A 72,089-nucleotide genomic window follows, 5' to 3' on the forward strand; every position below is an offset into this window, starting at 1 on the left:
GCAACAAAGGGAAAAATGACGGCTACAAAACAACACAACCAAGGGCAAATTTCATGTCAAATTCAGAAAAGGAGGAAAGAACCTTGGAAGAAGGAAACTTTCAAGATGATCAAGAACAGTTCACACTCACCAAGGATCAATACCAGAAGTTGGTTTCTCTGCTTCCTCACAACGCCAATGGGAAGCCACCAGCTTCATCCAGCAGCGCAAACACCTTCGCCAGAGTCAACAATTCCGGTAATGCTTCTAACCCTCCTCAAAATAAACTAGAGAACTCTTGTTGGATTGTCGATACTGGCGCCACCGACCACATTATTTGTAATGTTGGTTTTTACACCTTGCACAGAAAGATAGATGACTATTGGGTCAGTCTACCAAACGGAATGAAAGTAAAAGCAGAATACACATGCACTATTGTATTGAGCCCCAACATAACATTGAATCATGTCTTATGCATACCAAATTTCGATTACAACCTAGTTTCAACTAGCAAGCTTTTACAATCAAACAACCTGTTCATCATTATAACTGGTTCCACATGTGTCATACAGGACAAGATGAGTTCGAAGAGGATTGGTTGGGCTAAGGAATAGGAAGGCCTATACCATCTTAAGGATCCACTGCCTAGCATAGTTAGGAATGCAAATGCTAGTTCTATTTCTTTGTTTTCAATTAAAGCCAGCATGTGGCACTCATGCTTTGGCCACCCCTCTTATGAGAGGCTCAAAGCTCTAGATTTACCCTGTAATGACTACAAGTTTTTCAAAGAATCTCCGTGTGACATTTGTCAACGAGCTAAACACAAAAAAATGCCATTTCATACAAGTGACAGCATAGCAAAATACCCTTTTGATTTAGTGCATGTAGACATATGGGGACCTGTCAAGGAATCATACTCACAAAAACATTATTTCCTGACAATACTGGACGACTATAGCCGATACACATGGATAGCTTTACTAAATAACAAGGGAGAGGCAAGACAATCCTTACAAAATTTTTGTTCTCATGTCGATAGACAGTTTAACAGGAAAATCAAGGTCATACAATCAGATAACGGACCGGAATTCTTGATGAGAGACTACTACGACACAAATGGGATTATCCATCAGACCTCATGTCCAGAAACGCCACAACAGAACGGCAGGGTCGAGAGAAAACACATGGACATCATGAACACAACACGAGCCCTAATGATGCAAAGTTTCCTGCCCAAAACCTATTGGACTGAAGCAATCAGTCATGCAGCTTATTTGATAAATAGACTACCATCCACACCAATTCAATCAAAGACACCATATGAACGACTATATGGAGAAAAAGACAGCATTGACAATCTCAGAACTTTTGGATGCCTAGCCTACGCCGCTACTTTAGACAGACACAAAACAAAGTTCACAGACAGGGCAATCCGATGCATTTTTCTGGGCTACAGGAAAGGCATAAAGGGTTACAAATTGTTAAACATTGACACTAACACTGTTTTTTTCTCCAGGCATGTAAAATTTTTCGAGCAATATTTTCCTTTCTCACAAACAGACAAGGAAGTGGACGCATCATTCTGCAATGACAAAGAGCTTGAGCTCTTACATACCACGGTCATGGATGATGATGAATGCACAGACACAACACAGACATGCCCAAACGAAGTGCCAACAACAGACGTCGTAGATACAGAAAATCATGCAGACACAAACACCACACAGATAGAGCATGACACTGAGCCACAATATGAGCACACAAACAGGATATCAACAAGGATGAGGAAAACTCCAAACTACCTCAAAGATTACCATGTAGCCCTGCTCAAAGGGGGAGCTCTCCCTGTCCTTGCACACTCTCCGCACTCCCTTGATAAACATCTTACTTACAACAAGTTGTCTCATCAGAAACGAGTCTTCTCGCTCAACATTGCGTGTCATGAAGAACCTACATCATACAACAAAGCCAAATTAGATATGAACTGGGTGCAAGTGATGAATGAGGAGCTGGCTGCACTAGAATCAAACCAGACTTGGAAATTGACAGAATTACCTCCAGGAAAGAAGCCAATTGGATGTCGCTGGGTGTATAGCATCAAACATAAGGCGGACGGAAGCATAGCCAGGTTCAAGGCCAGGCTCGTAGCCAAGGGCTACAACCAACAAGAAGGCGTCGATTTCAATGCAACTTTTGCTCTTGTAGCAAAATTTACAACTATCAGAATGGTTCTAACAGTAGCAGCGGCAAAGGGATGGAACATACATCAATTAGATATTGATAATGCATACCTTCGTGGCGAACTTCACGAAGAAGTATACATGATATTACCACCAGGGATAAGTGCCGCTTCGCCGAGTCAAGTGTGTAAATTGACCAAACCTCTCTATGGCCTCCGCCAAGCCGGTAGGCAATGGAATACAAAGCTGACCACTACAATCCTGCTCATGGGTTTCGTTCAGTCTAGTGCAGATCCATCCTTATTCATCAAGAGAGCAGATGCATCATTCACGGCACTGCTCATATATGTCGACGATGTCATAATTGCCGGCAATGATTGCAAAGAGATAGCAGCCGCCAAAAAGCACCTCCACAGCGCCTTCAGCATTAAGGATCTTGGCCACCTCCATTATTTTCTGGGGTTCGAGTTTGCTCGCAGCTCCAAGGGCATTCACATGTCACAAAGAAAGTATACGTTAGAGTTACTTCAAGACCTAGATTTCATAGCATGCAAACCGGCATCATCACCAGCTTTACCCAATCATAAACCTAGCATGCATGCTACCCCCCCTGGCTAACATCACTGCATACAGACAGATGATCGGAAAATTACTCTACCTGACCCATACAAGGCCTGACATTTCCTACATAGTCAATCAGCTCTCTCAACATCTTAACAACCCCAATACAGATGATCAACAAAGGGCAAATCGAGTATTACGTTACCTCAAGGGCACCATCGGACTTGGTCTCTGGTTCCCGACACAAAATGAACTCAAGCTGCAGGCCTTTTGTGATTCGGACTGGGGAAATTGCATGGAGACCCGGAAATCCATCACTGGCTACACCATCCTCCTTGGATCCGCCGTTGTCTCATGGCGTTCCAAGAAGCAGAACACGGTCTCACGCTCTTCTTCGGAGGCAGAATATCGAGCCATGGCGTCCACATCATGCGAACTCCACTGGCTTCGGCTCCTCTCTGCCGATCTAGACACACCCCCGCAAACAGTGGCTCTGCTTTTCTGCGACAACGTGTCCGCCGTCCACATCGCTCAAAATCCCGTCTTTCACGAACGCACGAAACACATCGACATCGACTAACATGTGATCCGTGAACGAGTTCGCTCTGGGCTAGTAAGGTTGATGCCCATCTCCTCCTCCATGCAGTTGGCCGATCTGTTCACTAAAGCTCAGCACTCGCCCCAGCTCCGTTTTCTCCTTGGCAAACTCGGCTTAGTCAATATTTACCAAGCCTAGTTTGAGGACGGGTATGAAGATAATAAATCCAGAAGTTTTTCATTTCTTCAGAGCATAGTTACAGACAAATGAGGAAGAAGGAGGAAGTTCAAAGTACAAATGGAAGATGAAAGACTTCCTTTTTACCGAAACAAACCGACCTTTGAGTTACCAAGGGTAACTTTGTCTTTTCCGCAACAGACAACGCCTTTAGGTTACAAACCCTAATAGCACATTCTAGAACACATGCATAGAATAGCATGCACCTCACCACACATGATCAACCCCACTCTTAATCACAACCATTGAATGTAAGCCCTAAGATAAAGGGCACAGATTGCACCACTTGTCACTGTCCTTTTGTCCTTAATATTCCCTAAAGAATATTGTCTTTCTTGGTGAGCACACCTAAGGAAAATATAAAAATGTATTGTTAGCTTACTCCTTTTTTAATGAGAATTAAAATCATTCAAAGGCCTATGCCAAATTACCTCTTTAATCTTCTTAAAAACCAAGACCGACATTGTTTTTGCACAAACTTTTAAAACCTATAACAAACACCTAATAAAGCTTAGAGATGTTAGGTAATAACCAGGTTAGTTCCAAGCATATTGAGGGTGCTAGATGTTTCTCGTACCTTCTTAATACGTACTTAATTACCGAATCCATTTTAGTATTTTAGTATTTTTGCGAGGAATCCTCATTTTAGTTGGTCATAGTTTAGGTGACCACTTTATCTCCCACATTTGGTCATGTCGAGACCTTTGACTTTAACAATATCTTATCGACCATCTGGATCCACCCTTTAACTTTTTGTATCGAAGAATCTCAAATTTAGCTGCGGTGACTCTAGAACTAGAGAAACTGTTTTCAAAAAACATTGTTTGGTTGTTGTGTCTTATATCTTATCCGAAACAAATATTTGATGTTTTTAGTTGATATTCGAGTAAGACCTTGATGTTTTTAGTTGATATTCGAGTAAGACCATGTACTTTCCTATTGATAGATGTATGTCTTTTGATACAGACTGAAGCTCCCAAACTGAAAGCACCGACTTTGTTGACCCTTCACCCAAACAGTTATTGGATCCAGTCCAGGCCAGGGGGATATCTATCTCAACTTTAGACATCTTTTTGTCTTTTAGGGTACATATACATATTCATGCATTTATTGGGCCACCATTATATATAGTGATACAACCATCTTTTATCACTCTCTTCCCTTAGTAAGGGGAATATGCCTGCCATCCTCAGATGCTACATCTCAAGTTGAGTGTAGGAAATAAATTTTCTTTCTGTTTATTCTTTTATTTTTCCTATATTTTGAAAAAACCACGCGTTTCATTTATTCGATGTGTGGGATGCACATAAAAAGCCCCGTAAAACCGAATCGAAACCAGACCGAAAAAAGATTAATCAAAACCGATGCACGCCAACGTATGGTTTTTAATTTTAGAAATTTCGGTTTCAGTATTCTACTAACCATCTGTTTCGGTTAACCGACCAAAAATAATTAAAAAAGTTAAATATATAATTATTAGATATAAGAATCTTAGTTTCTTATACAAATCTGTGTCTTATGACTTTGTGAATTTCATTCATTAATTATAAAGACATTCTCTATTAATTAATGCTATTATCTGAGTAATTTAATACTATGATCCCTAATTAGATAAAAATATCCTTCAAGATATCCTTTTATTAATGCTAAATGAACATACATTTACCTTACACTTATATATAAGGTTGTCTTCCTCTTTCATACTCAAACATATTATCAATCTTAAAAAATGGGAAACCATTTCTTAGCTTGTGGCATTGTTATCATTCTTGTGTCCATGTTAGGTACTTTTCTTCAACATTTTAAACTTATTCCTTAGCTTTTATATGGGTTCAATTTAGTAATATATTTTTTTATATTATCGTGAAGGGGCAGGAATTGTGATATGCACAGAAGAAATTGGTGGAGCTGATGCTAATGTAAATGTAAATGTTATGCCACAAAAAAAGACATGCAAGGACATTATATACAAATCTAGGATTGGTTGTGATGATGAAGATTGTCATAACAAATGTGTTGCTAAGCATCCTAAAGGGCTGTATCTTTGTTATACCATGCCACCTCATGTAGTTTGTCTCTGCTTTTACAAATGTTAGATTTTTCATTATATATTTATCAATAAAGACTTTTCTTCCTATTATTTTATTTTATATTATATGGAGACAAAGCAAACAATTACAAAACTAACTTGTTATCAAATTAATAATTTGATATAATTTTCTCTAATTTTTGTATATTAAGATATGGTAATTCTAAGTTTTTGGGAGTCTATAGATTATGTTTTGAGCTATGTAAAATGATATATATACCCGTCTTAAAACATCACAAATTAAGTGGCTTTCAAAATTATAAAATTCCCAGACATTCTCTACCTGTTGTTTAGTGTCATCCTGAGCATCCTAGCTATATATGCACCAACATGGGACAATTTCCATTTCTTGGTCTTTGTATCTCACCTTATCCAACCAAATATGACCAAAGCTTCGCAGAAATCAAAATGGATATCAGTGGCGGAGCCAGGACCTATAGGTCGGGGGCTAGATCGTAGCCAAAAAAAAAAAATTAAATGCTACGGGTTGGACTAGATGCTAAGGATCGGGTTAGACCGGCCTATGTTATCTTTATACATCTCAAGAAATCCTAAATTAGACCCTAAATTAATTATAGGGATAAGGTACTAAAATATGCCTATGGTTTTTGGGGAAGTATCAATTTAGGCTCTACGTACAAAATAGCAACAATATAGACTTAACGTTTAAAAAATGGTACTAATTTAGGCCTCCATAACAAAACGGGACACGTCATTGATATTACTCCGTTAAACTCTGATTTGATGTCTATATTGATACTAATTTGTACATGGAGCCTAAATTGATACTTCACCAAATTAGAATTCCCTAAATTATATTTCCTAAATTAGAAATCCCTAATTTAGAAGTCATAAATTAAACACTCTAAATTAGAATCTCTACGTAAACAACATATTAATAATCCCTAAATAAAGAATGAAAATAAAAAACTTACTTGACAGTTGGATATTAAATTGAGTAAAAATATAAAAATAATTGGGCAATTGAAATTTAAAGAAAGATATGGTGTGATTTGAGAAATTTTCCCAAAATAATTGGGCTCTTTTTGCACAGCTCTTGGTGTGTTCCCTTTTCTATTTTTTTTTTGAAGATGGAGAGGGTATTTTTGCCCTTTCCATCTTCTATTTTTTTTAAACCTAGAATGCCAAAACGACGTTGTTTTGCATTCTAGGTAAAAAAAGAAGAAGATGGAAAGGGCAAAAATGCCCTCTCCATCTTCAGAAAATAGGAGGCGAAAAAGAAGAACATGTTCTTCTTCTTCAGCCGCCATGGCTGGAGGGGCTCCAGCCATGGCGGCTCCCTGGCAGAGTCAGGGTTAAAACCCCCTCCCAGGGGGTTTCTGGCGGGGTCGGAGGGTCGGCTGACCCTCCCCGCCCCCTCTGGCTCCGCCCCTGATGGATATCCTTGTCTATTAGAAATAGATGAAATTTCAATCAAAAATAATACTCTATTCTAAACCCATCAAACAACATTTTTTTAATAGTAAATGAATTAATGAGCCAATAACGGGTAAAAGTGTAACATTACATGCGAAACGAAATTCGGAACATAATTAAAAACTAATAGACAAGTATTGAAACGAGAAGACCGAGTCATCAAATGGGCCAGCCTGTTAGCTTGTCGCCGAATAAATTTGACTAGTAAGAGTCATTGATGTTTAGAAGCTCCTGATACCGACTAATTAAGTCACTGAACTCAGGTTTATCAGTGGAATTGGAATTAATATCACGTCAACCACCAGTTTTGTGTCAAACTATCCGTGATACCTTGATTATGCAACCATCTCATAGCTTTACAATCCTAATGATTTATAGATTGATCTTATATTTATTACATTATGTTGCTTTAAATTACATCAGATTAGATCATGTTAGAGATTGAGCTTACAATCCTAATGATTTATAAATAACTATTTATAAATAAATGAAAGCTCTTAAAGAAATAAAAAAGTCTAAGGATTTTTAAATTGAGCTTATATTTATTACGTTATGTTAGGGATTGTAACATTTCAGTGATTGTTTATAAATAAATGAAAGTTTAAAGAAAAAAAGAACATAAGGATTTACAAATTGAGTTTACAATCCTAAGGATATATAAATTGACGTTACAATCCTAATGATTTATAAATTGAGCTTATATTTATTATGCATGTTACTTTACGTCTTACGTATGTTAATATAAGTTACGTTATGTTATGTTATGTTACATTTATCTAGGTTATATTATGTTATGTTCTGTTACATTACGTCAAGTTACGTTATGCTTCAGTTTAGTGATGTTTAAGTTTAGTGATGTTTCAGTTTAGTAATATTTCAGTTCGGTGATGTTTCAGTTCAGTAATGTTTTAGTTTAGTAATGTTTGAGTTCAGTGATGTTTCAGTTTACTGATGTTTCAGTTTACTGATGTTTCAGTTCAGTGATGTTTCAATTTACTGATGTTTCAGTTCAATGATGTTTCAGTTTAGTGATATTTTAGTTCAGTAATGTTTAAGTTCAGTGATGTTTGAGTTCAGTAATGTTTAAGTTCAGTGATGTTTCAGTTCAATAATATTTCAATTCAGTAATGTTTCAGTTGAGTAATGTTTCAGTTCAGTAATGTTTCAGTTCAGTGATATTTTAATTCAGTAATGTTTCAGTTCAGTGATATTTGAGTTCATTAATGTTTAAGTTCAGTGATGTTTCAGTTCAGTAATATTTTTGTTCAGTAATGTTTCAGTTCAGTAATATTTCAGTTCAGTGATGTTTCAGTTCAGTGATGTTTCAGTTCAGTAATGTTTCAGTTCAGTAATATTTCAGTTTAGTGATATTTCAGTTCAGTAATATTTCAGTTCATTGATGTTTCAATTCAGTAATATTTCAGTTCAGTAAAGTTTTAGTTTAGTAATGTTTTAGTTCAGTGATGTTTGAGTTCAGTAATATTTCAGTTCAATGATGTTTCAGTTCAGTAATATTTCAGTTCAGTGATGTTTCAGTTCAGTAATATTTCAGTTCAGTAATGTTTCAGTTCAGTAATGTTTAAGTTTAGTAATGTTTCAGTTCAGTGATGTTTCAATTTAGTAATGTTTCAGTTGAGTGATGTTTCAGTTCAGTAATGTTTTAGTTGAGTGATGTTTCAGTTTAGTAATGTTTGAGTTCAGTGACGTTTCAGTTCAGTGATGTTTGAGTTGAGTGATGTTTCAGTTCAGTGATGTTTCAATTGAGTAATATTCCAGTTCAGTGATGTTTCAGTTGAGTAATATTTCAGTTTAGTGATGATTCGGTTGAGTAATATTTCAGTTTAATAATGTTTATGTTCAATAATGTTTGAGTTCAATGATGTTTAAGTTCAGTAATGTTTCAGTTCAGTGATGTTTGAGTTCAGTAATGTTTGAGTTCATTAATATTTCAGTTTAGTGATGTTTCAGTTCAACGATGTTTCGATTCAGTGATGTTTCGATTCAGTGATGTTTCGGTTGAGTGATATTCAGTTTAGTAATATTTCATTTCAGTGATGTTTCAGTTTAGTAATGTTTCAGTTTAGTAATGTTTCGGTTCGGTAATGTTTTAGTTGAGTGGTGTTTCAATTTAGTAATGTTTCAGTTTAGTAAACTTAATGTGACATTGCGAATTATGCTTACAATCCTAAGGATTTATAAATTGAGCTTACAATCCTAGTGATTTATAAATTGATCTTATATTTATTACATTATGTTACTTTACGTTACATTAGGTTAGGTTACATTATAGATTGAGCTTATAATTGAGTAATGTTTCAGTTCAGTGATGTTTCAATTCAGTAATGTTTCAGTTCAGTGATATTTCAGATCAAAGGTACATATTATTCTAACCATACTTTGTGATTACTAATTATTCTTTTAAGAATATTACTGACTTTGACATCGGAGTGTTCCCGACCGATCCCAACAGCGCCTCATAGGGAAGTGCTCTGAATTTTTTCACAAATTATCAATGTAGAAGGAGAAATCACACTCTATTAGATACAGTATGATCTATGACGAGCACAACCTCTCTTCCAAATATGTTTTAGGGCTACACCTCAGAAACTGCCTTATTTACCTTGAACCGAGTATCCACCAAATCTGCCAGTTTTACTCCATTTGAATTGTTCATTGGAAAGAAACCTAGCTTCTCTTTCATAAGAATTTAGGGGTGTTCAACATATGTTAAATACATAGCATAAGATAAGTTAGATCCTAGAATCTGATAAATACTTCTTTATTGGATATCTGAAAGAAAAGTAGGATATTACTTCTATCATCTGGATGATAAGAAAGTAATAGTATCCAAACACGCACTATTTCTAGAGAAATAGTTTCTTCTAGAAACACAAGTAGGAAGCATGATTGAACTTGACGAAGTTCAAGGAGAGGGATCATCTGAAATTGCGGAAGCGATGGTGGAACCTAAATCTATCTCACAAAATGAGACACCCGTGACACTGCTGCCTCATAGGTCTATTTGAGTTCTTCAAATCCCAAAGAGATTCAGATTTCTAGTGGGAGATAGTGGAACCCGAATCTGTCTTACAGGATGAGACACATGTGACATTATTAACTCGTAGGTCTGGTCAAGTTCGTTAAATCCCAAAGAGATTTGGATTTCTAGTGGGAGATGAAGAGGTTCCTGAATTAGGCTATGAATCTACAGCTTTTGAGGAGGCTCTTATTTGTCTCTACATGAAAACTAGTGGGAGCTTGGTCATTTAATTAGTATTATATATCGATAATATTCTACTAATTGAAACGATGTAGCTATGCTGCAATCAGTGAAAATTTTGGTTATCGGATAATGTTGAGCGATTTCCGCAAGTGCACGGTATACGCTTGTAGTAATAAAAGATATCGATCCCACAGGGAACGTTTTTTAACAAAAACTTATTTTGAATTGGTTAAATATACTTTTAAGGTTTATAATATGGAAAATCGTTAAATCGGATTTGGTTTTGAAATTGCTCGAATGAGAATTAATAATAGAGAATAACAAATGTTAGAAAATACTTCTGATTTAGGAATGAATTTACAAAACAGGATTGTTTAGTTCTTTCGAAAAGTAAACAAGTGTATTCGTTTGCATTGAGCAAAGAAAACAATTTTAAACTTTGTATAAATTATAACGATGAAATAAATGACGGAACCTCTAATTTTTAGGCTTTGAACTGTAGTCAATCCTCCTACGGTCGGGTTAGATCACCACCTTAACCAAATTAAAACTCTTTCGAGATAATAATTTGTCTAAGTGTTCAACAAAGTTTCCTTGTAAAGATTTAGAATTAAACTACGTTTTAATGAAAACACCGGCAATCCACTTCGGATCCTTTACCAAAGTGCTGCATGAAAATCTATTGAATAGAACGGACTTTATTAGATGAAATATAAATTGATACAAGTTTCCAGAGAACAAGGAGCATGAAAACATTCGACGGCGTGCAAGTGAACGGGTTGTCAATCCTTTCTTTGGGTTTCGTTAGAGTTTGTCAGACTCAGGGGCGGATTCTCTACTCAATCTTCTCGTTGAATCTTCGAAATAGAGACTGGTCTATCTACTACCAAAATGTAAACTAATATGAACAAATCTAAACGCTACTGTGTTTGTAATTATTGAATAAACAATGTGTGTACATCATATTGTTTTTTACAGAAATGAAATCTAAATTCTGAATCACTTGACCCGGAATTTCTGCATAAATTCTATATTAATCTCTTTCTTCTATATATCCAACTATCCATCAACTCTTTATTTATAGATGTTGAAGAGTCGTGGTTGAAGTGTCGTGTCCGTTGTGAAAGATCGTATCCGTTGTGAAAGGACGTCTTTATCCACCCGAACGAACACGTTTCTTTGATTTAAACATGTGTTCATTGTACTTGGAGGAATTTCTGCACTTACCGAGAATGGCAATTCTCGGCCGAGAATGGGGGAGCATTTATTTGGTCTTCAAACGAAGGGAAGGAGCTGCTGGAAAACGCGTGTCGCAACCGAGAATTTGAGATTCTCGGTTGAGGAAAGGGCTTAACAAATCTCCACACTTAATCTTTTGCTAGTCCCGAGCAAAATTTCACTGAATTTATTCTTTAACTAATCTCTTTATGAAAATAAAACATATATCTTTGTGTTACCTTTTAAATTAGTTAAGCCGAAAAGACTAACTTCGCATGACAAATTTATACGCAAAATATCAAACTAACTTAGTATAAAGGCGATATACCATTCGTCTTGTATTTTCAATTTTTGAATTTAAGTATTCGGGACGATATAAGCACGCATGTTATTGAGTCTTTCGTCTCAAGGCATTTCAAAGAACAAAATTTCCTTTCCCAAACCTAAACTAATATATGAAATATATTAAATTTAAATAAGTACTTAGGATTAATTTATTTACTTGGTTACGCCCGAGATAAGGGTGGTCCTGATCGTAACCTTATACGTATTTTATTGCTTTGTGTTTGCTTAAGAGGTACCGACCATGCCATGGGTGGACGCAATCGTTACTTGAAACTTAAACACTATTATTATTTCTTTTTTTTAACGTTTCTTCCATACCTCGATTGTGATAAGGGTGGTCGCAACCGTGGCCAAAAGTAAACGGTACTTAATTTTCTTCCCTTTCATACCTCGATTGTGATAAGGTTGGTCTCAATCGTGGCCAAAAGTTAAGAATTCAACTAATTGATTAATTAATATGAAATATAAAATTTTGAATTGTAAATTGGGAAAAAGAAAGATAGCACATTCATCCTATATTGACTTAAAATTCAACATGTATTATGGCTAAAGTTTCCTTAAAAAACTTCAATTGGTGTTAATATAAGACGAAATCAAACCGAGCTAAAAGTGTTAGTTCAATTTAATGCCTATAAACCTAATTGAAAATTTAAAATAAGATTTATTGTATCATGAATTTCATGATTTAAAATAGAGATTGAAATAAAGAAATTTTTACTTCAATACATTTACTCGAGACAATTTTTATACTTAAAATCGTGTCGAAGATTTGTGAAAAATTTCAAAAATATTGCCCGTATAGAAATATTATTTCTATCGATAATGATAACCTAAAAATAATCATAAAAAAAATTTTAAATATATAAAAATGTAAAGTTATGAAAAATAATGTGAAATAAAATGTGTTGCAATATATGTTGCATTTGCATAAAATTATTCGTTGCATTTAGTATTTGTGCTAAAAATTAAAATGACATATGTATATCTCCTCCCACACTTAAATTGGACCATGTCCTCATTGGTGCAAATATTGAGATAACATGAAAAATAAGCACGAAATAAAGCATACGAAATAAAGATAGAATTGAAGCAAATAAAAGTCATTCAACATAAAATTAAAAATTTGTACGAAACATAAGAAAAAGAAATATTGTACCAAACTTAACAAGATAACAAGAAAAATAAAAGAGACAACCTAGGCATTAGGCGGGGAATCCGGAGGTGTTGGTGAAGTCTCCACATTACGGCGATGGAAAAAGGAAAGCATCCGATGCCGAGTAGACCTATGCCCGCGTCTCAAAGTATTGAGGTTGTCATTCATCACCATATTGTTCTCCACCAAATCATCAATTCTTAAATTCATTTTGCGATTATTGGAATTGATTAGGTCTAAAATCCGCCTTAAATCCACCGGATCATCCTCTTGAGGTGCTTGGGTTTGTGGTTGAACCGGCGGTGCATCCTCCGCGCCTTCCGCCTCGCCTCCTCCTTCGGTACCTACAAATTGAAAACTTGATGCTCCTCCACCCATAGTGCCACGAAGATGGGCAATGCGGGAAGCATATGTAATAAAAATAGGAGGAACCGAAGTAAGCAATAAGTGAGCCCGCTCAAGTGCCGAGAGGGACTTGAATGGTATGAGCCCTCGAAGCACGAAATAAATTGTCAAATAGCATGCCGATGCTATCAACCCTCAAACCCTTAAACAGACAATCCAAAACAAACAAATCTCGAACTTGAATCTTAGAGCTCTCAACACGACCAATCAAGGAAAAACTCAAATATTTGTGAAAGAAGAACACATAATTGTCCTTAATCAACTTGCTTGAAGTGTTTTTGGAGTTAAAATAGTCTTGATCCGAAAGAGTTTGCCAAATAGAGTCATTATCAAAATCCTTAGGCTTGTCATAAAAATCAGTAGTAGGGAAACCAAAAATATTTCCCATAGCTTCATAATCAATGGTGTAAGTCACACCATTATTCCTAAAAGAAATTGATGTCTTCTTCTTGTTCATGGTCAAAGTGACCAAAAACTCCACCACGTATTCATGAATACGGGGAAAATGCATAGAAACGAACTCTTGCCAACCCAAAGCCTCAATAAAAGCATCAATTCTAATAGAGAAGTTTAATGCTCTTACCGAATCGAAGTCAAGGAAGTGCATATCCACGAACTCTTGCTTGGAATTGGAAAAGTGAAGAAATCGAGCGGCTTCCTCCTCCGTTTTGATATCAAAATAGGCTCCGCAACAAATATGAAGGCGATTAGCTTCCGTAACCAGAGGCTTTTGACCAACTGTCTTTCGTCTAGGCATGGTAATGGTGTTGGCTAGGGTTGTGTAAAGAAGAAGAAGAAGAAGTGAAGAAAAGATGGAAAAGCAAAGGATGAAGATGAATTGAAAATTGTAAAATGGGGTAATGAATTGAGAAGTGATAAGAGAGGGTAAAGAATAATTGGGGAAGAGTAAAAGTAATGTATGGGGAATAGGTTAGGATAGGTGATTGGGTGAATTTTGAGGTGATGTGAGGTTTGTGTTAGGAGTAGGTTTATATAGGGTGAAATAGGGAGATGTAGAGGTGTTATAGGAATAGGAATAGGCTTGAAATAGGTCAAAAATCCGAAATATTGCTGCCTACAGGTCGCGTGTCACGACCGAGAATGCAGATCCGCGGTCGCGGCACGCGAATTTCAGAGAACAAATCGCTCTGAATTCGGCCTGTTTTCGCTGGACTTACCGAGAATTTTAAATTCTCGGTAGAGAATTGGTCAAAAGTGGCTGTTTAGGTGCCTTTTGACTTGGTTTGTGCAATTTTGTTGATTAATTGTGTCCTGAACATAATATAAACTATACTTGCACTTAAAACTAGAATAAATAGCATTAATTGCAAGGAAAACCAAAGGTTTATCCTTATTAATTGGAATTAGTAAAGAGAAAATAAATGGCACATTAAGAGTTAATGAAACATTAATGCACATGTATGCATACAAGTTAAAATGATCATATTAAGTGCATATTAAGTTCATATTAATACATATTAAATGCATGTATTTAATCAATTGAATTATTTGAATGAAAATTTAATGTATTGAACACAATGAATTAAGTTTATGAAATGGGATTATGTGTTGATTAAGAAACCATACTAGTTTATTCTAAGCATTTTTTAATTCGTCATTTAACCAATATATTTAACTATTAGAAAAACAATAAATGAACTAAGATGAATAGAAAATTTGATTTATTAATTGAACATATATGTACAAAATATAAAAATAAAGAATTGAATTACAACAAAATAAGAAAATATGTACAAAATAAAATTGAAAAACCTAAACTATTCTATATAATCATCCCTATCAAGCGGGATTTCTGTGGCCCTATAGCGGTCAATTTTCAACTGCACAAAGCTTGACGTTCCGGTGCAGAAAGAAAATGCGGGCCTGCACGAAAGACACGTTTCACGAGTCCTTCAAACTCTAAAAACTCATAGTCTATCGTCGGGAAGATTTCATCATCACTCCAAAGAACATCAATGGTACCCTTGGTACCGAGAATTATTCCACAGATTATATTTCCGAACCCAATCTTTTTATCCTTGGATCGAGAAGCGGCGACAAGACCCTCCATCAGAATTTTTGAAGAATCAACTTTATTTCCTTGGAATATATCTCCAAGAACATATAAATCGGTGTCACAGACCAGACTACTAAATGTGCGACCGAACAAACTATGACATAAAAATTTGTGTAAATACAACATGGAGTTGGAGTGAACGGAATGATTGTAGGCGAGTCTAGGATTGAAACGCCAAAAACTAGTAAGCATTCTCCATATGTCTGTGGATGTCATCTCTTTGCCAGGATGACGTTTGATTGTATCCCTCGGGGGAAAACCAAACTAGGCCTGCAACTCTGGATAGCCAAAAGTAAAGATTTTACCATCTCGACGAAAACTAAGACGGACCCGTCGTTTGTTAACAAAACGAACGGTACAGAAAAATTCCAGAATCCAATCGCCAATAATTGGAAATCGCATGTTGGCGAATTTTTTCCACCCTAAGCATTCCAAATAGCGACTCATGTCATTGCTTATACCAAGTTGATCATTCAAGAAGTCATCCATATATAACATTCCGACGAAGAATGTATAACGAAGCCTCCAGTAGCGCTTTCCTTCATCATGATTGAAGATAGGAAATGGCGCCTCGTATCGTTTGGATAAGTCTGGACGTTTGTTGCTTGAAGCAGCAGTTTTCTTTGAGGTTTTGTGTTTAGTAGGCATGGTAAAGAACTAAAGAAACAAGGTGTCTGTAACGTAGTGAAAAATGGTTTTTGAAGAAAATCAGAAATTTGATCTAATAAAGATGAAAAGGATGTAACAGAACTATGATCCTCTAGGACTTATTTATTAGATTTTAGGATGAAATGAGGTGTTGTTTTGATGCGAAAAGGCATAAAATTACACCTTTCTGAATTGAAGAAACTTAATTTTTCGTTTATGAAAGGGTTTGTCTACGGGTTGAAGATGATTCAGGTCTGATGGTGCAAAAATAGCGCGTGTCGCGGCCGAGAATTCCAAATTCTCGGTCGCGACACGCTGATTTCCTTGCGGAAATCAGGCGTCGAAACCTATTTTCCGATTCTCGGCCGAGAATTAAATATTCTCGGTAAGTTCAGAAAAAACCTTACCTATTTGGAAAATTTTGAAAAGGAGAATTCTCGACCGAGAATTCCAAATTCTCAGCAGAGAATCGCCTAAATCTTCAAATTCGAACTAATTACCTAAAATCAAATTTAAAATCATGAAATAAACATATTTTATGCATCTAAATCATAATATAAAGTCATCTAATCATAAAAATGGCATGTGTAAAACAAAAAAATTTAATAATTAATTAAGAATGTAAAATGAAAATGAACAAAAATTTAAAAGAAAATAAAACAAAATAAGCTGTGTTAGAAAAGCTAAACGAATTATACTTCAGATAATCTTGTTACGAACTTAATTCCTATATTCGAAACATTTTCGTAATAAATTTTGCATCGATTACCATTTACTTTGAAACGAACTCCGTTAGGTCCTTCAAGTTCTAAAGAACCATAATCGAATGTTTTGACGACTAAATATGGTCCTATCCATCTGGACTTAAGTTTTCCTGGAAATAAACGAAGTCGTGAATTAAATAATAGCACCTTATCCCTAATGTTAAAGTGTTTGACTTTAATCTTGGCATCGTGCCATTTTTTCACTTTTTCTTTATATATCTTCGCATTTTCGTAAGATAGATGACGTAACTCATCTAACTCATTTAAATTGAGCAATCGTTTTTTACCTGCTTGGTGCAAATCAAAGTTAAGTTCCCTAATAGCCCAATAGGCTTTATGCTCTAATTCGACTGGTAAATGACATGCGTTCCCATACACTAATCGGTATGGAGTCATTCCTATTGGAGTTTTAAATGCAGTACGGTATGCCCATAACGCATTATTGAGTTTATAAGACCAATCTTTTCTTGAAGATGAAACTGTTTTCTCTAGAATCCATTTGAGTTCTCTATTTGATATCTGTGTCTGACCATTTGATTGTGGATGGTATGGCGTTGACACGCGGTGGCGTACTCCATATTTTTTCATAAGTATATCAAAACTTTGGTTTACAAAATGTGTACCGCCATCACTAACGATGACTCTAGGACAACCAAATCTACAAAATATATCGTCAAGAAAACCAACAACTACTTTAGAATCGTTTGTCGGGGTCGCAATTGCTTCAACCCACTTTGAAACATAATCTACAACGACTAATATGTAAGTTTTACCATTAGAAGGAGGAAAAGGTCCCATGAAATCTATTCCCCACATGTCGAAGACTTCAACTTCTAACATGGTTGTGAGGGACATCTCATCTTTCCTTCCTAAATTTCCTGTTCTTTGGCACTTATCACAACGAGTAATAAATGAACGGACGTCTTTAAACATCGTAGGCCAAAAGAAACCACATTCAAATATTCTAGCTACCGTCTTACTAACTCCATTATGTCCTCCATAAGAGCTAGAATGGCATTCCGACATTATGGATTCATATTCATTTTCACTAACGCATCTCCTAATTATCCCGTCACCACAAGTTCTGAACAAGAAAGGATCTTCCCAAAAATACTGTTTAATGTCAAAGAAGAACTTCTTCTTTTGTTGGAAAGTTAATCCTTCCGGAACAATATTGGCTGCAAGATAGTTTGCAAAATCTGCGTACCATGATGAGATGACACTTTTTATTTGATAGAGATATTCATCGGGGAAATCATCTCGTATACCGTCAGTTTCACCTATAGGACCATTTTCATCTTCGAGCCTTGATAGATGATCGGCGACAAGGTTTTCTACTCCCTTTTTGTCTTTAATTTCTATATCAAATTCTTGTAACAATAAAACCCATCTAATTAGACGTGGTTTTGCATCTTTTTTAGCAAATAAATACCTTAAAGATGCATGATCAGTATAAATAATAACTTTCGAACCTAACAAGTATGACCTAAACTTATCGCATGCAAAGACTACAGCTAACATTTCCTTCTCAGTTGTGGTGTAGTTTAATTGTGCACCAGACAGTGTGTGACTTGCATAATAAATGACATGAAGTTTCTTATCCTTCCTTTGACCTAAAACACATCCGACGGCTAAGTCACTTGCATCACACATAATTTCAAAGGGTATATCCCAATCGGGTTTAGCAATAATAGGTGCACTGACTAGAGCTGTTTTCAATGTTTCGAAAGCTTTAACGCAATCTTCATTAAAATCAAAGGTTGAATCTTTCATGAGTAAATTAGTAAGTGGTTTGGAAATTACAGAGAAATTTTTAATAAATCTTCTGTCAAAACCGGCATGTCCTAAAAACGACCTTACTCCCTTAACAGTAATTGGAGGGGGTAATTTTTCTATTACTGAAGTTTTTGCTCTATCCACTTCTAATCCCTTTTCAGATATTTTGTGACCTAAAACAATTCCATCGTCAACCATGAAATGACATTTTTCCCAGTTTAATACTAAATTTGTTTCTTCACACCTAGACAAAACTTTATCCAAGTTTTGTAGGCATGAATCGAAAGAATCTCCATAAACGGAAAAATCATCCATAAAAACTTCCATGATATCTTCAATGAAATCATTAAAAATCACAGTCATACAACATTGAAATGTTGCAGGTGCGTTACATAGACCAAAGGGCATCCTTCTATATGCAAATGTTCCATACGGACATGTGAAGGTTGTTTTATCTTGGTCATCCGGGTAAATATATATTTGAAAGAATCCGGAGTAACCGTCTAGAAAACAATAGAAAGCATGACCAGCTATCCTTTCGATCATTTGATCAATGAAAGGAAGAGGAAAATGATCCTTCCTAGTTGCTTTATTAAGGTTCCTATAATCTATACAAACTCTCCAACCGGTGGTGGTTCGTGTAGGTATTAATTCTCCTTCGTCATTTCTTACAACTGTTATGCCTCCCTTTTTAGGTACACAATGGATTGGACTAACCCATTCACTATCCGAAATAGGATAGATGATTCCATTGTCTAGAAGTTTAGTAATCTCATTTTTTACTACTTCTTTCATATTCGGATTGAGGCATCTTTGTCTATCCGCTTTAGGCGTCTTATCTTCTTCTAATTGAATTCTGTGCATTACAATACTAGGATTAATACCTTTTAAGTCTGAAATTTGCCAACCCATACTTCCTATCCTATTTCTAACAACTTCTTTCCATTTCTCTTCTTGAACCTGTGTTAATTTGTTAGAGATAATTATAGGTAGAGAATCGCCTTCGCCTAAGAAAGCGTACCTCAAATGACTGGGTAATTCTTTAAGTTCTAATTTAGGTGGAACTATAATCGAAGGCGGAACTGGTCCATCTTCTCGAATCAAAGGCTCTGGGTCCTTATCTTCTAATTCCTCACTCATTATAGGTTCTATTATTTCTTCTTTTTGAACAATGTCATTTACACATTCTTCAACTAGATCAAGTTTCATACAAGCGAAATCCTCCATAGGATATTTCATTGCTTGATTCATATCAAACTCGATCTTATCGTCTCCTATTCTTAAAACTACTTTCCCTTCCGACACATCAACTAGAGCACGTCCCGTGTTCATGAACGGTCTACCAAAGATTAGCGGACAATTAACGTCATATGCAAAATCTAATATCACGAAATCGGTAGGAAAAATAAATTTGTCAACTTTAACTAAAACATCCTCAATTATACCATATGGTCTTTTAGTGGTTTGATCCGCTAATTGTAAAACCATATTGGTACGTTTGATATCTTCTTCTAAGCCTAACTTATTAAAAATAGATAATGGCATCAAGTTTATACTTGCTCCTAAATCACAGAGACAACTGGGGAATTCAATATCTCCCAATTTACACGGGATGGTAAAACATCCTGGATCTTTGAGTTTAGTAGGCAAATTACTTGACACAATTGAACTGCAATATTCGGTTAGTGAAATGGATGAAATTCCTTCCCAACTGATTTTCTTTGAAATTAAATCTTTTAGGAATTTACCATAATTGGGAATTTGCGTAATCGCATCCATAAACGTCAAATTAATATGCAAATTTTTAAGTTTGTCTAAAAATGTTAAAAGTTGTTTGTCATAGTCCTTATTGCGGACTTTGTGTGGAAAAGGTGGTTTGGGTACAAAAGTTTTTGTACTAGAGTCAATTTGTGCATCTTTTTGGTTTAATGTATCTTCTTTGGACTTTGGTAAATCAGTTCCTGGTAAAGTTGAATTTTCGGGCATTTCCGGGCATTTCTGGACCTAAGTAATTTTTCCCTGAACGAAGAGTGATAGCCTTAACATGCTCTTTCGGATTTTCTTCCGTATGGCTGGGAAGACTTCCCTCTTTGCGGGATGGAATTGATTTAGCGAGTTGTCCAATTTGAACCTCCAAATTATGGATGCTAGATGATTGGTTTTTAATAAGCTGATCGAATTTATTCTCGATCCGTTTAAAACCATCGTCGTGATTACTTATTTCTCCGCTCATAGCATCAATAAATTTGTCGATTTTAGAAGATAAAGTGCTAATCGTATCTCTTGATTGATTTTGATAATTAGTGGTACGATTTTGATTAGCATTAGGATTATTATTGTTATCTTTCTAGTTAAAGTTAGGATGATTTCTCCATCCAGGATTATATGTATTGGAATAAGGGTTATTAGTTTGGTTTTGCCCCTGGACAAAATTTACCTGTTCAATTTCGCTCATACCTTCATAATCCACATCCGTTTGGATTTGCTGACCATTAGGATCATACGGTGCCATAAACCTATCAATTTTCTGCGATAAGGCGGAAAATTGGGCTTGCAACATCGCAACTGGATCAAGATTCACGATACCTTTAACTGATGACGTAGTTGAGGATGATGGTTTCGCCATTGGTACGTGTCCACGCTCCGCGGGCCACATACTGCTGTTGATTGCCATTTCCTCCAAAAGTTCTCTTGCTTGGACCGATGTTTTCTTCATGAATAACCCTCCAGACATAGCATCCAATGAACCCCTAGTTGTAGGATTTAGTCCATTATAAAATGTTTGCATTAAAAGTTCAGCGGGAATTGGTGGTGTGGGCATAAACGTTGAAGTTCTTTAAAACGTTCCCAAGCCTCATAAAGAGTTTCATTATCATTTTGAGAGAAAGATGTTAACTCTTTGATGACTCTTGCAGTTTTTGCTAAAGGAAATTTTTTTGATAAAAATGCTTGGGCTAATTGCTCCCAAGTTTCAAATGTTGCGGCTGGCATAGAAGTTAACCACTCTTTGGCTCGATCCTTCAAAGTAAAAGGAAAAAGGTGAAGTTTGATTGCTTCCGCAGTCACATCTGTTATTTTAAAAGTGTCACAAATTTCTAAGAAATTTGTCAAATGGGTGTTAGGATTTTCGTTAGGTAACCCGTAAAATGTTACGTTATTTTGTAACATATTAAGCAATGCTGGCTTAATCTCAAATTGATTTGCATTTATTTGGGGTCTAATATACTGTTTGTTACACCGGCCACTCTTGGCCTAGCGTAATCCATAAGTGTAGCCATAACTTCTGGCTCAATAATTCTAGTTTTTATTGGAGTCTTGTTTTTGTTTTTGTTTTTGTTTTTCTTGTTCTTTTTAAGAGTCTTTTCAATTTCTGGGTCTAGCGGTTTTGGTGGAATGCCTGAACTTCGAGAACTGCGCATGAACTTGAAATTTCTCATGAACCGAAACTACTTTCAAAACAGAATTTGAAAAATAAATATGTTAGTAACTTAAAATAAATAAAATATAAAAGTTTGAATAAGTATAAATAAACCTAGATTCGAAATAAAATACGAAAAATCTAAATTTTTGTCAAAAATTTTGGCGTTCCCCGACAACGGTGCCAAAAACTTGTTGAGCGATTTCCGCAAGTGCACGGTATACGCTTGTAGTAATAAAAGATATCGATCCCACATGGAACGTTTTTCAACAAAAACTTATTTTGAATTGGTTAAATATACTTTTAAGGTTTATAATATGAAAAATCATTAAATCGGATTTGGTTTTGAAATTGCTCGAATGAGAATTAGTAATAGAGAATAACAAATGTTAGAAAATACTTCTGATTTAGGAATGAATTTACAAAACAGGATTGTTTAGTTCTTTCGAAAAGTAAACAAGTGTATTCGTTTGCATTGAGCAAAGAAACAACTTTAAACTTTGTGTAAATTATAACGATGAAATAAATGACGGAACCTCTAATTTTTAGGCTTTGAACTGTAGTCAATCCTCATACGGTCGTGTTAGATCGCTACCTTAACCAAATTAAAACTCTTTCGAGATAATAATTTGTCTAAGTGTTCAACAAAGTTTCCTTGTAAAGATTTTGAATTAAACTACGTTTTAATGAAAACACCGGCAATCCACTTCGGATCCTTTACCAAAGTGCTGCATGAAAATCTATCGAATAGAACGGACTTTATTAGATGAAATAGAAATTGATACAAGTTTACAGAGAAAAAGGAGCATGAAAACATTCGACGGCGTGCAAGTGAACGGGTTGTCAATCCTTTCCTTGGGTTTCGTTAGAGTTTTTCAGACTCAGGGGCGGATTCTCTACTCAATCTTCTCGTTGAATCTTCGGAATAGAGACTGGTCTATCTACTACCAAAATGTAAATTAATATGAACAAATCTAAATGCTACTGTGTTTGTAATTATTGAATAAACAATGTGTGTACATCATATTATTTTTTACAGAAATGAAATCTAAATTCTGAATCACTTGACTCGGAATTTCTGCATAAATTCTATACTAATCTCTTTCTTCTATATATCTCCAACTCTCCATCAACTCTTTATTTATAGATGTTGAAGAGTCGTGGTTGAAGTGTCGTGTCCGCTGTGAAAGATCGTATCCGTTGTGAAAGGACGTCTTTATCCACCCAAACGAATGCGTTTCTTTGATTTAAACATGTGTTCATTGTACTTGGAGGAATTTCTGCACTTACCGAGAATGCCAATTCTCGGCCGAGAATGGGGGAGCATTTATTTGGTCTTCAAACGAAGGGAAGGAGCTGCTGGAAAACACGTGTAACGACCGAGAATTTGAGATTCTCGGTCGCGGCTTTTGTAAATTCTCTACCGAGAATCTTGTTTCCTCAACCGAGAATGTGACATTTTCTTCTGTTTCTGACTTCGTCGTTATCCTCGTTTAGGTGTAATTGATCTTCGTTGTTTTTACCTCCTTTTGTAAGGTTTTTATTCTGTTTTTAAGCTCTTTTCGTTCCTATTTGGATTTTACCAAATATTTACGTACCTTATAAGAAAGAAACATATCCGAGAGTAAAAGCATTCTAAACAGGTATAAATAGCACAAATTCGTAGCAATATTGATGTAATTATTGATGATATATTAGGTATATTTTGGGCTTAACAGATAAAATTCTCCTTAATAGACTTGGGAGAAGCAGCTTATATCTTAAGGATCAAAATCTATAAAGATAGATTGAGAAGACTGCTTGACCTCTCCCAGTCTAAATACATTGACAAAGTGCTCAAAGCATTTTGAACTAAACGTGAAATCACTTTTGCTTTAAGCATAACAAAGTCGATTACAGGTCAATCCGAGTGATGGTCACTAGATTGTTGTTAAGAATATTCTTAAGTACTTAAAATGACTAAAGGTATGTTCTGAGCATATGGAGATGAAAATTTCAAAGTTGGAGACTTTCAGATACAAGTCTTCAAACAGATAAAGATGATTTCAAAGAATACATGTTTATTCTGAAAGAGGTACGGTTAGCTGGAATAGTTGCAAAGAAGGAACCGTAGCCGAGCCAAGACCAAATCAGAGTATATAGCAACTTTGGAAGGAGCTAAAAAGGAAGTTTGGAATGGAAGTTCATTAATGAACTGGGCGTGGTACCTAACATTGTTAATGGGATTGACCATAGAGCAGTTACAAGCTAAAGACCCGCAGTCTCATCATACGTCAAAACACCACCTCAGTCATTACTATCTCTCCCGAGAGATAACAACTAGAGTAGATGTGAGAATTAAAAGAGTACCCATCAAGGACAATATTGTAGATCCATTTAAAGAAGGCCTTACGCTAAAAAGGTTCATGATCATCATACGAGCAATTATGGGAATGCTTTTAGAAATAATTGGCTTTAGTCCAAGTAGGAGATATTGGGGTTTAGTGTCCTATAGACATTTGTTTTAGGATATAAACCAGCATTTGTTTTATAAGATATAGTATGTTTAACTATATAAAGGCATTAATCTTTTATCAAAACTAATTAAGTTAAATAAAAGAAATCCCAAGTTTATTTAAGTGATCATAAAGTATTCGTACAAGCATGAAGTGAGACTAAACTTTATAATAAATCAATAAACTTAAAACAACCCCAAGTCAAGTAATATGTTCATGTGATTAACATATTGCTATTGAGACTTGCACGTAATAGTGTCTTCTATTATGAACATAGACCTGATCTCACAAGCTTTAGATATGGAGATATCTAGATAGTTACATGGATCCAGTGAAGGGGTTCATTAGGATTGGGGACCCGACTTGAGATAACAAGATGGATGAATTTATCTAATGTCACTTGGTTCATCTCAAATGGTATTAGTAGGTATAAGTAATCCTCAGACTCAAATAAACATTAATTAGTGATTCTGGATTATTGAGTGTGGTGCTTTGACTCTATCCAAACACGATCAATTACAAAGGGGACTTTGGTGTGTGTGAGGGCAGGCGTTGGGTAACACATAAATTAATTGCAGGGTAATTAATGTTAGATTGAGCATTCCTCACTCCTGATAGATAGGAGATATATCTATGGCCTCTTATGGAAGAATTAATTAAAACCCTTGCAAGGTGATAAGGTTAAGAGAAGAAATATAGATTTCACTTAACCTATCTAATTAGAGTTCATTCTACCTAGACAAGTAAAACAAACGTCTCATTATATATAACTTGACATATTCCATAGTTACAGATTCGTTTAAGGATATAGTTGATGAAAGATCGAATTATACTAGACTAATGCGGAAATGTAAACGTCAGAATCAACCTGACTTCTTATCGCTCTAGGGGAATGTAACGATTCTGCCAATAACAGTCTGCGCACTCATTCTGTTATATGTTTAGTTTAGACTGATTTGGTTAAATTAATTTAAATAAATATATATGACTAGTTGTGGTAAGAACCTAATCGGTCACACATAGAATTAAGACTGAAGGAAGAAATGGTAATTTTGAGAGGGAGAACTACAGGGCCGAAATTTATAAGAGTAATATTAAGTTGGAGTAATTGATTTATTAAGATAATTATAATTAGATTATATTTATGGTTAAATCAATTAAAGGAATCAATTAAAGGATAATATTAATTAGATAATATAATGTGAGTATATCTCTAAATTATTTGCCTAACTTAATTAAGTATTCTAATGGGATTATAATTATATTTTTATTAGATATATATAATATTAATAAATCTTTTTATTTATCTAATTAGAAAACCTAATGGGATTACAAATCTAATTAACTAAACCTAATGGGATTAGGGTTTGGAAAATCAAAATACTATAAATAACCCCCTACCCTATAGAATTCGGCTAAGGCAAATTAAGAGAATAAAAATTCTTCCCGTCCCTCACCCGATAAATTACTTTTCTCATTCCATTTGTTTCTTAGTTCGTGTGGATACCATTAGAAGCAATCTAACTTGGTTGCTTTAATTGATTGGTTACTTACATTTTAGTTTTGTTTTTGTTTGTGTTCGTGATTCACAGTTGATATCCTTGTGGACACTTCATTTGCAACTGTAGATAGTTCGTTAATAAAGGTACATATGTTTAGTCCATTTTTATATGAAATAACGATTAACGGATCTTGGGAAAGAGAAATAGATAAAAATTTATAATTTTGTTGCGCCTATGCTTGTCTATTTTCCTTCAGAAAACACCAGGGATTGAAGCCGATGAGGTAGAGGGAGTGGTTGGATAGAGAAGGCCCCCCTACTACATCCTGCTCGCTTACTTAACAATGCCTTAACCTTGTTAGATATTTCTTACCGTATCACATGTATCTCGACTTCATACCTTAGGCTTTTGTAGACGTCTCACATTTAATATCTTCTTCCTTATCCTCTAGGCATCTCATTTCGCATATGTTTCTCTCACAGGAGAGCCCCTCCACTGAGGATTCGCTCCACCTTCTTACTAAGATGGTGGAATCATCAGTTGTATGCTCCTACTCCTTATGAAACTTGCAGTAGCTATCCTACAGGGTGGCCTCCTTTGCCTCCCAAATAGTGTCTCCACTTTGTTGTGTTTACACTTTGGGGTTTTTGAGGCGGTGCCTCGGTGTAACGGTTACTTTTAGCCATATGTATGGATCTTGTGTCTAAGCTCATATATTTCCTATCTTTTTGGGTGAATGGTCTCCAATTGTGTCGTTGCCTTCGACTAGAGCCCCTACTCTCACCATTGTCCTGGCTGGCATCCTTCTCGGATCGTTTTTTCTTTTCTCTAGGCTAGGACTATTTTTTAGCTTATCCTCATTTCTCTATATAGTCGACAACGTGTTTACTGTTGTGATATTTGACATAGCTTTGGCCCATAGCCATCAATCCTTCGAAGTTGCAAGGAGGGTCAGTGTAACATTTCTACCTCATGTGTTCACAGTTAGTACCTTTTGCTAGGGCATCAATGCAACTTCAAGGTTGAGTGTTTTCACGAAGGATGCCATCTTATGGAGCCTAGTTAGGTAGTCACGTAAAGGCTCGGTGCTCAATTGGTGGATATCATACAAGTTAGTGCAAATTTTCATAGCTTTCATTATTCCAACAAATCAAGCTACAATTAGGTTCTTCAATGCTTGAATGTGTTGATTGATCTCGCTGGTAGTTCCTGATAGCGATAAAACGTATCTACTTCTAAGAGCAAGTGAACCCTATCGTTATAAAGTAGTAAACGTTCCTAAGAACGGTATCAATCCCACAGAGACTAGTTTCCTATTCCTTATTCGACTAAAATTCTATATTAACTAATGAATTGAATTAAGCAGTTGGTTGTTTGTTTAATCTATTAAAATATAAAAACAATGATTCGCTAATTGGTTGTTCCTATGAATAGGTGAGAGACTAAGATACCGGGATCTCTATGTTTATCTCCAAGGGTGTTAAGTTGTGTAGTGATGTAACAAAGATCTAATACTAAAAGACGATAACTTTCCTTGAGAAGTAAATAACCTTGGCCTAAGATTATCGACTCTATTCCTAATTTCCTTAGACCGATGCTTGATTAGGCAAATCTCTAAGTTTATTTAGGAAGCATGAATATTAGTGAAGCTAAAGCTAAGACATGACCTAGACTATAAAGCCGCACTATCCGGTTACGGTATAGGTGAAGTTAGGGTTTGTTTGGTTGGATTGATCACTTGGTTAGGCTACTCAATCCAACACCTATACTAATCACTTGGTTAGGTTATTTAGTATAGACAAAGTCTCCTAACTAGATCTTTTGGTTTATTTCTTTTTACAACATAAATTAAACATCAACTTAACTTAACCATAGTTGTTTAACATAGTTCACCCTTAATCTCAGCCAAAGACTGAGTTAGTTCATGATAGAACTAAAACACGGATTGGGCATAAGATGAGGGAAGAATGAGCTCATGTTCATCAATCGTTTATTAAGATTCAATATGATAGAAGGTTACAACATGAAGAGAATTGAATTATATAATGAGTAAATTGATAGAATTGAGATGAAGAACAAACCAATATTGAAGTCTTACAACTAAAGGACGAATGTACCTTGGTTGCTTGAGTACAAAACGAATCTGAACTTACTCGAATGGAAATAACTAAATAAAAGCTAAAATACGACTAAAACTAATGAATAATAAAATGATGATCCTTAATACAATGGTTCTATTCCCTATTTATAGTGTTCTTATCACTACTCTAGTCTATTTAGGTCTTCCTCTTGTCATTGGATCGAATTGAAGTGTTTCTCTTTGATTTGGACTTGGACAATTAAAGTAGAATTGGAGCAGGAATCACAAGTTAACTCTCCGAGCAGGGGGTCCAACTCGCCGAGCAACTGCCTATTTCCGAGCTTCACTTGGTTGGCTTTTCTCTCTCTTCCATTAACTTGGATTAGTGACTGTCTGGTCGACGAGTTAATTAGCTCGTTGAGAAGCTTAAGTAACTCATCGAGCTCCCATCCAACTCGCCGAGCAGAGAGTTCTTCAACCTTCATTTTTGCCCCTTTTCTTCCTCTTTTGTACCTGAAACACCTCAAAGTGCACATTAAGTGTGAAATGAGGAAAACACTACCTAAACTATGGTAAATGATGATAACTACACATAAATGGGCCTAAAACCATACTTACGACTCTATAAAGTATGACCCTAACAGTTCCATGTAGCACTCTTATGTCATCCATACTAGAGCAGTGAGAAATATCTTACATTACTGCATCATCCTAAGTGTATAAGCTCATCATACTCATGAAGGTATCACAATGTTCATTAGGGTCTTCCAATTAGGTGTAGTGAGGTAGTCAGGGTTTCTTCCAATGCGGGGGGGGGGGGGGGGGGAGGGTGTCTCTCTCACTTGCTGGGCCAAAGGAGTATGAGAAGGCATTTGATAGTCTAACATACCTCTAAGGGTCCTTTTATCGAGCAACCTTAAAGGCCCTTTTGTTAGACATAGCCTTTGGGTTAAGTCCATCACCGGCCTTGGTTTGGTCATCATTGTCGTTATTGTCGGGCCCTTACAAGGGTTGTCTCGCCTGGTCAACGTGGAGGATTGCTCCCTCGTAAAGTACTCCCATAACTGGTGGTTATTGTGTTATAGCTGTGATTGGACCTCCCTCGTGCAAGATCGCTGGGAAAGTCACAGTAGGATCGGTTTATTGAGGCTAAATGACATCTTCATAGTTGTTTCTTTCATTGTCATCAGAGGGCGTGGACCCTCTGCTGGAGAGAAGTCATTGAAGCTAGAACAACTTTTAGGATGCTTATTAGAGTCATGTCGAGAACTTTGGACAGGCGTTTCCGCCACGTGGATCGAGGACCTTTTGTAAGGAAGGTTGCTCGATTTGTCAAGTCTAGAGAATATGTTGAAGGTTGTTTAAGTAGCTTTCTACGCTCACCACACCAAATATTGGGTCTTGCTCAAGAGCTCAATCGCTGACCATGTCTTCAGAGAGTAACATGTCCTGGGGTGGGACCTTTTGGTACATTTCAATGTCAAAATCAATAAGGTTGTCAATAAAAATATTATAGTGGAATGTAAAACCTCTCGTAAAAATGAAAGAAAAGTACCTTTTTTTTATATAGGACGTCCCAAAGGGTGAGATTACCTGAATATCTGGCGATAAATGTATATCAGTGTGAAGAGTGAGGGGCTTCTGAATCCTTAGATGAATTAGCGTTCTTGAGAGTTTCAAACCCATTTAAACTTTGGGTCTTTACTGTATCCAGGGGAGTAGGAGAAGTGTGTACAAAGAGCTCTCCCGCACAGGGCCTCAAATTTAAAAGAGTCCAATTTTTTTATTATACAAATTTAAATAAATTATTGTTATTAATTATTATGTGAAAAATTAAATGAATGTTAACTTATCCAGAAAATAACACTCTAGGAGTGTTAAGGGGCCCATTTTTTTTTTATTATACAATATCTAATTTACTTATTTTTATTATATTTATTATGTTAAAAATCAAGTTAAAAGTATCTCGGTGTTTCATTTTGTAGAAACATTATATGAAATTATTAATTTTTTAATAAATAGGGCCAAATTTTTTTTCATCTAGCACAAGGCCCTAAAAATATTTAAGACGGCCTTGATTGTATCGGTGACGTATGGTTTTTGAATTATGATTATTAATTTTATTTTTCGGATGAAGAATTATTAATTTATTCATTCAAGCTAGGGGACTCCGACCAGAATAGAACCTTAGATATTGGACTGTCTTTTTAACACGATCACAATGCATTGTTATTTGTGCTTGATTAATTTGATGCTGATGCTTCATTTTCTTTTTTCTTACGTTACACCTATTCAAGTAAAATACAAGGTTAATTTTGGTTTTAGTTATTATGAAAGCACATGGCATATTTTATAAAATATTCAAGAAAACCAAGAAAAAGACAAAGGATATATATTAGTAACGGATAGACTTTAAATCGTATATATTATGTGGTGAGGGCAGAACCCCTTCGCCACTGGCTCCACCCAGGGGCGGATGTATGGATGGACTCCTCTAGCTATCGGACTATTATGATTAGAGATAGTTTCGCTCCTCTGTCTCTATAAAATTTGAGACTGTGATAGTTTCGGCTTTGTGTCTTCAAGAAATTTTGATTGGTGTTGAATTAGCATTCTAAAATTTGGCCCTGTTAAGTCATTTCTAGATCCAAAATTCTAAATTTGTTTGATCTGTTATGACATCTCTAAATCCAAAATTCTAATTATTTTAGCATGTTAGACCCTCTTTAAATTCATCTTAAATCCAAATTTCTAATTTTTTTTAACCTATTAGGCTCTCTCTTAATCCGATTTTATCTATTAGGCACTATTTTTTTACATGTTAAGAATCTTAAACATAATGTAGCTTAATTTTGAAAAATTTTACATTGGTACTTAAAATTTGGTTCTTAACCACGTATATTGAACACGTTCGATTTAATAATAATAATAAAAAAATTACACATGCACGTATAAAATCGGCCTCCCAACCAACTAATCTTTATATTTGCCACTGGTTTCACCTTTAAATAATAGAGGTTCTTCCCTTTGTAGGTTCCGATATATTAGTTTTTATATACTCTACGTAGTATAATATTAATATTTTAAAATGTTTGAGTTGGTTCAAAAAATATGATTTAATGTAACAAGTTATGAGTTCAAATTCCACAAATTTCATTTTATTTTATAAAGTTTTTATTTATTTGAAAACTTTATTTTCCAAATAATTATATGATAACTGGTGAAGAAATCTTTGGACGGAGCACTGTCCTGTGAGGCTCCATTGGGATCAGCGGGGGACACTCCGATGCCAAAGTCACTAATTTGTCTGAGAATAAACTATATGCACGAAAGTAGGGTTTTTGGAAAATGTGTACCTCAATAGCTTGAGGTGCAAGCTATTTATACTCATGTAGTTGTAGCTCTTGGTAACTAGAAAGTCTCCATTAATACCTCATTAATGGCGGTTACTGATCTTATTCAAGTATGACCGTTAGCTCATTAATGGGTTATTACTTGCATTTATTATCGTTAGTTTCCTCATTGGGAGTCGGCTCAGCCACTCTGTGGGTGTACCGAGGCTTGATGGCGGATCTCCCATGGTATTTGACCTTCTGAGGCGTACTAAGGAATCTACTGATTCGTCGCATCTATGTCTTGTTTCATACGCCATCTCTTTGGCCGTCCTCCCTATCCGCAGTCATTTGTTTAATTACTCTTTTGATTCCGTAAATAATATCTAGATGTTATCAGAAGCCCCCCTTAAAATGCCACTAAAGCCCTTTAGGGCTTTTGATCTTCTGAGCGTGCTGTCAATAAGCGGCCTATTGATAGCTGCTCTGTCCCAGGCCATACTCTGGTTGCCAGGTGTATGGGGTGCGCTCGTCGAGGTAATGACATCAGGAGCTTTTTAAACCTTTCTTTCTCTCTCTTCCAATTCCATTTCTTCACGATCCAAGCTTTCATTTTCGTCTGAGTCTTCTTTGAAACTGCTTCCATGCCCAGAACCTGCTTGTTCGGATTCCCCATTTTCGTCTCAGAGTTCTATGTAAGTTGAATTCACCTTTCTTCTTTTTATCAGTTCTTGTTTTTATGAGTTCTGTTTCTGAGATTTTTGGCTCGTCTTCCTCTAGCAATTATTCATTTAGCCTAGAGTCTTTTGAAAGCACTCCAAGTTGCGATTTTTCTAGTTTGCGCAGCGCTCTAGAGAAACGTAGGAACTATCAATCTGGGTTTATAGAAACCCAGAATTCTTTCACTGTTGTTGCCCCTGCTGTAGCAGCAGCGAGTTCTAGAGTTTCTCCGGGAATGGAGGCTTCTCCTTCGACTCCCTATAGGAAAAAGGGTCCTCGTGTGGAGGTTACTTCCTCTCGCATGAATTTTGGGGACCTTGCCTATTTGGCGGATCACTATCCTTGGATGAAGGATTTTGAATTGAAGTTGGCGGATGTCCTTACCTATCCCCAAAGGGATTTCTTTCGGTTTATAAAAGCCATATGGAGAGGGGTTTTCGTCTTCCCCTTCCCCAAGCAATTAGAGAATTTCTTGATTACTTCGGGATCACTATCTGCCAATTACATCCGAATGGTTGGTTGGATCTGGCTTTGGATGCTTACTTGGCAACAAATCTGGGGGTAACCTTCTCCCCCCGAGTCTTTAGATCTCTTCATAAGCCCTTTAAACAAAAGAGTGAGTCTTTCATAACCTTCTCTAAGTTTAGGAACTATTCCTCATTTAGTGATGAGATGTCCAACGTCCATAATTGGGACGAAAAATTCTTTTTCGTTAAATTGAAAGAGGGCGAATCTCTTGGATTCCCAGCGTATTGGAATCATAAACCTCAGTATATGGCTGGCAAATCAATTCAGTTGACCCCAATAGAGAAGAACGCGGTGAACCTCACGAGGAGTGTCAAGACAGATACTTGGACCTATGCTGAGGCCCTCAAATTTATGATGAGCGGGGTTCTGCTAGTCCACCGAGTGGGCACTCTGATCAACTATCTAACGTATTCCCAACTTGATGAAGGTACTTCTATTTTTAGAGAATTTTGACTTTCTTTTTGTCCCCTTGATAGGGAGTTGTCTGACACCAATCGTGCTGTTGCAGAAAGGCGAAAGAGGATGAACGAGCTAGAGGCCAAAAAGAAGAATGAGCAGGTGGCGAATCCCAGCAAAAAGGATGGGAAATGCCCTTTGGAAGGTGCTCATTTTCCCGTGGATAAAAAGGTGAAGGCGGCTCTAGCAGGCGGGGCGAAGCTAATGGCTGCCGCTGCGGAAGCGGGGAGGCCCCAAGTGGATTGGTTCCCTCCTACCCAAGAACAGGTAAGATCTTTCCCTTATTACTCTACTTCCTCCTTTATTGTGGTTTCTAACTTCCGCTCCTCTTTTAGTTGGTGAAGCCGTACTTGGGGAAGTATTGGTTTGCCAAGCATGGAGAAAGAGGAGCGATCGAGAATGAGGCTTTGATGAACAATATAGACGAGGCTATCCGACAGTTGGGTAAGGTCCGGGAGAACCGTGCTAAATATTCTGGGTCTGCTCATGCGAAGATGGGAAAGAGAGACTCATTGCAGTAAGTCTCCTAACTTTCCACATTTTTGGATGAAAGAGTGATCCTCTCTAAAATTATTCTTTATCTCCGACAGGCGTATACCCACATATGTGCAATGGAGGCGGATCTCATCCAGGGTGTTACCGATAAGGCCACCATCAAAAATCTGGAGTCTGAAGTGTCTATTGCCAGCTCCAATGTTGCTGCGGCTGTGGCTCTTAATAAGAGCAAAGATGCCAAGATCCAAGAACTGGAGAATAAACTTGCTGAAGTTACCAAGGATCATAAAGCCGAGCTGAAGAATATGGATGTCATATGTGGTAGCCGAGCCTTCTATTATGGCGAGCGGATCATGGCTTTCATTAAGATCCGCTATCCAGAGATGGGCTTTGAAGATCCAGAGTTGCTTGTTCCTACCACCGAGGAAACTAAAAGATATGACAAAATGGCTAATGCTCGTGATTTCATCCGTGGTTAGATTCGGACTGAGTTGAAGCGGCTTGAGGGAGAAGACGTGAAGCCTTTTGTCAATCTGGATGGGGAGGCGGATGATCTTAGCGAAGCATCCAAAGAACATGTTCCTCATGGGGATCTCCATGAAACTGTCTATATGCATCAACCGTTGGGATTCTATGATCCAAATAATCCTGATCATGTTTTCTTACTTCAGAACTCTCTATATGGGCTCAAACACGCTCTGATGGCCTGGTACCAGTGGTTTGCTACTTTCATCACTACTCTGGGTTTCTCTCACATCATATCTGATCACTCTCTTTTTGTCTATCATAGAGGTCCAGACACATCCTACTTACTGATTTATGTTGATTATATTGTCCTTGCTACTTCATTTAATACTCTTCGGGATTCGATTATGTCACAATTAAGCTCTGAATTTGACATGAAGGACTTAGGTCCACTCCATTATTTTTTAGGAATCTTAGATACCCGTTCCCCTGACTCTTTTTTTTTGTCTCAACGCAAGTATGCATCTGAAATTATCGACAAGGCTGGTCTTAGTTCATGTAATACGGCGGCTACTCCAGTTGATACCAAACAGAAACTCAATATATCTTCTGGCTCCTCTTATCATAATCCAACTGAATACAAAAGTTTGGTTGGCGCTCTTCAGTATTGACTCTTACTCGCCCAGATATTTCCTAAGCCGTTCAGCAAATTAGTCTGTTTATGCATGATCCGAAGACCTCACACATGGCTGCTCTTAAACGGACCGTTCGGTGTGTTAAAGGAAACAATTGATCTCGGACTCAACCTATTTTCATCATCCCTCGGCAATTTACTGTTATACTCGGATGCTGACTAGGGGGCTGCCCCGACACTCATCGTTCGACTTCTGGCTATTGTGTTTTCCTTAGGGATAATTTAATTTTTTGGTCCGCTAAACGACAGCCGACTTTGTCCCATTCTAGCGCTAAAGGTGAATACCGTGGCGTCGCCAATGTGATCTCGGAAACATGCTGGATTCGCAACCTTATTCTTGAGCTCCGCTACCCTATACACAAGTCTACACTCGTCTATTGCGATAACGTTAGTGCGGTTTATCTTTCTGGGAACTCGGTTTAACATCAACGCACAAAGCACATCGAAATGGACATTCACTTCGTCAGGGAAAAAGTCAATAAAGGTGAGGTTCGAGTTTTGCATATTCCATCTCATATACCAAGGGCCTTCTACTCTCTCTCTTCGAAGATTTTTGGTCTAGTCTTAACGTTCATCCTCTTCCCGTTTCGACTACGGGGGTGTATTAGATATTATTAGATATTTATGTATATTACAAATAGTCACAGGATAAGATTAGTTGCTTGATTCTAGCCTAAATTATAGGACTAGACTTCAATTGTGACTAACTGTAATCTATATATATACTTCACATATTATTAATAAATCATCAAGAGTAACTCTATCAATTATTTTACCCGATATAAATTTTTAGCTTTAAATACTTTTAATTTAAGTAAAATTTTGAATTATTTTCAATAGTAATAATAAAAAAAATCCAGAGACTATCAGTATATTTTGAAAGTTCAATGGGTCAATTAAACTTTTTGGACAAATTCAGAAGGCAAATGATAATCGAGTATCTGAACTTTGTCTATATGTCCAAACGTCTTGGCAATCTTCCTTGCTATCAACCTGTAAAATAGAAACTGTAGGTCAGACGGGGCCGAAGTCTGGCAAATCCGCTCTGATGCCTAACTCAATTTGATGATTTAGGAAGGGTTGAAGAGTATGGACTAATTATGAGATAATAGTTAACTTACCGTATCTTGTGTTTATCCATGTCTATATATAGGGTTTTTAGGTCGAGACCTTCACTAACTAGGAATCCTTATGTGTTGAGGATATATGTGTCTCATAAGGAGTCTTTACCTTAGGAGGAATCCTTTGTCATGTAAAATTCTAGCATTTCTCGAATGTTCCTTTACTTATAGGAGACTGAAGCTCTTAAGATTGCCCTTTGACAGGCTCCGCTGCACGTGGCGTCTTTGCCTAAAGGGGTGGTCCTATTCTTATAAGCCCATGAAAAGAGTTAGAAAGACAAATTTATAGAGATAAAGGTGTTAGAGAGGGAAATATGAGAGAGAAGCTAAAAGATGGAGGAGATTATAAAAGGTAAAAAATTAAGGGTATTTAGGTAATTACATATTTAATGGGTCTCATATTTTATTTTTTATTTGTTAAAAGCAATCAGGTGTCATGTTGACTGGCGTTGATCGGTCATAATTACCAATTGTATACTTAGTGGAAAGTCACCAAAAGGTTGTATAGTTTTGTGTGCAAAATTGAAAGTATACACCAAAGTGTGAAATAGTGCAAAAGTTGTACACCATCTATGTAATTTACCTCAAGAAGATATTATTTCTATTTTTTGACCTTTGGAAAGGCTCCTATAATATCAATCTCCCAAGTTTCGAATGGCCATGGAGGATTAATAATCTTCATGACCGAAGCTAGGGATCTTAAGACCGGAGCAAACTTCTAACACGCATCATATTTTTGTACATATTATATTGCTTCTCGAGTCATTAAAGGCCAATAGAAGCCATGTAACTAAAATCTAATGGCCAGTGCTTCTCCTTCTTTATTTGCCTCGCAATCTCCCTCACGTATCTCTTTTAAGACGTACTTTGATTCGTCGAACCCGATGCATTTCTTCTAAGGATGTGAATATAACTTTCTGTATAAGTTTTTTCCTATGGAAACATATCTCCCTGCCTTTCTTATTACTTTGATCCTCTCATTTTTATCTAGAGGAAGCTCCCTTATGATAAGGTATTTCCAAATGGGATAAAACCATTCGATTGAATGATCAATGAGTATCACTTCCTTTGCTTCCATGCAAGGTCTAGCTTTTTGCTCTACTAGACAGGGACATATTCGGGGTCTGTCAGGAGAGGCCGCCATTTTTTTCTAAGGAGTCAGCTTTTTATTGTTATGCTCCCTAGGGATTATTTGCAACTCTACTTTCCTTCCTTTTGATTTTGCCGCAGCTAAGAGTTCTTTCACTTTATGTAAATATGCCTTTATAGATTCTTTTAGTGCGGTGTACTCATTAATGGTTTGGTTGATTACCAATTTTGAATCACTTTTGATGATGGCACTGTTTGGTCGAATCACTTTCAAGATATGGAGTGCTTGGATTGGGGCTTCAGACCCTGCCACATTATTGGTAGTTGGAAAGGTGAAAGTTGCTGCATATATAGTTTAAGAAGATAAATATGCCTTCATAGATTCTTTTAGTGCGGTGTACTCATTAATGGTTTGGTTGATTACCAATTTTGAATCACTTTTGATGATGGCCCTGTCTGGTCGAATCACTTTCAAGATATGGAGTGCTTGGATTAGGGTTTCGGACTCTGCCACATTATTGGTAGTTGGAAAGGTGAAAGTTGCTCCATATATAGTTTAAGAAGACTCCTTCGGGCCCCTTTATAAAAATGCATATTCTTACACCTTCGCTTCTCGAGTTGTCATCTATGTATACCTCCCATGTTTCTTACGATAAATATGATTCACTCGTCTCATTCGGAATTTCGATTAGGAAATCCACTAGCTCTTGAGATTTGAAGGCCACCCTTTGCTCAAAAGTGACCTCGAATTCTTTCAACCCATAATTTCTTGATTTGCATGTCTTGTTTTATGAGTCAAACGATTGAATTGCATCAACCTAGCTGGTTATATTTTATCTACTGTCTATTCTTTCACCACCTTTTATACTATGTTGCTTGAGGACAAGCAATAGCTCAAGTTGGGGGGGGGGGTAATTTTATGAGAGCAATATGGACAAGATTACGAGGCCAAACATTCATGGAAAAGAGCTTCAAATACTAATTTTTCGACCATTTAAGGGAGAAATAGACATAAATAACAGTTCAATAAGGATTCCTCTCGAACAGCTATGAAGAAGGGCAGAACAGAATTGTCAATAGCAGAAACGGGTCCAACAGACAGGTTACGGATTTAAGCGCATGTCAAGTAGGACGAATGAGAGAAGGAAATATGGATGACAGTTTGCATCCACCTTATGCCGATGAAGGGCTGAGATATATCTATTTTGTTTTGATTTGTAGTTAGTTACTCTTTTTCCCTCAATGTTTAGGGCTAAATCTTTGTCCTATAAATACCTTATTTTGTGGTTGGTGAAGGGACCACCTTTTATTACAACTCTTAAAGTTTCTGTTTTTACCGGTCTTGCCATCCATAAATGGTGATTGTAAGTATTATTGTTTCATTAATGAAGTATTTCTATCCATGAATGGTTATCAATGGTATGCATAAAGGCTTAGATTAAGATCGAATCTATGTGTTAGTAATAATGGATGACACGACGATGCTCCAACGTTATAGAAATAACCATTTGATATATATTGTTGTGGACGGACAAAAAATGACCATATATTGGGGGGTTTCACTTGTGAATGCTCTCTATTGCCGAATGTTGGAATACCCTTAACACAATGACACTTGGTTAAGCTCTGTTCTTAGAATCTTTGGAAATGGGTCACCATACCTTAGTGAAAATAGAGAGAGATACTCAAACCAGGAAACTTGGTTATCCTTCATTTTATGGAATAGTTGTGCTTACAGTTGCCTGTTTGGTGTAGTGCTAGGCCTGCACTTGTTCAAACCTGATCTTCACTTCTTCTTTTTTACATACCTTGTTATTTAGTTGTTTATGTTATTATCACTAAACAATCTCAACTTATTGAATTCTAGACGTTAAGGTAACTTTTCATTAGAGTTAAAACTCAATCCCTGTGGAAATGACACTTGGCTTTATCCGACTACACACAGTCTAGTACACTTGCTAGAAGTCCATATCAAACACACCATGCATCATGACATGTGGTGGGATGCCGATCACGCCTGAAGGGCACCAGGCGAAGGCATCAATATTGTTTGTAGATATTGAGTTATGTCAAATTTGATTGGCTAAGTTAACCCTTCAGCCATTTGCACCGGCTTGCCCTCGGCTGGCCATACTATTTCCAAAGATCCTATAGGTTTGGCCATCTCTCTTTCCTTTCTTGCTTATCTTCTGTAATTGGCTTCATGTTTAGAGATGCAATATAGGGTTGGTGTGCCACCAACTGATTGCCTTGGGCAATGGCCATGTCTTTCTTTGTTGGTATTCACTATGATAAATGTCTTATAGATAATGCACCAGCCGAACTAGATAAGAGAGGTATTCCTACAATGGCATTATAAGGAAAATTATTGTCTACCACGAGGAATTCAGCAATGCTTTGCCACTTGTCTTTGGAATCTCCAATCTCGACATCCAACCAAATCCTACCAAAGACTGGGATAGTATGTCCAATGATCCCTACCAAGGGAGTTGTATTGGTGGTCAATTTATATATCCTGATGTCAAGGCATTCGAAGACCTTACGAGTGATGATGTTGACCAGGCTTCTAGTATCTACGAAGACCCTTCGAACCTTGAAATCAGCGATTAACATTTCAATACCAAGGCATCATTGTGCCATTCATCAAGTTTATTTTTTAGGTTGCCAAAGTAAAAATCCGACTGCTGCTCCTTCATTCGCTCTAGCGTGGCATTTTCTTACCTTTTTTTGCTAAGTTTGCGGCCATCCAGTGATTACATTAATCACACATTGAGGGGCTCGACTATCTTGCTTCTTTTCTTTCTCCTTCTTGGGGTATTCTCCATACTTCTTAAGGAACTGGTTTGTTAGATATGGACTATAGCAAGTTACTAGGGTAGATGTAGTGTTGGTAAGACCAAGTGTCGTATTCCATAGAGATTGAACTTAGTTGGATGAACAATTACCTTAAGTGTTAGAATTCGAAATATTGAGTGGGTTGATTTGATTAAACTAGCATAAACAAACAAGCTAAAAGCAATAATAAGCGTAACAAAATCAAGATGAACAAGCACAGACCTAACACTATGCATACAAACAACTGTATTTACGCGATCATCTTTTAATGAAGTACGACCATATTCCTGATTTGGGTCTCTTCCTCATTTATCACTAAGGTTCGGTATCCCATTTCCAAAGATTCTAAGTAAGTAAAATCAACCAAGTGTCCTTGCGTTAACATACAAACAAGCATTAAGAACCAGGAAGCATTCATAAATGAAACCCCAATATATGGTTGTTTTCTTGTCCGTCCACTATGATATATGCCAAATAGCTATTTCTATTACGTCGGAGCACCGTCGTGCCATCTTCGGTAACTAGAATATAGATTGGATCCTAATCTATTCTTTAAAGTATGCTAATGACAATCATTCATGGATGGAAATACTTCATTAATCAACAAAAGTTACTTACAGTCGCCGTTTAATGGCTGGCTAGGCCTGCAAAAGGAATTACTCACTCATTGACATGGGCGAATAGCTTGTTCTTCCCAAAATCATTCCTCCGATAATAAGCATAAAAACAGAGAATAAAACTGATGGTGGTGGAAAACAAGGCGCCCCTTACATTAAGACTACTACTCTATTTATATCCTCTAAAAACAAACCCTAAACACAAGGGTAAAGAGTACTAAAAGTAAATACAAAAGGACAAATAAAAAAAATCTTCCTACACTTGGCGCAAGATGGAAGCTGTCTTGCTTTCCACGTTTTGCTCTCTTTCTCTCTCCTGTAGCTTGCTCGACCCGCACGTTTATCCGTTTCTTTCTAAATGACCCATTAATGTTGTTGTTTATGCTGTTTAGTTCTACTGAAATCCTATTCGTGAGGATTCCTTCTTGAACTATTATTTCTGCCTGTTTCTTCCATTTCTGGTTGAAAACTATAACTATGAAGCTCTTTTACATGAATGTTCAGCCTCTAAAACTTGCTCATTTCACTCGTATCAGGAACCGATCAAGCTTGCCACTTTCGGTCAGCTTTTCCAATTTTTTGATCAACCTTCTACAATCTTCTGTTTCATGACCTTCGCTTTTATGGAAGTGACAGTACTTTCCGTTGCTTTAGCCTTTTTTAAGTTTGGGTGGATACTCGATTCGCATCTTGTTATCCTCTACCCAAAAGAGCATTTTTTTCTTGGTAGCATTAAAGGTGAGTTGTGTCTTATCCCTTTGCTCTCGAGGCTTTCGAGAATTTTGGTCCATTCTGTTTTTGTATCTAGATGGCTTTTCAGGACTTGAGTCATTTCTAAGCAAAGGCTTCAACTTGTGCTCGTCCCATCGAGTGTAGTTTTGTGCTCGTCCCATCGAGTGTAGTTTTGTGCTCGTCCCATCGAGTGTAGTTTTGTGCCCGCTTCACGAGCTCTTGGAAATTCCTTAGTCGGGACGTAATAATGATCTACTAAAGCGCACGACTTAGGAAATTACTTTCTATAGAATCAATGGCTCCCCCAACACTGAACTCCTTGATTCGGATGGCTAGGGCTTGGAATTTGTCGATGAAATGAGCCAAAGATTCTCCTTCAGCTTGAACCATTTGGTTGAGGTCTTGCACGGTTTTTCCTTTCGGTATGGATGTGGCAAAGTGATCTACAAATGATTGGGTCATTTGATTGACATCATAAAAAGATTCAGGAAGAAGTTGTTCATACCATAAAGCTGTCGATTCCTTCAGAGTTTTTGGGAAGAGGCGACAAAGCACTGCATCTGTTGCCATGGTAGCCTCCATGATTCGTCTGAAGTTTTTGACGTGATTGATTGGATCTCCACTACCACCGTACGAGCTAAAAGTAGGAATTCGAAATCTCCTAAACATTGGCTGACATTGAATCTCTTTGGATAAAGGCGTACATGTGTTCGATAGGGCAGAATATCCATCATGAGGGTTTGGCCTATTCAACGCTTCCTTTCTAAAGAGCTCGAGTATATCCTTTTTATTGAGTGGTGTTTTCTCATCACCGTCCTTCAGTTTATTTTCCTCTGAACGTTTATTTTAATTATCGTCTGCTTCTGCTTTGCCCTTAGAATTGGTTTTTCTGTCTGTTTTTTTTTGGACTTTTTGCTTTTTATCGATGTTGGGGAGGTGTCCTTCATCAGGAGTATCTTTTTTTTTTGTAGGAGAAGGAATTCGAGAATGGCCCTTTGGGTTTTTTGTGGATTCCCGACTACAGTTTGCAGCATGAGTGAGGTTGTGCTGGATATCCTTTTTAGCCTTCTACAATTGCTGCTTGAGGTATACCGTCTGATTTTCATGAGCCGCTTTTGCATCATCCATCTCTTTCTACATTGCTATTAAGTTCCAACTGAACCTTCAGGAAACTTCTTCTGCCAAAAGTTGGTATTCAGGTTCTAGTTGAGCCTGGTGCTCTGCTTCCTGATTAACTTCGTCTCCATTATTTTGATGAATCTCTGATTGAACTCAACTAGACGCAACTATTTTTGGATGATATGATGTATTGTTGATTTATTAGATCCACGCTCACTGCACCAATTATAATTGAGATATGAACTTTTTGGACATGTCCAAACGTCTAGACAATCTTCCTTGGTATTAACCTGTAAAACAGAACCGTAGGTCAGACGAGATAGAAGTTCGGCGAACCCGCTTCGATGTCAGTTTGATGATTTAGGAATGGTCTAGTAGTGAGATAATAGTTAACGCACCACATCTTGTGTTTATACATGTCTATATATATAGGAGGTTTTTAAGTCGAGGTCTTCACTAACTAGGAATCATTATGAGTTGAGGATTGCTTTAGGAGGAATCATTTGTCATGTGAAATTCTAGTGTTTCTCGAATGTTCCTTTGCTTATAAGATACCGAAACTCTTAAGACTGCTCTTAGGCATGCTCTGCTGAACGTGACGTCTTTGTCTAAAAGGGGCGATGCTGATGTCACGTGTATGACACTAGCAAATGATGTATTAAGCCTACTAGTAATAATAGCTAAGTTGTTTTTTTCTTTTTGAGAACCCATATAGTTTTTTATATTTTAGTCTATGTTTACAAAATTGTGATTTCATATTGAAAACTAAACTGGTCATTAGTGAAAAAACAAAACAAAAAAAAAAGTGAAAAGTTGGAGTGAGAAAAGGATAAAAATAAAAAAGGTGGGTGAAGGGTATGACAAAAGAAGAACACGTTGATTTACATAGGAATAGGAAGAGAAAATGAAGCTTAGGTGAGGAGTGGTTTCTGTCATTCAGTTTCACTGTTTTGTTTATATGTAAAACTCTGACTCAGATTTTCAATTTCCATTCTTATCATTACTCTTCTTTAATTTTTTACAAGGAAATTCTCATTAAATACATTAGAGAGAGAGAGAGAGAGAGAGAGAAAAGCCTTCAAAAACTAATATAAATATGATGCATCCTTAGCATCTTTCATATTCACTTTCTTGCTTCTGGTCAGCCCCTCTTCCTTCCTTCCTTCCTTTTCACTAGAATAGAATGGGAACTCAAGGTTTCTTCAGCAAGCTCTTTGATCCTCAATTACCTCAAAAAAATCCATTGCACCTCCGCTCCTCTTCTTCTTCTTCTTCCTCTTCTTGGGTGGATGTTGACACTGGTGTCTCTGATCTTCTCGCTAGCTTTGCTCTTCCTGAGAATTGCGAAACAACATTGCCATATGATCCTTTCGTTCAAACTGAAACTGAGAGTGAGAAGAATAAGAAAAAGACATCAGAGATTGAAAATGAGAAACCACAGAAGACATATCCTCCACCAATTACTAGCTTGAAATTATTCAACAAAGCAAAAGGAAAAAGGTACTCATACTTGTCATTTAACCCACAAGAAAACAGGTTAGTTGTTGAGGAGATTACAATCCCTAATCATGATCCGTTTCATGCTAACAGAGAAGGCGGACGTCTCAAGCTCTACTTCACTGTCTCCGACCACCACGGAGAAGGAGAAGGAGAAGAAGAAGAAGAGGAACATCGAGAAGAAGAGGAACATCAAGATGAAGATGAGAATTAGAGTTTGAGTTTTATGAGTTTGATGCTTTGAAGGTTGTTTATTCATGAAAAACTTTGTTTCGTGTCCGTGTCCGTGTCTGTGTCTGTGTGTTGAGTTTCTAAGTTGCTTGTGTATGTTTAGAATTTGCAGATGTTGTTTCCATGGTTGTTAAGATGCTTTCCTTTTAGTGCAATTACAAACTCTCTTTTACTAATATCAGCATTCTCCATCTCTACTCATAATCATAATAATTATAATGTCATATACCAATTTCATGTTAACAAAAAATGAAAACCATGAATAAATGTCTACCAATTTCTTCTGTTTAGTTATATGTTCTCCTATTAAGTCAATCAACCATTAATTTGTCAAGACAACCTAACTTCCTTATATGATTTTATACCTTTGTTTTTATCCCAAGACAACCTAACTTCCTTTTATGCAGCAGCATTTTTTTTTAAATTCTCTACTCAAAACTACGTAGTTTTGGGTGGTTCTCACCTAGGGGACGGTTCTCACTTGATCTCTCCCCTATATATATATATATATATATATATATATAGATTTGAACCTGACACCCCTCAATTGCACTTCACATTGCTTACCACTAAGCCATTTGATTTCCTTGTGTATATTGTCACGCACTGTTTAATATACCAGTGCCTTTTAGCTTCTATTGTTTAATATTTGACGCATGCACTTATTAATATCGATTAAATATGCAAAATAATGAATTATTAATAGAAAAAAAATAAATTTGCATAATATGAATTATTAATAAAAAAAATGCATATAATAATGAATTACTAATAGAAAAAAATCCAAGAATATGCTCTAATTTCTTATTTATTTTATTCCTTTATATTTTTGTAATTTATGTTATATAAGAAAATATATTTTTTAAAACAAACGTTAGAACATATATTTTAACTTTTAAAACACGAACTATGAAGTTTAGAACGTACGACATATTTTTTAGAACATACGTTATGTTTTTTTAGAACATGCGTTATGTTTTTTCGAACATGAGTTATAAATTATATTATAGAACAAATGAAAAAACGATTCAGATATTTACCGATTTGTTTTAGAACATTATACTTAATTTTTGGAACAGAAACTATATATTTTTTTAAAACAAACTTTAGAACATATATGTTAACTTTTAAAACACGAACTATGAAGTTTAGAACGTACGACATATTTTTTAGAACATACGTTATATTTTTTAGAACATGTGTTATGTTTTTTAGAACATGTGTTATGTTTTTTCGAACATGAGTTATAAATTATATTATAGAACAAAGAAAAAACGATCGAGATATCTACTAATTTTTTGGAACATTATACTTAATTTTTGGAACACAAAATATAAACTTTAGAACATACGTTATGTTTTTTAGAACATACGGTATGTTATTTAGAATACGTGTTATAAATTATATTATAGAACAAATGCAAAAATGGTACATATATTTATTATTTTTTTAAAACACTATATTTAATTTTTAGAACACAAATTATAAAGTTTAAAACATATGTAACAATATTTAGAACATCGTCCTTAACATTTTAAAATATAAATTACAAAAATATAGAGGAATTAAATAAATAAGAAATTAGAGTATGTTCTTGGATTTTTTTTCTATTAATAATTCATTATTATGCACATTTCTTTTTTTTTCTATTAATAATTTATTATTATGCATATTTAATCGATATTAATAAGTGCATGCATCAAATATTAAACAATAGAAGCTAAAAGGAACTGGTGTATTAAACAGCGCGTGACAATATACACAAGGAAGGCAATTGGTTTCAGTGGTAAGCAGTGTGAAGTGTAGTTGAGGAGTGCTAGGTTCAAATCCCCTCTATGTAGCAGAGTTTTTTTAAATTTTTTTACCCAAAACTACGTAGTTTTGGGTGGTTCTCACCTAAGGTGAGTTCTCACCTAGGAAAGGGTTCTCACAAGAACCCTCTCCTATATATATATAATAAGCATTATTAGATTAGAACCGTATTATATGTATGCTCGTTAAAAGTTCGTAACGATAACAGTATATGTTTTAATCACGTGGAATGTCACTCGAACATCATAATTGATAAATAAATATATAACAATAATATTTTAATCTATATAATAATAATTCTTTTGTTTTTTTTTGAAATCAATAATAATTCTTTTGTTAAACAATGAATTTAATTACTATAATATGTATTCCATTTTACTTAATTAAACAATTATTGTATAAATCAAAATGATATAAATCAATTTTATAACAAGAAAGAGTAATATATTTGAAAACTTTGTGGTTTGGAAATAAATTAAAAGTATTTCTTCTTAATTTGATAAAAAAAAAATTTTATTTATTTACAGTAATTTGTTATAAGTAGGCTATTTGCATTTTGCTTTCTGAAATTCAAGTGGACTGTTTTCAAAGTAAAAGGGTTAGCTATTAAATGCAATAGTCAGTATATGGTATGTCTTGTTTGCAGTTTCAGTGGAATAAATAAATAAAATAAATTTGATTTAGCAACAAGTTTGTTTTATTTTGGTCAAAGGTATAAAACTGAGTTGTTAGAATGGTGCTGATGTTTATTTACCAAAATAAACCAATAACTCTCTCTCTCTCTCTCTTTTTTCCGTAACTCCTCAATTTAATTATTAGGCATTTTTCTTGACATTTGTGTTCTTTAAAAAAAAAAAAATAATATTTGTGTTGCTTATATTGTAATGTGGCAATGTCTATATGGTTTCATCTATATTTTGTTTATTTCGCAAGGATGGGATGGGAGGTTACAATTTCAGACAACAACCTATTATATATATACACTTTTTATTGAACAACCTATTAAGCTTACACAATGATCTAATTTAGGAGTAAATTACACCAATGGTACCTGAATTTTATCCTAATTCATACTTTGATACCTAGATTACATTTTGTTCCAAAAGTATATCTGCAGTAATGATGACAGGACAATTTAGTATATTTTACCGGCCAGTTGCCGGTCAATGCGAGTTTGACGAGTAAATTACACTGACGATACATGAACTTTACCGTAATTCACACTTTGGTACTTAGATTTTATTTTATCCAAAAAATACACATCAAGTAAAGATGAGTCAATATTTTAGTAAATTTGATCGGTCAGCGATCGGTCAACGCGAGTTTGACCATTTTAAATTAAAAGAAAAAACAAAGTATTATAGAGTCATATTTTGCTAAATTATCTTTTATATATATATATATATATATATATATATATATATATATATATATATATATATATATATATATATATATACTTGGCATATGTATTTGAGAAATTATTAATTTATAGAGATAATAAAATAATGTATTTATAAAGAGTTGTTCCAAAAAATTATTATCTTATTAATTTATTAAAATTGATGATTTTTTTGAACTGACCCAAATCGGGACCAGAAGAAATTATTATTTTAAAGAGATTATTAATTTATCGAGTATTAATTTGTGAAGGTTTTACTGTATATATATATATATATATATATATATATATATATATATATATATATATATATATATATATATAAAATGACAGTATTATAATTTTATGTTAATTGAGTGTATAATGAGTCACAATATTTAGTTTAAAATAGTCAAACTCACGTTACCCGGTCACTAACCGATCAAATGAACTAAATTTTTCAACCACTTTTACTTGAGTTATGTTTTTTTTATAAAATAAAATTCAGGTACCAAAGTGTGAATTTGGTAAAGTTCATGTATCATTGATGTAATTAACTCATAAAACTCATGTTGACCGGTCATTAACCGGTAAAATATACTAAATTGTCCGGTCATCGTTACTTCAGGTATATTTTTGAGACAAAATGTAATTTATGTACCAAAGTATGAATAGGATAAAATTCGAATACCATTGGTGTAATTTACCCTCTAATTTAGTAGCGAGTGAATAATTAAAAGAAGGTCCATATGATCAGTAAATCAATCCATTAAAATATATATATATATATATATATATATATATATATATAAATCACTAATTTAATTTGGTTAATCATATTTCGGTTAATTTATTGTTGGTTCTTAATACGGTAGATTAGTTCTAAAGGGATAACTAACGGCTAAGTTAAAACCTTTAGTAACTTTTTTGTTTTATGTCTGTCGTTGAACGTAATTAGTATGACAATTGGTTACCAATTCTGTATCATATAAGTCGCTTTTCTAGTTTTTACTTCTTTAATAAGCTTGTATATATAAACCATAGGGCGATCCCAACATAATACAAGTAATGTATAAATAACCTTTATATATAACATTAAACTTGTACATATACCAAAATGTGAACAAATCGCATATATAAAAATATACATGTACGCAATTCGACTTACACTACAAAAAAATGGAGTTTTGGGTACAAATAGTTAGAGACAATTAAATTATATTGTCCTCAAATTATATTGTTAAATTTGTAAGGAAGACAAATGATGATACAGTGCCCAATTCTTTTTAAGGTGAGAATAGAGGACAAATTTAAATAGACGGAGTGTTTATATAAAATTATCTCTCCATTAATTGTCCCAAAATAATCAGCGGGAACAAGTCCCCCCAAAAACAAAATCAAAGAAATTCAGTAAAATAAAAATTCTGAAATTGAAAATCCCTCAAGTTCTCTACCGCCTCTTTCTCTCTCTCTCTCGTGCGATCAAACTCTCTCGCTCCCTCAATCTAAGCTCGCTCTCTCGCTGTTTCCCTTTCCCTGACCCTTCTACCTTCTCCCCTTCTTCTCTAGTCTAACGACAGAAGCTGCATGTGGCACAACAGGTTTTTGTTTTTTAATTTTATGAATTGATTTTTTTAGGGTTTTAAACAATTTTGGGTCAAACGCATGTTAGAGTTTTTGTTTTAATTTGAAGAATTGATTTCGTGATGTTATTAGCAAAGATTTAACAGAATCACAGAACGAGCCTTATTAGAAACATTATTTTTTTCCACTAAACAGAATATTGAAGTTGCCATTACTGAACATTTAGTGGTTTTGAATTATATTTGGAGGTTGGAAAAGGAGATGACAACTAAGGTCTTGTTTGAGTGTGGAAACTTCTTGAATTTTCAGAATTCTAAATGGTATGGTTAATTTCTTAATTTCTTATTTTTTACACAGTTGTATGCTTAACATAACTATACATTCCTATACATAGATTCTTTCTTTGTGATCACTACCTACCTCTTCATAAGATGTAGAGGATCAAGATTTGAATTATGAGATCTAGATTATAAATGTAAAATAAACTTTATACCTGGCAGATTCATTGGCCACATTCTAATATTTTCTTTTATTCATTATTTCCTCCTTAAGCATATATGAATTTGATTTTTGCCACTTATAAACCTATAGTTCCAGTGAAGCCGGCCAAATTGTGGCTATTCCTTTGCATAAAATTTAATTCAGTATAGTTTAAATAATTTTGCTAATAGCCACCCCTGTTTGTGTAGCCCTTCAACAGTTCGAGTTATTCCTCTCAACGGCTCCTTCTTCACTCGACATGCTCCTCTTCGACTGGCACTTCGAGATAGTAGCTTGATACGGTCAAGGAGAAATTGTACCATGGTAGATTGAACACATTGCCTTTTGCTACTATGAAGGATCCGTGTAACCTTGAGATTACATCTATTCAGGTGCTTGAACAAACTTTCTATTTTTGGTTGTTGAAAATGAGATAGAGGTATTTAATTTGAGGGCAGTCTTTTTACCCCAATCTTAGTTTGCTAGTGTGTGCATGAATTGTAATTCTTTTTATAATTCTTTTCTGATTTCTACAGTTTTGATTTTTTTTATTTGATTTGATTTCGATTTAATTTATTATAGTTGCCTGGATCATTACGACTCTTATAACATAGTTATATCCCTATTTTATTTCCTTGTGTGTTTATAATGTTGGAGGACCTCAGATCTCTTACATCTTATCTTTCCTTTTCCTTTTATAGAGGCTTGGAAATAGTGGGCGAGCCTGCTTGCTGTTTCAACTGTGGCTCTTACAGTGTAGATGTTAATCATGCTAGGAAATAACACAAGTCCAAAAGGGATCACAATGCTCCATCTAGAAATGCAACTTGATATTATCATAATTCTTTTGGTGAAAAATATGATGGATAAAGCTAGACGCTCTTGACGCTGAAGTATTTAGGATGTTTCATTCTAAGCAATGACCTGTTTTTACAATCTTTTACCATTTAATAGCTGAAGTATTTATCAACACCTCGGAAGATCGTTTTTAGTGATTAATTCAATGAACATTAAACTAAATCCACATGTAATAGTGAAGGTTACAGTAGATTTTAGTTGAGTATGTCGTTGCATAGGTTGCATTCCATACATAGTTAACTTGTTTAGTCTTATTTTGCAAGAAGAATGTGAGGATTTGCGGCAAAGGGTGAAAGATGGCCGGTTACGAAGGCACTCTGTTGTAAGTTTCTCTAAAATTAACCTATTTGGTAACTTAAAGTGTACACTTGACAGCTTGAAAATTTTCATGAACTATGTTGGCCAATTTTATCCTAGTTCTTTTTTTTCCTGCCAAGTCATGTTTCTGCTTATAGACATTTTCCTGAACTATTGTCTGCTAAATATGAAGTCTTATATGCAAAAGTGGAAACCGGTAAAACTTGTATATGATTAAACATAAAATGTACTGATTTTGGAATGCTTCGACTGACAGGTGAAGTTCACGGAAAAAGCGCGAAGTCTCCAAGAGGTTATAATGAAACATAAAATGTACCTTCATGGCTCTTTGCCTCACGTCCATAGAGAGTACTGCGAAAATGGCGACATCCTTGATGCAATTTGATCTTCAAAATGCTCTTACGGAGGCTCTAGAAGTTGCTACTTTAGATTTCAAACTTTGGTTTACACTAATTTGCAATTTCGGCAAGCTATTTGCAGTTTGATTGCTAAAGATTTCAGGTTTGGGTCTCTACATTTATCCTTTTTGTTTTTTCTCTGTTTCACGCCTTTTCATTCTCAGTTGTGTTATAGTTCGTATGCTTGAGGTTTCTAGACTATTTGCCTATATCTCTAATTTAACTTTTATTAACAAATTATCAATGTAACCTCAAAAGCGTTGTTTGATAAGAAGAATAAGAGTGAGAAAGAGCTTGAGAAGTTGAATGCTGATGTAAGTGTCGTCATTTGGCATCTAAAATAATATATCTTGATTCTTTTTAATTGCATTTCGTTATTAGGGTATTAAAACATGACGATGTAGGAATTGTGCAGCGATGTACTAAAGTATATATCATTGAAAAACGTTTGGCATTCACTTGTGTTTCTGCGTATGGTGTAGGAATTTTGTAGTGATGTACTAACAAAGACCAGAGTTGTTTGGGGAAAACCGCCATACATCCCATATAAACCACCACTATTTCACCATTAACCATTCTATACGTGTGCATGCCTTGTTAGGAAATGCTTCACATATAGGAAGAAGGAGAAAGAAAATAATCCCATTTATAAACTCTCTCTTTCTCTCTCTCTTTTTCAGGTTAGGGATTTATCCTTTTTAGTTCTTTCTTGGATTTAGTTTGTTCTTTGTGATGCTTAAGTAACATTTTCAAAAAGAAGAGTTGGTTTATTGAAGAAAGCTCATGAGATCTCTGTTCTTTGTGATGCTGAAGTTGCTCTGATTGTCTTCTCCCATAAAGGGAAGCTCTTTGAATACTCGACTGATTCATAGTACTCTCTAATTTTATTCTTCTTAGGTTTTTTCCTTATAAGATCTGAAATGGGGTTTCTTTCTTCTTTCATATTATTGTACATCATTAAAACATATTCTTTTTTCCCATATGAAAGGGCAAGTACAACATGTTCCTCTACTGGTTCAGACATGTTATTGTAATCATGTTACTTTGAGATCTTCTGGTCATGCTTAAAACCCGTAAGTAGCTAGATCTGTACCAACTTATTGGCCACATTAACAGCCTCACCTCTTATTTTTTCAGGTTTTTAATTACATAACTGAGTTATTCTAAAGTTTGTCAGTTTCCATGCTATATGTGTGCAGGTCTTTGTAATGACTCATGTTCTGGAAAATGTCTTAGCTTCATTACTTTCTACTTCGTATTAGTCTCTATTAAGGTATGCTTGTTTCTCCACTGCAGAAATTTATGGATGCTGATGTTTCTTTACTGTTTATCACACTCTAATTGAAGTTTTGTCATTGATTTGGTCCTATTAAATATGCTAGAGCAGCAATATTGATTTGGTCCTATTCAATATATAATCACGTGAAATATGATGTTCAAATCACATTCTTCAGTAGAAGCTTTTATGTTTATAGTTTCTCTTTGCATTAACTGCAGTCCTAGAACCACGGCTGGACACATTTGTTATTTGCAAAGCCAAGTAGTATCTCTCTAACATGGACCATTAACATCTTACATGTGATCTTGTTGACTATTATTCAGGAATGTTTTGCACCATATCTCTGTTCATCCATGCTCATGAGGAGATCCGCGTGATCAATCTCACATTTTATATTAGAATGAAGACACTCAATTTTATCCGTTGTGCATGTTGCTTATATTAATAATATGAATTGTGAGATTGCAGAGAAGATTCAGTTTGCTTGTCTTGAGGTAGCATCTCCAAAATTCATGTCATTTATACAATTTATCAAACATTTCATAGGCATGAAAACTACAGACGAAAATAACAACTGAATTTCATTACAAGGTTGTGAACAACGGAGGCACCCGCGAGAATGACAACAACACAACACCATCCCTGCAACGGTGCCGATAGGCTGCTCCAAATCTCTTATTCATTGTTTTTCTTTTCTTTCTCTCAATTTGAGAGACTTAACTAATCAAATCATGCTTTATGTTACAAACCTTTTATAAGGCCAACTTGGATAGTTATTACCTATAGGCCAATTTTTCTGATTTTTCAATGGTCGATGATGTTCTCATCTTTCGAATTTGATTATTTTTTGGTTTGATTGTTCTAGTGGTGTTTGTTTGTGTCTGTATTTTGATTGAGCTGCTGGTACTAGGGTAGGTCTCAACAACTTGGGGATTTTGGTTGCTGCAATAGCATTTGGGGTTTTTCTAGATTCATCCATGAAGAATTCAACATATTTGAAGGTGCATTCTCTGTCAGAAACTCAATTCATTTTTGTCTAACATGGTGATGAATTGAAAATGTTCACATAGTGCTTTTTTTCACCTTTGTTGTTTAATCGTGACTTGATTTTCAGTGGCAAAGCATGTTGTTGATTTATGTACAACTCCTGGTAGCTGGAGTCAGGTATACTCGATTTCGATGATGCTCTTGTATTGCATTATATAGTACTTGGCTATTTGATAACATAAACGCTTATAAAAATGTGCAATTGCAGGTTTTGAGCTGTAAATTATATCTACCAGCTAAACTTTCACAAGATTCAAGGTTGGTTATTTTTTCTATAATTATGAAATATATGCTTGAATCGAAATTAAAATGCCATTCATCTTCTCTTCCAATTTTGTGTCCTGATACCGCCTTAAGTTACAATTGTTACAATTGTCAGGGCTTGTTTTAAACTTCAATTTTGTCACCTGTCTTGAAAGTTTGACCAGACCTTAACCTCCAATTTTATATACACATTATGTGTACATTAGAATTGTGATTCCTTTGTTAATTTGATGTTTAATTGTTGTATGCTGATTGCAGGCTTTGGAAATCCAAGGTAAACATACATTTCATAACAGTTAATTTGCTCTTCACTATGCAGCTCTGGCTAACGTGGTTGTTGTAGCAGGTTGTTTTGCAGTTGGCTCCTTTTTTTTGCAGCAGCAGCCGTTCAAAGTTCTTTCATAGGTATGTAAACTCATGTGTTGTTTGTTTCTCTTTTGTTTATTCTGTTGTGCATCCCTGATATACATGCTTTTAAGTTTTATGTTTTGTTTATGCTTTTATTTTCAATAGAACACTTGTTTTAGTCATGCATAACTTTCTCTGCGAGTGTTGATCCTACCATTATAGGCATTAGCAAATCTGTTGCAATTAAAGGCTGCAGTATGGAATTTCAGGACGTAGATACTTTAAGACAGTTTTGTCTCTTTCTAAAACATTTGTATTTCCTAATTAAGGATGAATGCTATAATTTCAACATAAGTTTCTGCGACATTTTATAGTAGCTCTCTTCAATCCAAAATTGCATATTTATTTCATTTTATGGTTTGACAATTTTGGACAGAATATTTAAGGACCAATATTGTCTCCTTTGCATGGGGACGACAATTGTCCTTTAATTTGTAGACAAAAAATCGTCTCGTAAGAATAGGGACAAAAGTTGTCTCCTTTATATGGAGACGACAATTGTCCTTTTCTTTGACGATAAAAAATAGTCCTCTAAAGATAGAGACAAAATTTGTCTCCTTTATATGGGGACGATAATCGTGCCTAGAAAGAGGGACGATAACCGTCCCTCAAAATGAGGACGACATTTGTCCTTATTCTTAGGGACGGCAATCATCCCAGAAAATGAGGACGATATCATATTTTTGTCTCCTATAGAATAGGATACGCTCGCATAGGGGACAAAGCCAAGGGACAATTAAAATTGTCTCCAAAAGCAAAGGGGACAATTTTTCTTATTTTTGGGGACAATTTTAATTGTCCCCAATAATCGTTTTTTTTTTTGTAGTGTTAAAACCAACAAAATCACTAACGTACCATAATGTGCATAACTTAAGCTAACATTTAACTTGGCCTAACAAAAACTCTCATGTCCTTCAATACAATTACTTGTTGCTCCCATTTTTTGCGGACTTTCATAAGTCGTGCAGACTTTCAATACTACTTTCTGCACACAAAAATGAATTAATATATAAAATAAGCATACAAATTACATGATTGATTGCAGATTAGGACATAATCAGCAAACAAAATTAATATACCTTACCATCTAATAAAAGAATATATCTAAAATTAATCTCCTCTACATTAAACATTGAATTACCTATGACCAGGGAGGTCATGGGTTCGAATCACATCCGGGTCTGGTGGGGATTTTTCTTTCTTCCTTAATGTAAGCGCATTGTGCGCAATTTAAAAAAAACATTGAAGTAAAAGCTTTTAAGATACTAAAGTATTACCTCATTAGATTGATCCATGTTGAGAACTTTCGGAACGAAAGCAGGCTATGTAAATGTCTTTAAAGGTTAAACTAGGAAATGATAAAGAAAGAAAGTTGAACTCAAAGCAATTGATTCATTTGAGTCCAACTACAACATTTGTTAGCAGCTATTTACTTAACACATTTCACTCTACATTGTGCAAATTATAAATCAGACTCAATTCAAGGGATTGATAGTTTCATGAAAATTCAAGTCTACATGGTGGTGCAAGCCATTTGTTGTCTTCGTTGTTTAACAATGAACTACTATTATCCCTATTAGAAACCAATCATACTTGTAGTCTCCTGCAAAAGAAGCAGCAAGAAGAAGAGAGCAACATAACCAGTGCTCTAAACAAGCAGGTCCTTTTAGGTATGAAAACATTAGTGCAGTCCCAACTTCAATGGACTGGAGAAAGAAAGGTGCAGAAAGGTACATAATAATGCAAAAGGATATTGATGCAAATGAAGGACGTTGTGGCATTGCGATGCAAGAATCTTACCCTGCTACATAAATCTCAGAATCACAAATGCATCCAAAAATCAGTACATAACAAAATAGGGTGTATGTGTGGTTTAGTAGTTATCGTACATGTTTATAATCTCATTACCTGGCATATTGAGAAGTCCCCTACATCCATGAGTTCCCCTCTACTAATCTCCTCTTGTGTTCAAGTGATGCCATTTGGATTGGCTCCACACGATCAGACTTTTGGCAGATTGAGACCTTGTTCATAGCTTTACAAAAGAATGATGAAGGAGAGAGAAAGTGAGTTAGAAATGAGTTTTGAGAAAAAAATGAAAGGTTAAAAAAGCAATTCTATTACAAACGGAGGGGGGTAAATTTCATCAATGGCGTACAACCTTTGTTCCATTTCACACTTTGGTGTACAACCTTCAATTTGTCTCAGTAATATATACGAACTTATAGGTAACCTCCCACTTTGGTGTACAACAGATAAAAGTGACCGATCAACGCGAACTCAATGCGCCACATCAGTAGTTTGACCGATCAAAAAGTCAAAATTGGACCACCTAATATAAAATTACCTATATACCCCTATCCATCCATCTTCTTCCCTCTCTTTCTTTCTCTCTCTTCAAATTTCTTTCACTCAAACTTATGTCTCTCTCTTTAAACTCTTTCTCTCTCTTTAATTATTGGGGTTGATACTAGAACTACCACTTCCAATGATCTATCAAATAAATCCTTCCCATTATACTATAATTTTCTCACCAGGAAGTAGAAATTTAAACAAAGCAGAAATTTCAATTAAGCAGCAATACTAAACTGTCACACCCGACCCTAGACGACCTCAATCGGCATCGAGCTTGAAATGGAGAGATCATAATCAATAGTTAGGACTCTCCAATTTATCCAAATATCATAATATCATATTTATTTATTTATTTTAGCCTTCCTCTTTAATATATATTCTAAAATAATTCATATTCCTACTACATTAGTCATTCGAGGATCTCAATATATATTTACCAACTCCATTATATTACAATTGAAATACCAAAGTTCTAACCATAATTCTAACAATAAGCAGCCAATTTCCAAACCTCGCCTAATCGGTCGGTAACCTTCTCTATATCCTGTACTTTCTCACCTAAAAACATTAAAACATTTAAAAACGTGAAACAAAAATCTCAGTAAGAAACTATCAGCTATAAAAACCAACTTTAGTTAACATAGCTACATATATACATTTATAAAGGGATTTAATCAAAACCTTATAAAATATACTCAAAACTTAAGTTCATAATATAGTCAAAGTACTAAACCAAAAACCAAAAATATATAATCTTGTATCCATTCTTGAGTTCAAAACCTTATAAAATATGCTCAAAACTTAAGTTCATAATATAGTCAAAGTACTAAACCAAAAACCAAAAATATATAATCTTGTATCCATTCTTGAGTTCATCCCCTTATAATTCAATCACAATTCATAACATATACGAGACGTCTCTTAACATTGCCTATCCAATATGGTCTTACCCAACACTTCGCTGCCATACCCAATAGGTCTCCAGACTATGTACACACGCCATATTTCTCACTAAATATGGTCTTTAGATTCGAAACCACCAAACCGGACTACTCTTAATGGATACCAAATATTTTATTCAACATATATATATATATATATATATATATATATATATATATATATATACCTCACTTCTTCATAATCAAACTCACAATTTTTACATTCTCTAAATTATACCATCAATCAATAAAAATTCCAAAGTTACTCAACCAAATTAAGCCTTAAATCAACATAATCAAGTAAAATCTGAAATTCACATAGAAGCATAGTCAATAGCTTCATTTGAACCTTAATTTCACAATAAGAAGCAAGATCGTGCAAACCCCAAATTCTACAAAATTCCTGCATAACCTTAAACTATCAATTTCTGAAAATTCTTTGATTACACATATATCCATATACATAAAACTCAAAATATAGTTGATAGTTACTTACTTTGACTACTAATTGAGGAAAACACACCCGTTTAATTCTCCTCTAAATTTTGTCTAAGACGCTTCCCCTCCAAACACTTCCGAAACTCAAAAACTCTTTGGTTAGGACTTAGATCTATGCATAAGGATACTATGTTTTAAATTTCGAGTAATTCGGACGGTCGAATCTCCGTAAATCAAAGAAATGGTGGAGAAAAGGTTCAGAGAAAACTGATGATAAATATGAAAGAAAAAGAAAAGGAAAAGGAAAGGAAAGAAGATGATGATGATCGAGTATATTTGTTTCAGATATATATGTCAAATTTTGGAAAATATCAGGTTTGATCCTCCATCTTTCTATAATCTTTTAAAAATTATCCTAAACTTTTAATTTACACATAAAACCATCGAATTAACACCAAACTTTTTCTATAGCACCAAATAAAAATCACACACCTAATAATTATAATATATATTACTATCAAGGTATAAATTCTAGAAATTTATTCACGGCCGTGGCATAAACATTATGAATCATTCAGGAAATTGCAAATTAGTTATAGCAATTGGTTAAAACGGTGGATTAGATAGGTAAACTAAGCAAAAGATTTCCAAAATTGAAAATGGAACGACCATTTAGTCTCTCCTCCTGATTCAGCCTCTCCACCGCCACCACCATATCCCATAAATGACCAGTTCAGCTGTTGGTGTGAAAGATTAATAAATTGCTGCTACACCACCTGATTCAAAGTTTCTTGATAATGTGGAAAAGATTAAGCCACTAACATGTAAGTTCTTTTAACAGCGCTCATTATAACAACTACAACCGCTATTGACATTATACTACTTGGTGTGACAACCTTCGATCCAGTCTTCGAATTACTAGGAGCTTGGGAGTTGATGTCCTTTGTTTAACCGATTCCATCGATAACGCCAGTGGACTCGCTTCAAGTGAGTTTGCAGATGTATATGTTTGCATTGGCAGACCTAGAGAAATTGCAGGAAACGATGATGAAGATTAATCAAATGGGACGTTCATTGCGTTGATACTACCACTTCTGCCGCCCCGCCGCCACCATTTAAATTTTAAATTTTTTGGTGCTTAATGCCTATTCATTTTCATCAAATGGCTTCTGTGTTATCACTTTGTGGGTTGTGATACAGAGATAGAGAGACAAAATTAGAGAGAGGAATGAGGAGTTTTAGAGTTAGAGAGAGAAATTTAGGGAGTATGATGACGGAGAGGGTATGATGGTAATTAAATATAAGGTGGGTACCTATTTTTTTAAGAAATGAGTTGAAAAAGGGTGAAATGACAGATGACCGGGTTGACTGGTCATTTTTACCAGCTATACACCAAAATGGGAGGTCACCTATAAGTTCGTACATATTAGTGAGACAAATTGAAGGTTGTACACCAAAGTGTGAAATGAGACAAACATTGTACACCATTGATGAAATTTACCCACAAACGGGGTCCATATATCCATTTTAAAGGACTTGAAAACCGATGATATGGCAAGTTGACCAAGTTGAGCAGTCATTTTTTACTGGATGTACATTAAAGGTCACTAATAAAATCATACATTTTAGTGTGCAAAATTGAAGGTTGTACACCAAAGTGTGAAACATGGTAAAGGTTGTACACCATGTATGTAATTTATCCCTCGAATTTGCATCAACCATTTCAACATGATTCTCTATAGTTGAGCTTTTATTGCTACTTGTTTTCAACCTCTTAAATGACTACTTTTTCCTGATATAGTTCTTCTCCTTCTTTCCCATACACTGAGTTTTCCTAACATGCTATTTTCTCCTCTTTTGCAAGTAAATTCTTAACTAGTCATATAGTATACACCACTAACTGATACCTTTGGCCTATGTGTATTCTTCTTAATCTTTGATATTATGTGCTAAAAGAACATACAACCAAATCCGCCACTAAACCTTTTGATCACTTTTGGAAAAGTATGTCCTTGCACTTTGTCATTGCTTTTCATTAATTCTAATCTTGGTTTCGATTGAAAAGGCTAAATGGTGAAATAAATCTCACTAATTCATATATTATTTTTTACAAAAAGAACAATGCTTGTCATTACGTTAGAGTAGTTGCTATAAGGTTTTCCATTCAGCTTTGGAAAATGCATATATTAATTATAAAAAACAACATGCTTCATCTAATTTTGGAGAAATCAATGAACCATAGAGGTCATATAATTCATATATGTTGGCATAGAGAAATTCTACTAGAGGAATACATTTGATCAATCAATTGATGTCACTTGTACACATTTGGTGATATGCATAGCTCTTTTGATTGGACATGTGTTTTATTCGGAGTATGGCAGAAGTTGTTACTGGCAAGATAGGTAGCATTTTGACATCTATTGAGATTTATGAAGGCATCATACTATTTCATGTCCATGTAGAATTAATTTTATTTGTTGATTTTTTAAAAATAAAAAATATTGTGGGCGAATTATTTTAGGTAACATCTAAAATATAAATTTGATGTAGTACAATTATGGTGTTAATTTATGAGATTAGGCAAATTAAAAGTTAACATGTTAGAATTGGAGTAATTTTCTATGTTTCGAACTCGTTTTGGTAAAACGCACGAGAAAAGAATTCGTAATTGGAAACTATAAATGATTTTCGACCTTTTACAAATGTAAGAGTATATGTAGAAAATGTTTTTAAGTTCAAATATGATTTGTAATTCTTAACATTTGATTGTGAGATGTTACTTCCGACTCGTTCATGTCTGTGGTAATGTCTCACTGTCATATCCGATTCTATTTTGGATCGGGTTTGACATTTTGGTATCAGAGCATAGGTTGGTCCATATGTATATGTGTATAGGTATATATGTGTCAAGTATATAATTTACTAAAGTGTATATATCATATATTAAGAATGTAATTGTAATAGTTTGTTCATCATATAGATGCGTCCAAGACGACAACGTGGCCGACCACCTCTAAATAAGGGTAGAGGTAGAAATGCAGAAGAGAGAGAATTGCGATGGGGTCCAGAAAGCACAGAGGATAGTGTAGCCTCTGATGCTAGGGTTCCACCTGTTTCCCAACCTCAAAGACAACCACCAGAAAATCAACATGTTAATCCTCCACCAATACCACCTGAACCTGAACATCGTGTACCACATGTGGCTCCACAAGCCGCAATGCCACAAGTTGCACAAATTCTGCAGCTTGAACCTCGAACCTTGGTTGAAGCTTTAGTAACCATGATGGAAACACGTGAGGCACGTCGAAGGCCTAGTGAGTTAATTGAGGATGCCAAAAATTGTGGGGCATTTGATTTCAGGGGTACAATTGAACTTGAGGAAGCTGATAATTGGCTAAAAGCTATAGAAAAAGCCTTTAGTACTATGCAGTTAAGTACTGAAGATAAAGTAAAACCGTGTTTGGTTTATATATGGGCCAGCAGATACATGGTTAACTAGAGTTAGGGGTTTGTATCCTGAAGGTTTAAACTGGGATGTTTTCAAACGTGAATTCATGAAAGAATATCTGACTGAATCATTTCAGAAAGCGAAGAGGAATGAGTTCTTTAATTTGAAACAGGGAGCTATGACTGTGAGGGAGTATGTGGACAAGTTCGATGATTTATACCGTTATGCAAGTCAGTGGTTTCCCACTGAGGAAGTTAAATGTGAAAGGTTCAATGATGGTTTGAGTGCATTTTATCAGAATGAACTGAGTTTGTATGAAGGTACACATTACCGAGGCTGGGTGGAAAAAGCATTACAGAAAGAAAAGTTGAAAGGCAAGTTAGAATCTGAGAATAGTCAGAAGCAGTCAGGGGATATTGTGAGATCCAAGTTTGTGAAAGGGGGATCATCTCAGTTTCGAGGTGGTCAAACTCAGAGTCAGAACACAAGAGAAGCACCTGTGAGCCGTACTAATTTTTGAGCATCTAATACTATTAGCCAAGCTTCATATAGTCTTTCCATTGCTAGTAGTGGTAATGGTCCAAAATGTGTTCAGTGTGGGAAATTTCATTCTGGAGAATGCAGGAAAAGATCTCTCGGATGTTATCAGTGTGGAGGAAGGGGTCACTTGAAAAAGGATTGCCCGTCATTAGGGAGGATAACCGAATCTAAAAGAAGACTTTCATGTTACGAGTGTGGTGAAGAAGGGCATGTACGTACTAATTGTCCTAAATTGAACACTGTTGGGAGAGGTCGAGGATCATAGGATGACAAAACAAGTGGAGGTAATTCAGTTGGAAGAGGAAATGGTCGTGGTAATGGTAGAGGTACCAATATGGTTAGAGGAGCTGGTAATACTTCTCAAGGAGCTAGAAATCATGATTCTCAATCGGATAGAGTTGCAACTCAACCTCAAGTTTTTGCTATGACTCCACAAGAAGATGTTGCATCTGCAGAAGTTATCACTGGTATGATTTCTTTATTTGGAAAAGATGCTTACGTGCTTATTGATCCTGGTGCTACGCATTCCTTTGTATCGCCTTTATTTATGTCTGATGTAATGTGGGAGTCGAAATTGATGCCTGAATGTTTAATTGTTAGCATGCCTATGGGAGAATCTTTAGTATGTACACATGTCTATCCTGATTATGAAGTAAAGTTAGGAGAGTCCTTTATACTTGCTAATTTGGTACCTTTAATGGTTCAAACATTTGATGTGATATTAGGCATGGATTCATTATTTAAGTGTCAAGCCTTGGTAGACTGTTGTAGGAAGAAACTTAATCTGTTATTAGCTAATGGGGGAAAAATATGTGTTTCAAGGCGAGAGAGGTGTGCATAGGAATATAGTCTCTGTTATGACAGCTTTGAAAATGTTAAGGAAGGGGTGTGAATCTTTCTTAGCATATGTGATAGACAGCGGGGAAAAACCTCCTAAATTAGAAGATGTGCCAATTGTGAATGAATATCCGGATGTGTTCCCAGATGAGATACCAGGGTTACCACCAGAAAGAGAAGTAGAGTTTGCAATTGACTTATAGCCAGCCGGGTACTGCTCCTATATCCCTAGCACCATATAGAATGGCACCGGCAGAAATGAAAGAATTAAAATTACAGTTGCAAGAGTTGTTAGATAAGGGATATATTCGACCTAGTGTATCACCCTGGGGAGCTCCAGTGTTGTTTGTGAAGAAAAAGGATGGAACAATGCGGTTGTGTATAGATTACCGTCAGTTGAATAAGGTTAGAATCCGTAACAAGTATCCGTTGCCTAAAATCGATGATTTGTTTGATCACCTGCAAGGGGCAACAATATTTTCAAAAATTGATCTGAGAACCGGATATCATCAGTTGAAGATCAGAGAAGGAGATGTTCAGAAAATAGCTTTCAGAACTCGATATGGGCATTCTGAGTTTTTGGTAATGCCATTCGGGTTAACTAATGCACCTGCTGCATTTATGGATCTGATGAACCGAATATTTAAACCTTACTTAGATACATTTGTAATTGTGTTTATTGATGATATTCTTGTGTATTCTAAGAGTAAGGAAGACCACAGTAAGCATTTGAGGACAGTTTTGCAGATTCTGAGAGAGAAGCAGTTGTATGCGAAATTCAGTAAATGTGAGTTTTGGCTTGATGAAATTATGTGTTGGTCCTGTGTGATTAGTTCCAAGGGGGGGTTAGGAACTAATATAACTTTTTCGTTTAATTGTATGCTGACTTAGTTATTTTGCAAGTTGGTCAGCTCAGCTTTTGGTCAGCTTGGCCAGATATGCTATAAGACAGCTTTGGACGGATATTGACTAAAGCTGTTTTATTTATAAGTTAGATATTGACACTCTTGGAGGTCAGCTTCTAACTCAGCACTTGAAATTACTCAGAGTTAACTTTAAACAATTTTATATGCTGAGTAAATTTCACATACAACACATGCACATATATGAATTGAGAGAGAGTTTAGAGATTACTCAGTATCACTTATTCTGGTTCGGCCTCTCCGCATACGTCCAGTCCCCAGAGTCCTCTGGGCTTTTAGAATCCAATACTGAGCTCTTTAAAGGTAGAGCACAAACCAATTACAAGGCAGTTGAATACGCAAGAGTACCTTCCTCTATTCGTCTACTCAACTCCTACTTAGTGCTACAACCCAGCACCTAGATTTCTCTACCACTGAATGTTTACAAACAAACACTCAGCACAGCACTCTCAATTTTACAATTGATAAACACTTGTTCTTTTCAAGTAAAGAACACTTTAGAAGATTACAAGTAATCACTCTAGCATTTACACAAAGAATGAAAGATGGGTGTAAGATCTGTTTTTGTAACTAAGTGCTTTTGTATCTTTTCTCTCTTGTATTTTTCTCTTTTTAGTCCGGCAATGATCCAAGGATTCTGATTGTCCTTATATAGGAGAAAATCTGGAATCGGATCATTTTGAAATGATGTAGCCGTTAAGGTTAAAACGGCTCTTTTAGGGGACAAATTCTGGTCAGCTTCAGACTGTTCCGGCCATTCCCTTCCTCTGCATTCCTTCAGACGTCAGGTTTGTCTTCTTGCGTCTGGCTTGTCTTTTTGTGTCAGTTGTCCTTTACCAATAATCCATTGACCCATACATCTCGGAATGTGTCTTCTGCGTATTTCCAAGGATTCAATTATTGGTACAGAGGGGCGGTAATCATTGTCTTTTAGCTAACGACTTTTTCATGCTGTCCTGAAGAATCACTCAGCTTCTACTTCGTAAAACCTTGTCATTTGCAATTTCCAATCTGAGTGTAAGTTTAGTCAGCTCAGCTTCGTGAGACAGATGTTGTGGGCGTGTATGTCTTTGTCTTTTGATGCTAAGTTTGATTCCACCCAGCTTGATACTTTAGGCTTCTATGCTGACCTCTTCCTGTCTTACTTTTTATATTTATCTTTATTCATATTTATACTCAACATTGAACAAACGGATTAGTACAATTAAAATAAAGCACTTAAATTTAATTGTCTCTTAATCATGGATGATTTTGTCAAATCAAAATCTTATGGAAAGGTGTTTCAACAAACTCCCCCATTTTGATGCTGGCAAAATGCATAATTATGGAACTCAGTTTTGAAATTCCCCATGATTGATCTATCTTTCATATTTCTGAAATTTCTCCCCCGTAAGGGTTGCATCTGTTTATTTACCTCTTAAACCTACCAAGATTTATTTGAGATAAACTAAGGATGTGTGTACTGACTAGACTTAGTTCTAAATTATTTTGAGTCTTAATCAGCTTTCAGAAATGCTTGGATACTCAGTTTGATTTACTCGTTATTTTGTATACTGAGTATTTGTTTGTTCAATGTTTATGTTAATGTGTATTGACAGGCATGGCATTTGAACAAAATAAAAAACAGTTCATTGAATAAAATAGAACATACACATACATAAACTTGTGCCCACAAAATATATTTCTAAACAGACAAAAACAGTTTCACACACAAACACTTAAGTTTCACTTCTTCACACAGACTTACCCTTTCCTTTCACTTTGCTTCCAGATGCACCTGTCTGTTGTTGAGTTCCAGGTTGAGTTCTCTCCCCCGTTTTGCCAGCATCGGGTTTATAGACAAAGGTGTCATTTCTTGCAGCTGAGGATAGAACATTCGAATAGCGTTGTAAACGCTTCGTGCTCTCACTAAAGCCGTCTATTACAGGTACGCAATCATCTCGAACATTTCGAGGAAGGGGGATAGATCCAGTGATCAGGTTGATAATACACTCATGGGACTTGCTCAGCCAGGTAAGGGAGCTGGTGATCTGCGCAAAGGATTGATGATACATCTTCAATAGGGCAGAATCATAGAAGATGCGTTGAGCATTGTCATAACGAACAGCCTATAGAATACCCTGTGAAAGTTTATCATTGATGGGGTCAACATCCATCTGAGCTTTGTTGACACTGAGAAGACTCACGGCTTCACTGAGTTGATCAATTGTACATTGAGAAGTGGAGGAAACAAGCTCGCGTGTACAAGTAAGATCGGCAGTAACCTTGGAAAAGCATCCCTGCAACTCAGTAGATGTGGCATACTCAGGATTAGCCGTTGGCCCAAGGTTGGGTAGTTCTGCTCTCAGTTTGGCAAATTGTTGATCTAACTTAGCTGAAGTTGCATATCCTGGATTAGGGGCAGAGAGATTATTGACTTTACCTTCAATGGAGTTCATGTGGTTTATCATCAGAAGGAATAGCTCAGTCAGCTTGGCAATTTGATCTTGCTTAGGTTGCTGTGATTGGATGGTGGTCACAATACTGAGAAGATCCTTGAGTCCCTTGATTTTCGTGAGAAGTTGAGTGATGGCAAAGATATTTGTGGACTCAGGATGAGCAGACCTAGCAGCATCAGAAGTGGTGAACTCCTGGAGAAGAGATTGAGCCGTTTCGATGATGCGACGGCCAGACTGAGTTGCACTAAGATAGGCATGTTGCTCAGAGGAAGTTGGCTCAGACGTAGGAATGGAGGTGGAGCTGGATGGTGGTGGAGTTGGCTGCTTACTAGCTTGAGTAATTGGGTCTTGATCAGGATGTTGAGTTTGAACAGGTGGATCCATAGCTTTCTCCCCATGTTGAGTGGCTGTTTCTTCGAGCTCTTGCTCGGCAGGATTTGGATTCTGTGGAGTCTTGGCATGTTCCTCGGTGCGAGTAATAGAGGCTTGATTTTGCTCCGATTCCTTAGGAGGAGACTCAACAGGATGGGAAAAATACTTGAACTGGATTTCGGATGGATCCGTGATCTGCTCCAAAGATGGAGACTCATCCAAGAGATCAAAAAGAGGAGTTTTGACAGCTTTCTTTTTCAGTCTTCTGAGGGACTTAGTTTTTGGAGGTGACGGGTTAGTTTGGACATCTACATCCTCAGCTTCAACATTCAGATCCTCTCTTTGATGTTCCTCTTCTTCTTGTTCAACATCATGTGCTTCCTGATTTTGCGCAATATCATCCTGCTCAGCATGATCTGTTTCTTCAGCATTAAGCTGAGTATCAACCTGTCTTTGTTCTTCTCCTTCATCAGCTTGCTCAACTGGAGTTTTCTCAAGATCAATCCCAATGTTCTGAGTGCAGTGAGATTTGGGTGTCACAACCCAATCAAGTGGATCAACTTCAACAACTTTCAACCCAGAATTTCTACTTTTCTTCTTTAGCGGCTGTTCTGGGGATTCTTCATTTTCTTCCTCGGGCTCAGCTTGCCCTTTCTTTTTCTCTGCTGACTTTGGTGTAACCTGAGGTAGGTCAGCATCAATATTCTTTCCTCTTGTCATAGACCTCTTCTTTCTGGGCACAGTTTCAATATCCTTGGCACAAGTGGCCAGTGTCTTTCTCTTCTTCTTTGCCTTAGAGGAATCGGCAGGAACTTCCTATGTTTCAACTTCTGGCTCAACATCATCTGCTGCTAGCTCAGTTTCAATTTCTTGCTCAGCATCGTTTTCTTCCTCATCCTCCTCAACATCTTCACCTCCCTTTAGTGGTTGGTTGAACAATAACCCAAGTAGTAGAGTTGCGGTTATTTCTGCTCCCAAGCTTTTAGTCTCAGTGATGGTTTCAATCTTGTGATCTTCAAGGATCTTGGTGATGAGAGATCCTAGTCGAAGTTTCTTTCCCCCTCGTTGAAGTGCTCCAACCAAAAACACAGGCATATTCAGCGGACAATAGGTTAGCATGTGCCATATGAAGCACTACTCAAAGTTGGAGGCAGACGAGGCTGAGTTGAGTTTAGGGAAGATAAAGTTTGTTAGGATGTAGTGCACCATCTTCTGGTTTTGCCCCATACTCGTGCTGGGTATTTCTCCTTTGTAATTTTTGGGTTTGCAAAACCCCTTCATCTGGTCAAGCACTTCCGTTGATACCTTTTCTTTTGTTGTTCTAAACTCAGTTCCTTTGTTAGGCAAGTTGAGTAAGGTTGCTAAGTAGGATGGAGTAATGACAATTTTGTGACCTTTAACGTGCGTCTCCAAATAATCAGTATCATCCTTGTCAACATGGAGACCGGAGTAGAATTCCTTAACCAATCGTGGATAGGTGGTTCCGGGGAGAGAGAAGAGGCCTGTCCACTCGTTCTTCTCAATCCATTCACAGAATGGCTTTTCGGCAGTAACGAAGCTATGAGAGAACCATCGGCATTTGAGAACTTCCAGATTGTGGACTTTTGAGTGAACATTGACCATGGTTCTAACCTTGGGTTTCTTCTGTTTTGAGGAACTTGCCGGGTCCGTTTGACGGCGTTTGCTCAGAGTCAGGTTAGACTTAGGAGGAGATTTAGGGCTTTCGTCGGTGATCAATTTTCCAGAATTTTCACTGGAGATTTTCTGAGTGTTGGTCATTTTCAGAGATTTTTGAGAGAGAGAGATTTTGAATACCAAGGGATTTACGTGTGAAGAGATTTGGGAAGTAATTTATCCATTATTTATATATACCTGAAACGGTCTTATTAATTGAAGTAGCCGTTTTTCCTTGGGGCGTTCAACCGACAGAGATTCTGTCATTTATGACATTTCCGGCGCATGGGTTATCTCATAATTGTTTGCCTCTCCTAGGTGCTTTTTATTACACCTATTGGCATTTAATGGTGCAAGTGGGTTTTAGCGTGGTTTTCCTAGGAAATGAACCGTTTGTGATACTGAGTACTTATTTCTATCAAGATGAATTTTCTATCTTAGTACATGATAGTTGCTCAGTATATGTACCTACTCAGGATAATCACTCAACATGTATGTCAACACAGTATGAGGTTATTTTTCTATATTTCAAGTTCAGTAAGTAGGAGTTATTTTACTCAGCATGGCATTTGCACAGCATTCAATTTTTCACTCAACATGGCAATTACTCAACATTCATTAGAGAATTATTAAAGGGGATTAGACATACTGATAGCTTCCCTTAGTATGTTGAATTGTTCACGTCCCAAAGGCTCGGTGAAGATATCTGCAAGCTGTTCATTTGTTGGCACATAGGTCAGCTTGATCTCATCTTTTAGTACGTGATCTCTGATGAAGTGATGCCTTATGCTGACATGCTTCATTCTGCTATGTTGGATTGGATTTTTGGATAGATCAATGGCACTCTTGTTGTCACATTTGATCTCTATTGTTTCAGTCTTTACTCCATAATCCTCAAGCTATTGCTTTATCCATAGAACTTGAGCAACACAGCTTCCAGCAGCCACGTACTCAGCTTCAGTTGTAGACAGGGCCACAGATGATTGCTTCTTGCTGAACCAAGATACTAGACAGCTTCCAAGGAAATGACATCCTCCTGAAGTGCTCTTACGTTCTAGCTTATCTCATCCATAGTCAGCATCAGTATATCCAATGAGTGTGAAGTCATTTGAAGTTGGATACCATAGACCTGCATCAACTGAACTCTGCAAATATCTAAAAATTCTTTTTACAGCTGTTAGATGAGATTCTCTGGGGTCAGCTTGATATCTCGCACAATAACATACTGAGTACTGTATATCTGGTCTACTAGCTGTGAGATAAAGTAACGAACCTATCATACCTCGATAGAGTTTAGTGTCTATTGACTTACTTTTCTCATCTTTGCATAGGACAGTATCAGTACCCATAGGGGTTGATATTGGTTTGCAGTCCATCATATTGAACTTCTTTAACATTTCCTTGGTGTACTTCGACTGGCTTATGAAGATGCCATTCTTACCTTGCTTGATTTGGAGTCCAAGGAAGAAGTTGAGTTCCCCCATCATGGACATCTCGAACTCAGTTTGCATCTGTTTGCTAAATTCTTTGCACAAAGATTCGTCAGTAGCACCAAATATTATATCATCTACATATATTTGTGCAAGTAGGGTATGTTTCCCCTTTTTCTTAATGAACAAGGTTGTGTCAGCTTTTCCCCTGACATAGTTCCTGGTCAGCAGGAAGTTGGTCAACCTCTCATACCAAGCTCTTGGAGCTTGTTTCAGACCGTACATGGCCTTTTTGAGTTTATAAACGTGGTTTGGAAATTTTGGATCTTCAAGCCCGGGAGGTTGATTGACATATACCTCTTCGTTTATGAAACCATTAAGAAATGCACTTTTGACATCCATTTGGTATAACTTAAAGTTCATGAAACTGGCATAAGCACACAATATGCGTATTGCTTCTAACCTAGCAACAGGTGCAAATGTTTCCCCATAGTCAATTCCCTCTTGCTGACTATAGCCTTGGGCTACAAGTCGAGCTTTGTTCCTTATCACATTTCCATGCTCATTTAGTTTGTTTCTAAAAACCCACTTAGTTCCTATAGGCTTTTGATCCCTAGGTTTAGGCACTAAATCCCATACCTCATTTCTGGTGAATTGGTCAAGCTCTTCTTGCATGGCATTGATCCAATATTCATCGTGCTCAGCATCAGCAAAGTTCTTTGGTTCATGTATTGAGACGAACGCAACATTGCTGAGGTATTTCCTAAGCTGATCTCTGGCCATCAGCTTGTTGTCAACAGCATCAAGAATGGACTTTTCTGAATGTCCTCTTGGGATTTTTATTTCCTTAGGTAGTGTTGAGTCGTTTGGAACAGGTGTTTCTACAATCTCTACAGGAATAGACTGGTCAACAAATGTAATTTCAACTTCTTGCTTACCTTTGGTCAGCCCTTGCATTGATGATTCAGAGGCTCCATTTTGATCAGCGGAAGCTGAGCTTGGTTCATCTTCAGTGAGCTGAGTTGTCTTTCCTATTGGGTCAGCTTCATCGAACTCAACATGAACATACTCTTCTACAATCTGAGTTCGTTTATTATAGACTCTATATGCTTTACTGTTTGTTGAGTACCCTAAGAAGATCGCTTCGTCAGCTTTAGCATCAAATTTTGCAAGATTGTCCTTTGTATTGAGTATGAAACATTTACATCCAAAAGCACGAAAGTAACCAATGTTAGGCTTTCGTCCTTTCCAAAGTTCATATGGGGTTTTCTTAAGTATAGGTCTTACTAGAGCCCTATTCAGTATATAGCATGCTGTGCGAACAGCTTCACCCCAGAAGTACTTTGGAAGCCTATTTTCACTCAGCATGGTTCTAGCAATTTCGACAATTGTTCTGTTCTTCCTTTCAACAACCCCATTCTGTTGAGGTGTTCTAGGAGCAGAGAAATTGTGGTCAATACCACTGGTTTCACAGAATTCATCAAACTGTTGGTTTTTGAATTCTCCACCATTGTCGCTTCTAATATGAGCTACTTTTAGGTCTTTGTCAATTTCAAGCTTTCTAATAAGTGTAGTGAACATCTCAAAAGTTTCATCCTTGCTACTCAGCAAGATGATCCAAGTGAACCGAGAGAAATCATCTACAATGACCAAGGAAAATTTCTTACCTCCCAGACTGAGTGTGTGGATAGGTCCGAAAAGATCCAAGTGTAGTAATTCCAACGGTCTCTTGGTTGAGACAATATTTTTACTTTGAAATGACTTTTTGGTTTGTTTCCCTTGCTGACAAGCTTTACATAATTGATCTTTCTCAAATTTCAATTTGGGTAATCCCTCAACCAATTGCTTTCTAGCTAATTTGGCAAGAAGGTCCATGCTGACATGCCCAAGTCTTCTATGCCATAGCCAGGAGTTATCCTCTTTAGACACTAAGCACATGTTTTTGGAAAACTGTTTTTCTAAATTTAGCATGTATACATTATCTACGCGAGGGGCAGTTAAAATCAATTCATTTGTGTTCCCCTCGAGTATTTGACACTTAGTATTATCGAATACAACCTTTCTTCCGCTCATGCAAAGCTGAGCTACACTTAGCATATTGTATTTGAGACCTTTAACTAGGGAGACTGACTCAATAGTTGGGTTACCTCCGATAGTACCTGAGCCGACTATCTTACCCTTCTTATTGTCTCCGAAGCTTACACTTCCTCCTCGTTTAAGCTCTAGTGTGATGAATTGTGTTTCATCACCTGTCATGTGCCTTGAGCATGCGCTGTCTATATACCACAACTTTGACTTCTCTATGCATGTCAAGCTAACCTGCATTTTAAACTATTCATTTTTAGGTACCCAATTCTTTTTGGGTCCTTTCTTGTTAAAGTAAACAGGTGCAAAATCATACTTTAATTTATGACGACATACTTTTATAGTGTGGCCTGGTTTACCACAAAAGTCACAAAATTTTACCCTTTGAGGGTTATACTGAGTGTGGTCAGCATTGTTGTGCTGAGCATGCCAGCATATCTTTGTGGAATGTCATTTTCTTCCGCAGAAGTCACATTAGACAACTCGCTTGTTATGCCAACACACTTCTTTTGTGTGCCCCCTTTTTCCACAACATTCATATTGAGTGAACTGCTTATGCTGGCTAGTACTTGTGTACTCAGCATGGGATTTATTCCTGTTCGAGCCTTTTATTTGACTCTATAAGATTGTAACATCCTTTCTAAGTTTCTTTGACTCAGATTGGACCTCCGTGATAAGCTTATGCATTATTTGCATGTTGGTATGTAAATCTGAGTTGTC

The 72,089-nt window shown here is 36.0% G+C and overlaps 1 protein-coding gene and 1 non-coding gene across 2 annotated transcripts; both read left to right on the top strand.

The window, feature by feature from the left end:
- Positions 1 to 21,433: 21,433 nt before the first annotated feature.
- LOC136228216 (small nucleolar RNA R71) lies at positions 21,434 to 21,540 on the top strand. The gene has a single exon (XR_010688546.1). It is a non-coding gene; the product is annotated as a small nucleolar RNA R71 (small nucleolar RNA).
- Positions 21,541 to 43,393: 21,853 nt separating this feature from the next.
- LOC136227305 (uncharacterized) lies at positions 43,394 to 44,249 on the top strand. The gene is made up of 2 exons (XM_066015946.1): positions 43,394 to 43,828; positions 43,919 to 44,249. The coding sequence occupies exons 1-2, from the start codon at positions 43,512 to 43,514 to the stop codon at positions 44,037 to 44,039; spliced, it is 438 nt and encodes a 145-aa protein (XP_065872018.1). The 5' UTR covers positions 43,394 to 43,511; the 3' UTR covers positions 44,040 to 44,249.
- Positions 44,250 to 72,089: the final 27,840 nt, after the last annotated feature.

This window comes from Euphorbia lathyris, chromosome 4 (genome assembly GCF_963576675.1).
Source record: "Euphorbia lathyris chromosome 4, ddEupLath1.1, whole genome shotgun sequence".
Classification (NCBI taxonomy): domain Eukaryota; kingdom Viridiplantae; phylum Streptophyta; class Magnoliopsida; order Malpighiales; family Euphorbiaceae; genus Euphorbia; species Euphorbia lathyris.

What these genes read in the sequence shown, in the direction of transcription:
- LOC136227305 (XM_066015946.1), top strand. Translation starts at nt 43,512, where the DNA reads ATGGGAACTCAAGGTTTCTTCAGCAAGCTCTTTGATCCTCAATTACCT. An exon ending in AACAAAGCAAAAGGAAAAAG is followed by an intron (nt 43,829 to 43,918) that starts GTACTCATACTT and finishes TCATGCTAACAG; the next exon opens with AGAAGGCGGACGTCTCAAGC.